Below are 72,089 nucleotides of genomic sequence, written 5' to 3'. Positions count from 1 at the left end.
CTCAGAGGCTCTGGATCTCATGTGAGGGTTCACAGATTAATTTAGCACAACTAGTTTACCTTGGGATTTAAACAAGCTACTAATTTAACAGCCCTGAATCCTTCTGGCTGTCCCCTGTGCTGCAGTCCTATGCTTCCCATAGGATCCGGGGGAATAAAGAGTATATAAAAAGAAAAAGAAGCATGAAATTCTTAGCCTTACAGCCCTTCTTTTCCCCGTGACTTTCAGACAGTTCTGACTTGCACACTGGAGACACTCAGAGGGATTTTTTAATGAGAAACAGATTGAATGCTCAGGTTTTCATTGATCTCAGTGCAAGTGAAGTTCACCTCTCTGAAGAAATCCCCAAAGAGCTTAACCCATGGTGCCTGGTGTAGTCAGGACCTTGTACTTGAGCTTGTTCTTTCCTGTGCTTCAGTTCTCCTTAGCAGGTGGTAGAAAGACCTCCTTATTTTCCTTTATTATGTTTCCCAGGGTTGAAAATGTTTTTGACCATTCTAGCCCTACTTTCACTTAAGCCACCAAAGTGGAGCCCTGAGATGCCCTTTAATCCTTAACAGAGAGCTGAGTGGAAGCAGAAGCTGCTTGCAGGATAAAGGGGAAATGTGTCCTCCAAGCAGGAATTCTCTGCAGCTGCACGTGGCATTGCCTGAACCCAGTCCTCACCAGCACTGCAGTAATGCACAAACATGAGCTGGGCTGAGCAGCTGGCACCCTGCACACATCTCAGTTTACATTTTCCCAGTGTGTTTTCTCAATGGTTGTAAAAACCCCTCCCTCGGAGGTGCTGGTGACTTGGATGGCCCCATGTGCCTTGGGTGGGCTGCATGTGTCTGGCTTTTTGTTCGTGTTCCTGGGTAGCTCAGATTTTCCTTGGTGTTGAAGAGCTGCAGCTGCACATCTGCAAGATACTCCAGGGAGAAATGGACCACAGTTTGATTTTTGTAAACAGCTTCTCAAATCCAAGATTTGTCAATGCCTTTACTTAAATTCTATCCTTATTTTTATAACTTAGTTAAATTTTAACTACAAAAACAGAGTTCTGTATTCTCTGTAAAACACACTGTTGTGGTCTCACTGAAATCTGTGGAAGAACATCAAATATTCTGGCAGACATTGCAGCCCATAAAGGGAAAAGAAACCTCAACAATACCGTGCTCTCAATGCGAACATTCATTGTCCTTATTGCTTTTACCAAGAGATAATTTTGTCTATTCTGAACTCCAACTGCAATTTTTACTATCAAGAACATTGCTTTTAAATAGAAAAATAAAAAGTAAACTATGATAATTTTCAATAACTGTAGTACTATAGCCTTAATTTTAAAGGAAAAACATTACCAAACTCCATTTCAGATAACATTCTATTATGTGCAAAACACTGTTGATATAACAACTTCTATTTTAGGTTGCTAGTAAAGAGGAGAACAATGTGACCCATTTAAAAACTGGCTCACAGAAAAATACCAGCAAGCCATTTATCATTTCTGTTTATTTTTGTTGATAAGAACTGTTTTTTTTTTCTTTGTTACAAAACTAACAGCAGCATAGGATGCATTTGACAATAGCACATGCACTTTGCAGTGGCACTGAAAAATGGACTTTCTATTTGTTGTCAGTTGTTTGAAAAAGAAATAATCAAAAAGGAAAACACTCACCTTTGAATTCTTATGTAGGTGAAGACTACATTATTTTGAATTTCTGATTAATGGGCACATGCCACTCACATAAGTGGAGTGCTCCAATGGCAGGACTTGGGCCCTTTGGGAAGGATAGGGCAGGTTGGTGAGGACAAGAAGTTGACTTGGATTTGACAGAGAAGCAAGGGTGCATGGAGCTCTGCCATCAGCCAGCTGAGAGCTTATGGGTCTGGGCTGCCTGTAAGACCAATGTGGATGACATTGATGTGAGTGTCTCCTACAGACTGCCTGATCAGGTGGAATGAGCAAATCTGGCCTCCTTCAGACAACAGGAAAAAATTTTGTGTTCTCTGGCCCACGTCCCCACAGAAGGGTTTTACCACCCTGATATTTTATGGAGTGGAAACACCACAGGGCAGAAACAATCCCTGAAATTTCTGGAATGCTCTGACGGCAATTTACTGATCGAGGGGGCTGAGGAGATGAAGGGGGTAGATGCTGTGCAGGACATGACTTTTATAAAGATCTAGTTGGAAATGTGGAAGTCAGGGGCAATGCCGGACACCTTGACCATGGGATGGTGAAGCTCAGGATCCTGAAGGAAGGCAAAGAGCAGGTTTACAACCCTGGATGTCATAAAAGCAAACATGGGTCTGTCAGGGCCTGTTTGGAAGAGTCTCATGCGAGGTCACCTTGAAGAAGAGAGTAAGAGACCATGAAAGCTGACTGATTTTCAAGGATGACCTCCTCCAGACTCAAGAATGGTCCATCCCCACATGCCTGAAGTCAAGCAAAGGTGGCAGGATGTAATGTAGACACATTGGAAATAGAAAAGAATTTCTTCTTGATTCAGCATTCCTCTGGCTCCCCAGCTTGGTTAAAATATATCAAATTTATTTCTACCAGCAGTTCTCTGGCTCCCCAGCTTGGTTTACTCTTTTAAAATGTATTGCACTTATTTCAGTCAGCAGACCTCTGGCTCCTCCAGCACAGATTATTCTGCATGGATGAACAAGAAACTCTTTACAGAACTGAAAGATAGAAACATTCAAAAGGTGGAAGTAAGATTAGGTGATGTAGGAGAAGTATAAAAACAGTGTCTAAGGGTGCAGGGATCCAGTTAAGAAAGTCAAAGGCAACCTGGAGTTGAATCTGTTGATGGATATGAAGGGCAACAAGAGTGGTTTCTGTGAATACAACAGCAGCAAAAAAATGACCAGGGAAGATGTGTTCCCACTGCTGAATGAGTCAGGGGACCTTCTCAGAGGATGCAGAAAGGCAAATGTACTCAGTGTCCTTGTCTCATTGGTCTTTAGTAGTTAAGACTGAACTTTAGTAATCACAGGTCCCTGAGACCCACCAGAACATCTGGAACAAGGAAAAATTATTGTTGTAGCAACAATTTGTACACATGCAAGTCCATGAGACCTGATGGGATGCAACCACAAGTCTGAGAGAGCTGGCTGATGTTATCACAAGACCACTCTTGATAATCTTTAAACAATCATGGCAATCATGGAAGTTTCCTGAGGACTGAGAGAAAGCAAATGCTGTTCCTTTCTTCAAGAAGGGACAACTGACAGGTTGGTCTCAGTCCTTCTCAGTCCTTGGGGAGGAGACAGAGCAAATAATTCTGGTTGCTTTTTGCAAATATGTGAAGTGCAAGAGGTGATTAGAAGTAGTCAGTATGGACCTAGGAAGAGAAAATCATATTTGACCAAACCAGTAACCTTATGACAAAATGACTGATCTGGGGCAGGAGGAGAGAGCCGGGTCCTGCACTTTGGCCACAACAACCCCATGCAGCGCTACAGGCTGGGGACTGAGTGGTTGGAGAGCAGCCAGGCAGAAAGGGACCTGGGAATCTGGATTGACAGGAAGCTGAACATGAGCCAGCAGTGTGCCCAGGTAGCCAAGAAGGCCAATGGCATCCTGGCCTGTATCAGGAACAGTGTGGCCAGCAGGTCCAAGGAAGTGATTCTGCCCCTGTACTCAACCCTGGTGAGGCCACACCTCGAGTCTTGTGTCCAGTTCTGGGCCTCTCAGTTCAGGAAGGAGATTGAGGTCCTGGAGCAGGTCCAAAGGAAGGCAACCAGGCTGGTGAAGGGACTCGAGCACAGATCCTATGAGGAGAAGATGAGGGAGCTGGGGCTGTTCAGCCTGGAGAAGAGGAGGCTCAGGGGAGACCTCATCTCTCTCTACGACTCCCTGAAAGGAGGGTGTAGCCAGGTGGGGGTTGGTCTCTTTTCCCAGGCAGCTCTCAGCAAGACAAGAGGGCACGGTCTCAAGTTGTGCCAGGGGAGGTTTAGGTTGGATATCAGAAAGAATTTCTTTACAGAGAGGGTGATCAGACATTGGAATGGGCTGCCCAGGGAAGTAGCGGATTCTCCGTCCCTGGAGATATTTAAAAAGAGACTGGATGTGGCACTCAGTGCCATGGTCTGGTAACAGCAGAGGTAGTGGATCAAGGGTTGGACTTGATGATCTCTGAGGTCCCTTCCAACCCAGCCAATTCTATGATTCAATTCTATGCTTGGCTGCTGTTAATAAGTTTATTAGAAAGAATTTCTGTACAAATTTGAGGGATGTAGGTGCACAAAGGATCAGACATCCAAACAGAGAGACAGCAGGAACCTTTTGGCATCTGATTCTGGAGAAGATCATAGAATCATAGAAAGTTAGGGGTTGGAAGGGACCTTGAAAGATTATCCAGTCCAACCCCTCCTTCCAAAGCAGTGTCACCTACGGCAGGTCACATAAGGAGGTTTCCAGGTGGGCTTTGAATGTCCCCAGGGAAGGAGACTCCACAACCTCCCTGGGAAGCCTGTTCCAGTGCTCTGTCACCCTTACAGTGAAAAAATTCTTCCAAATATTTATATGGAACTGCCTATGCTCCAGTTTATAACTGTTGCCTCTTGTCCTATTATTAGTCACCCCTGAGAACAGTTTTACTCCATCCTTCTGGCACTCACCCCGTACGTATTTATAAACATTGATGAGTTCACCCCTCATTCTCCTCCAAGCTGAAGAGCCCCAGCTCCTTCAGTCTTTCCTCATAAGGGAGATGTTCCACTCCCTTAATCATCTTTGTGGCTCTGTGCTGGACTCTTTCAAGCAGTTCCCTGTTCTTGAACTGATTGGCTCAGAACTGGACACAATATTCCAGATGCGGCCTCACCAGGGCAGAGTAGAGGGGGAGGAGAACCTCTCAACCTACTAACCATCCCCCTTCTAATGCACCCCAGGATGCCATTGACCTTCTTGGCCACAAGGACACATTGCTGGCTCATGGTCATCCATTCACCAGCACCCCCAGGTCCCTTTCCCCTGTGCTGCTCTCCAACAGCTCAGTCCCCAGCATATACAGGTACCTGGGGCTGTTCTTTCCCATATGCAAGATGTTACACTTGCCCTTGTTGTAGTACATTAAATTTCTCCCTGACCAACTCTCAAGTCTCTCTAGGTCCCTCTGAATGGCAGCACAGCCCTCTGGGGTGTCAGTCACTCCTCCCAGCTTTGTGTCATACGGTGACACCATAAGATGGTGGATGCTTTGCTGCTTCTCACCAGCTGTCCTCCTTAGGGCTGGGCTCTCCCATTTCCAGGTAAGAAGAACAGTATGCATCATGACCTTCATCTTTTCAGGGTGCTGGAGAGGAGGAGTGAGTTGCTGGTGGGGGGACAGGTTACTGTGCTGGCACTGTGGCAACTGGGGAGCCCTTTTCTCAAGGAGAACCTGCAGCTGATTTTTCCATCCTACTTTCTAGACCTTTTGTGCTGATCCTGCAAGGCACAAAGGGAATAGAGCAGCTCTGGGAATATGTGTGAAAAAATATCTCCCCCAGCCTTTTAGGTACTGAACAGAAGAAATATGTAACAGGAGGAATATGTAACAGAAGGAATATGTAACTTTTGCACCAATTCCACAGAGATAAAACTGCTTCTGAATGCAGTTTTTGAGTGTTCAGGAAAACTCATTTTCTTCCCAGGTTTGAATTAGACAAGAACATTTTATATTTTCCTCAGCTTCCTATTACTTTTATGATTATTATCATAAATGAATTATTTTGAACATCAAGCATATGGAGCAAACTATAATTTTTTGTTCATCATCCTTTTAATAGCAGGTTTTGGCCTGTGTTTTTTATAAATGAGGAAATGCCACTTCCTCTGTTTAGGATGAATGCATTCATGAGTCTTATTTTCAGTGCCTATGAGGGTAAGACAACATCTTAAAGCAAATTGAGGTAGTTGATATCATCCCTAATGCATTTTTAATGTATGAAACATGATAAGGACCAGAAAAGCATTTGGTGCTCTGCCACACAATTTGACAACAAAAAAATTGAAAACACAAAAAAGATGAAAACCAACTAATGGAACATACTGAAAAGGGAAAGATTCAGCAATGTCATTAGTCTCCAGTTAGGTAATTTTACTGGAATTTACAGCATACGATGAATGAACATGGTAAGAGGTGAGAGGATGCTGTGATATTAACATGCCATGTGAAACTGCCCTGTTTTCAGGATTGCTAAAATGAGGATTAAGAAGGCAACCAATCCAATATATTTCTTTTTTGTAAATCTGATTATCAAAGTACTTCTGACAGAGAAGGGACAGACTTGTCTTCTCCCAGCAGTCCCTGCTGACATGGCAAGTCCCACTGACATGAGTTGACAAGCAGTCTGGGGAGTGAATAAAATTCTATGGATGTACTTCTTTTCTGTCTTGTTTCTGTAGTTCCTCTCATGGCAATGTCCTTAGAGCCACATCTTCCTGGAGTAAGAAAACTGCTACACTGCCCCATGAGCACAATTAAAGGTCTTACTGGTGTACTAATAAACTCTAAGAAAGTTACCTTTGTTCTTGCTGACTTGGGGATGGCTCTCAAAGGCTTTTGTTGTGCTGTAGCAATCTTCCCAGGCCTTTGGGTGTTTCTGCAATGAGCTTGGTTTCACATAGCTTGGTTTCACTGGTATTAGTGCTAGAGTAAACTAAAAGCTATGCAAACTTCATTGTGTTTACTCATTTCATGGGAACATGGCAGACTGCAGTGTTTCTCCACCTCTTACTCTGATCTTTTCCCTCTCCAGTCTGCCTTCATCTATATAACCAGATTCAGTGCAATTTTTCAGATCTTTGAAAACATAGACAGATTTTTTGCCTTCTTTGTGTTCCTCGATTATTTCATTACCTGTTTTTCTGGGAAGGGGCAAGTAGTTTAAAATATGTAGCTTTATAGAATTTGGAAGGACACCTTTTTCTTCAGAGAAATGTCATAGGATGTAGTTAAAAGCACAGATGCTTTAGTAATACTGGAAATAATTATGGTTTTCTTCAAGTATAGAACTCAGTTCTCTTTATGAGAGAATGTATACAATAAAATTACTAATCTTATGAATAATTTTGTGGATACTAAGGTGTGGCCACCATTCCTGGTAGACTCTGAAGAGAAGCTCTCCCAACTATTTCTCTCCTCAAGCCTAACACCTTCTTGCCTAGGACTCTGGTAAGAGGCATTCTAACAGAGGTTGCTGTCTCCATCAAGATGCTTATTTAAGCCAATGCTAATAAATTTTTTTATATCAGTGAGGCAGAATAAGGTCTTGTGTTAACAGCCAGCATTCACCTCTTTCTTCATCTCTAGAACCTTGCTGATATATGCTTTAACATCTTATATGTCCAGCTCACCCAAATACATGAGTAGGCACAGATATGTGACAGCAAGGAAGTATGATAGTGAAGAAAAGGATCTGAATAGAAAATTGGAATAAAAGTATCTTATTATGGACCAGATCATGCTACCTATTTTTCTGTGCAAGGCTTTTTCCTGGAACTCAGTTCCAGGCACCTGCTGAGGCTAGCAGCATGAAGAACAGGAGATTAGCACCCAAAATATATTTAAAAACTCAGATGCTCGGAGCAGCTGAAGACGCATCTGAAATGTGGCATAGACTGGAGAAACACCAGTGAAAGAGCAAACAGGGGAATGGCTACTAGTTTCAAAAGAAAAGTGGTTGATTATGTTTTGTCAGAAACCAAAAGATTCTAGAGTCCTGACTGGTTGTGTTTGAGGTTACTTATGAAAACAACTTACCACAGAGCAGATTAGATCCTAGCACTGTGGTGCTGTCATCACTGTAAATTCATTAATGCTTCACTGAACTGTTCTAAAGCCATTAGACTGCCCTGTGTCACATGTGTTGTGTCTATGAATGTTTTCTTTGTTTCCTTGCTTAGCATGGAAGGTGAAAGGCACTGGAATTAAACTGATTTTTCAAGCCAGGAATCTTTGCAACCATAAAAGATGTAAGTTCCTTTAGCTTAACATTTGTTGCCTCCTTTCTCATGCAGGAATCAATGTCAGCACAAGGAAAAAGGAGGTTCAAAGTTCCTCTTTCAGTTGCTTTTGAAGGAAAATAGGAATAAGTGAATAAGTCATAGGGAGATGTCCTGTAAGTATCTTTAGAAAGGCACTTACAACTTCTTGATACATTTCTATTAATGAGAGTGCAAGATGCCAGCTCTTTGAAAATTACAGTATGCACTGCTGCACTCTCATCAACCCTGCTGGATGCAGTTTGCATGGAAATATAATTTAAACATGAGGATGTAAGGAATAATTTATTAAATTACCAGAAAAAAATACTTATGAAAAAAGGCCTAATACTAGAAGAAATGTCTGCCTTAATAGAATGCTATTACAACTGCAAATTTTTTTAAAAGCTTGAATCCCCCAAATGGATACTCTCCATATATTGCAGCACTGCCTTAATCTGCATTTAAATATCCTGGAGTAGTAGTTCTAAAATCTTATCATACACATCAAACAGTTTCTTAAACCTTTCTTGAACAGTTCCTGAACCTTATGAAGGCCAGAATCTTATTGCTGCTAAAGTAAACAGCAATGTAACCTGAGAGTATGTTATGTTTGGGTGTGTGGTGAGAATCTGAATACTGCCATTTTCTCCCTAGACAATCCAACTGTCACACAAGACACTGTCATTTTTCATTAAGGTCAAGGTGGGACTAAATATGATCCATAATTTCTACCAAATGCCAGACTGAGGTGAGTAGAAAGGAATAAAGAGTACCATAGCCTCTCTTCCCTCTCTTTCCACATCTTTCAAAGAGAGTGGGTTTGATGAGGGTGGGAATACACTATTCTTTCTAAAGACCTGGCACAATTTGCATTTATTAGCAAAGCTTGGGCACTTTTATTAACCACTCTTGCAGGACCACATTTTAAACATCACAGGGATTTTGTAAAATTTCCAGGAATTTTAACTGTGAAAGGAAAAGTTTTTCTTGCAGACTCCTTCAGCTCCCTGGTTTTGATGCACTGGGTGTCTAGCATGGATTCCACTTTCCCTGTGGTACTGAGAAAGCAGTAGCCCTCCTGTCACAAAACAACTTGCTTCAGTGCCCCAGGCTACCCAAGAAGATGTGTGATAAACAAGCTTTTAATTTTGTATTTCCACATTTTTACTTTGTAATTTACAACTTGACAAAGCTGCATGTCATTGACTGCACCAAAAGCTCAGCCTCGAATAGGGACAGTAAAAGAAGTGTGAGGGTAGGGGGAAAAGTGCTCCTGGAAAGCCCACAGAGATGCTTTGATTTAGTGCCATCAGTCTTATTACTGCAGGCCTTCTGCTTATTGCTAATGCAGACAGTACAGGAAAAGTCCCAAGAAATGATAAATGAAACCTTTCAACCTGAAAAGCATCTTCTGCCTTCCTGAATTCTGAGGAAATATCTACCAAAGCCAAAAACGCGTGAGGACTCATGAGAAGCCTCTCCTTTCATATGATAAGGTCTCTCTGGCACAAACTATTGTTTATTAAAGTAGATAGATAGCCAAATCTCATGAAGAATTGGATTTTCAGCAAAAAGCCCTGCTTGCTCGTTCCTATGATGCCAATCCAAGTGTCTCAGGTAGAACTGCAGGAGCTGGGCCATCTGCATGAAGGGAAATACCCAGGGCTCAAATCTATGTTAACATACTCAAGACAGAGCTTTTCAGTGCCAAAATGAGATTCGAAGTGCCAAGCAGGAATAATAATTAGAGAATTTAGGAAAAATTTTATTGTTTGCTATGAGAAATACCACCCCACAGCTGGGAGCCAAAAAGAAGCTATTTCAGAGAAAGTGCTTACACACTGTTAAGCAGTTTGGGGAAGCAGCACAGGAACATAAATAGCAGAGACCCTTTTCTCCTTACCTGACAGTCGTCTTGTTCCCTGAAACCTTGACAATAATCCTTAAGTCCAACACACTGTCTCCTGGTGGTCGTCCCCTGCCCCTTTTTGAGGTGAAGAGAGGCTGAACTTATCTGCTTTGTTGATGCACAAAGCACACTATGCTATGAACTAACTCCCTTCCTGTGGAACAAACATTAGGAAGCAGCTGAAGAGATATTTAAGACTCTTGTGTTTCAGTGTAACCCAAAAAATGCCTGGTCTGAGATACTTAAACGATAGGGTGGGGATTGTGAAATTAAAAATCTTATAGTAGAAAATAAAAAAGGCTTTTATCAAGATCTTCTTTGTAGTGAAGAAGTCTTCTCTGATGCATTTCCCCCCCTTTTTTATATAAAGCTGCTGAATATGAATGTATTGCTGTATATTAGTTATAAAGTATTTGAGCCACTTTATGGAAATCTGGAGAGCTTAGGGCAAAGATTTTATATGGCATGTGTGAAAGGATTTTATTAATGGCAGCTGTTTGAAGTTTTTTAGTGGCTGGGAAAGTCAACAGGCCCTTAGCACTTCAGAATATGAACATTTCAGTGTCCTTGTAAGTTCTAAGCTTTCTGAGGTTTGGGGTACAAAGATAAATCCCTTTACTGATTCTTTCTACAACACATCTAATCTAAGGTAGGTATGACTACATTTTTATGATATTATCACCCTAGAAGAACACTAATTCAAGAAATCTGCATTCCTATCCCAAGCATTTAAATTGGAACAAAATCATTTGCTTCTTCCCAGTTATCTACATTGAAACATGATTAATGAATGGTAAAATCTAAATCTGAATGGAATCTTTTCCTGTTCCTATGTTCCACTTGAACTGCTTTGAATTGCAAAACTGAGGATGTGTGCTGAGAGTCTTCCTAGCAGCATTACAGTGTTATCTCACACTGTCCTCTATCACTTACTGCCCAGCCTCCCTTTAAATACTTGCTCTTTCATAATCCTTATCTGCAGTTGATCACTGGACTTTGAAATTGCCAACTACTTTCCATATCTTTTGCTTCCTGCTGTACAAACTTTGAAATCATATGGTTTTGTTTTCTATTGCTAAGATTACAAATTATGTGACTTGAGAGGGAAAAGGTAGGAACAAATGGAATGCTGTTTAATTATAAAATAATTAATATATAAATTAGAGATTAATACATAATTATATAATAATATATAAAATATATAAATATATAAATATATTAGAGATTAATATATAAAATAGAGAACTGTTTAATTGCTCAAAAATGTAAAAAGTGTCCAACTCTGCAACTGAAAAATAAAAAGAACAACTGTACTTAGAATCCGGTGCTGATTCAGTGGTGAATAGAAAAAATAATTAGAAATTAAAAATTTAATAAGTGGAAAAAGGAGTAGAAAGTAGAAATTGTGGACTATAAAAATATGTATGAATACTCCAGGGAAAAAGCCATAACTAGGTTTCACACAAATAACTAACAATTTTCTAACTACATTAATAAGGAAAGAAACCCAAGCTCAACTACTGCCTTAGACTGTGCATTTGTTAATGCTGACAGAGAAATAGTAAATATTAATAAATGTTTGGGGTTCTATGTTTGGAGAGGAGTCTGATCTTATTACATCATGTGTGGGTAAAGAATTTGGCAGTTTATTAATAGGTAAGTAGTATTATAAAATATCATAAAACTTAGAATTTAAAAAACTGATTTAAATCTATGGACTTACACTGGAGTTCTGCAAGAATTAGCTGGACAGATCTCAAGTCTCTTCTGTAAAGAATTAACAACTTGGAGAATTTTATTATTACGTATACATTAAGGAAAAAGAGAGAAATTAAATAATCTAGGTAGCTAATGTCTGGTTAAACTGACAACAGTTCCAGGAAAAATATAAAAAAGCATTGGTATGAGATAACAGTCATAAAAGGTTGATGGAGAGGAATATAAATAAAACTAGATGCAATATTTTTAATGAAAACATGTTTTGTCAGACGAACACATATAGTGAGATTACAGATTTTTATGAGGTGTATGATGTACTGGTGTACAAGGCTCTGATTAAAACTGAACACTAGGACACTCATTCAAATGAATGGTGCTTTGGGTCAACTAAATGTAAAATGGGAATTCAGGCTGTAGACTGGCTCCTGGATACCCTGACTCAGAGAGAGGACTGAACATTTATAATAAACAGCAGCAGAACAAGAGCTCCAATGTCTGATTCAACAGCAAAAAACCCCTAATGTGAATCGTTAATGTGCAGACAAAAAAGAAATGAAAACACAAAGCTGAATAAAAGAGCTACACAGGACAAATCTGGTGTCTGTATTTTTAATGTGAAAAAAAGGAAAATGTGCAGAAAAGCTAAAACCAAGATATCCTGGTCTTAACCCTCTAGTAAGAGTTGATGACCTCCTCTTGTTTAGAGCACATGGAGGTGACCAGACTCCAGTGGGTGAGTGCATTAGAGAGAAAACACAAACAAATAAAGGCCCTTTGTCAAGGCAAACAAGCTTAATGTGAACCAGGGGCTGGAAATTAAACCCAGATCAATTAAAACTTGAAATGGGTACCCATTAGTTCACAGTGAAGCTGATTAACCAGTGGAACAAACTGTCCAAGTAATGAATTCTTCATTTCTTCATGTCTTCAGGTCATGCATCTCTGGAAAACATGCTGCAGCCAAACACAAGTTATTATTTATTGGTAGCCAAATAATTAATGTAATAAATGAGTAACTGCATGAAATATAATGGCTTAAGATACAGGAGGACAGATTGCACTCTGAACGTGTGATATCATAACTTTACCAGAACAGGGCATGTGAGCCCTTTATCATCTATGGATGTTTACATATTGATAAGCAAAACTTAGTAGAGTGAATGAAGAACTCACTGTTTTCTCCATTGTTTTACAGACACAAATATGCTGCTATTTCCTTGACACTTGATCCTGATCAGTGCTTCCCCTTTCTTCTGAGCTTCCCAGATGAAATGCCAACACCTTTAAGCCAACATCTGCCTGTGATCTTCTAGTAAAAAACTTCTCAGTCTCAATATTTAGCTCATTCTCTCCTTTTATTGTAAACAGTAGAAGATATTATACCTTTCCCTGATTCACTGCTTCCTTTTTAAACATTTATTTTGCCAGTAGCAAATTTCCTGTCTATCAGTTTCACTGATGAAGATCCACTTCGTTTCAACAGGTATTAAATGAAACTCATAATCCTTTAAGAATCTCAAAGAATCTTAAAGATCTGATATTATTACAGTTACTTAAATAAACATTTGTCACCTTCTTATTGCAGATTTTTCCTCTGAACATCCTATCTTCTTCCTTGAATTTGGGTCTGGGTGTGTCTCTAGTTCTGCTTCCTTCCTAAAGAAATAAAGAACTATTGACACAGGAGTTTTGCCATGTCAGGGTCCTTGATCATCATTTGCATTCTGTGTTTCAGAGAGATCCTATTTCATCCTTTATCTGTCTTTTCCTTTTAGCCTACTGAGGGAAAAAAATAACTTCCCTTCTATGCTTCTATTGTCTGAAGGACTTCACTTTACTTTCGTACTTATTTTACTTCATCAGCAGTTCCTATTGTGTGTTTGTCACTTATTTATAATTCTTTACAGATTTTTTTTTCCAGGGATAGATCTTATTAGGGAAAAGAAAAGCACCACACTAGATAATTCTTTAATTTTTTTTATACTGTACTTTTTATTAATTTTTTGCTTCCCTTTTGACTCTATTTTTCAATCCTTAGAAATGGCTTTGTATTCATTGGTTTTCCTTTGAACAACTTAAAACTATGCTGTTGTAGTTCAGTGTCTTATAGGTATATGTGTGTATTCTCATGGGCAGTCATAATTGTCTTTTTTTTACATATTTGAGCTCTGGAGGGATCCATGTTCATTATGCCCAACGGTTTAGAAATACTAACCCAGTCTCATTTTCCCTCTATCTCTTGTGCCCTCTTAAAGATGCAACCTTGCATGCAATAGTTTTACATATGTCCTGTAAAGAGGCTTGTGTACATACTTACAGGTCAATCTACTGATCTTTTAATTTCTCAAAAACCATGCATATTCTAAAGCCAAATGTGTGAAGTGTGCACAAGACCAGCCTGCTATCCTATAAGCTGGCAAAGCCAAGAAGCTTACAGAAAATAAAACACATGAGGCCACTGAAAACACACTTTGGTGTGGATTTAAAGGGAAATAGGGATCCAGCTGACATATTTTGAAATGTTTGCAGGACAGCATTTGCCAATGTAAACTTGACTTGCAAACATACAGTCATTCACTGTAAATGGTTTCTCTTTGCTATAAATGGTCCCTTTATTGAAAATGGTCTCTTTTAACCTTTTAATCTTGGACTATTTATACTACTCCACCATCCTTTTCCTTTTTATAACACATTATTTCAGCTGCAGAAAAACAACAAAAAAAAAGAGATAGGCAAATAATATTATTCCAGGAATATTATTCTTTGTAATGAACTAGTTCATTTCAAAATGTGCAGAGACATTTTTCACTTTTGTTACATAAAAGCTTGTGCTTTAACAATCGAATGCAGAAACCTTCTGCTTATGCTTCTCTGTTTGGAAACGAACCAAGCTTATTTGAGAGAGTAACCTGGCAAGAAATAAAGATAGAAATGAGACCACATGAGAGACAACTGCTGGCCAACCTCAGAGTCCAACACAGGAAGCAAAATAGGAAGCTCTATTCACTGAAAAAGCGAGATGCCTGTCTACAGTGCTTTACAGCCATTGCCTTTCCTTTGAGGGCACTTTGGCATGAACTGAAGTCTGTCTTAGAGAAGCATAAATGTACTCTGAATTGCCCCAGATGCAATGCTTTAATATCCCACAGAATATTTCTTTCCCTATCACAATACTAAGTCCTGTGTGCCCTCAACTCCTCCTTGCTGACATCAAGCTAATAAAGGAAAAGTAAATTAAAAAGGATCTGTGATCCTCTCACAAGCTGAATTTCCCATCCCTCAAATCAGAGAAAAAAAATCTATCAGTTGTGTGGTCATCACAGAGTGCTGCAGGTAGGACTGTATAGTTTAAAAAAACTTTTATGTAATTCTGCTTTTATTTTCCTGCAGATTTCTTAGTTACCTGTACAATTCTCTTCACTGGACTCTCCCCTTCAGAGTTTAAGCTCAGAAAAGCTTGAGTAAGCTTTTTCTCAGAAAGCTGTAAGTACAGTTGTTGGAATTTAACCTCCCAAAAATTTTGCTTGCCATTTATGAAAATTCAAACATAAAAATTTCACAGTGTTTGGATGCAAAATTTTGTTTCAGGCTTGGTTTCCTGAGTATATCCATTTTACAATGTTTGGAAAAGTTATATTGTATTTAAAAGGAAAAAAGAAAATACTAACTGCATAACAAATAATAACAACCATATCTAGATTTAGGAAGTAGAAGAATAGTTCTTTGCAGTCTCAAAAGAATAAAGTATTTTACTAGACATGTTTCAAAATGCCCTTTTTCATCTAACAAAAGGGAATGTCACAGACTCTGCTGCTTCTGAGTTACTCTCCTCTGACTTCAGAGAGAAACTGTTAAGCCCTGGATCTATGCCTGAGCTTTTTTTTCCTGGTATCATCAAAGGGTGTGATCATTAATCCCAGTTAGACAAGAAGTCAGCATGTTCCATAGCATCAAAGGTTGAACTGGGTTTCAGGAGAGAGGTGCCCTGATCCATCTTTTTTTTTTTTGGTTAGGTGCCCCATCATTTCCCAGGGTCTCATTGGCTGGGCTTCTCCTACTTTTCATCCATCCATTTGATACTAGCTTGAGGGACATAATACAACTATGCCTCCCTACAGATTTTTCAGTATGCTTAGCCAGTATAGCAAGCACTAAAGCATTGCATTTTTACAAAATAAAAGAGTGTATTTCTGTGTATTATAGTTATATATTTTACATCTTCTTATAGAGAAGTCAGCTACTGGGAGCTTCCACACAAACTCAGACTTCAGATGTCTGAGGCCAGTTTGAGAGAGAGATGGAGCAGAGGTGGCTGGCATAAAGCGTCTGATTCCCACGAAGAGAAGACAATTAAAGAGGAAAGAACTACAGAGTGGAAGTGGATGTCTTCAGAAAAGTGCATTAGGTAACATAACACTGCAAGAATTAGTGTTTCTGGATGATTGCAGAGGTGCAATGTGTAGCAAAGCGTGGTGCTCAGGGTACCCTCAGAATACTATACACAGGAAGAGAAATGGATTGGCAGAGTGCAACACTTTCAAGAGTGCCTACACTATTAAAGGAATCACATAGAATCATAGAATATTAGGGGTTGGAAGAGACCCCAAAAGGTCATTGAGTCCAAACCCCCTGCCGGGGAAGGATCCCCTAGTGCAGGTCACACAGGAACATGTCCAGAAAGGTTTTCAATGTCTCCAGAGAAGGAGACTCCACGACTTCACTGAGCAACCTGTTCCAGTACTCTATCACTCTCACAGTCAAAAAACTTTTTGTTATATTTACATGGAACCTCCTATGGTCCAGCTTGCACCTGTGCTATCACTGGACATAACTGAGAAGAGCCTTGTTCCATACTCCTGACACTCTACCTCTACAGATTTATAAACATTGATGAGCTCATCCCTCAGTCTCCTCTTCTCCAAGCTGAAGAGACCCAGCACCCGAAGTCTTTCCTCATGAGGGAGATGTTCCACTCCCTTAATTGTCTTTGGGGCTCTGTGCTTGACTCTTTCAAGCAGTTCCCTGTCCTTCTTGAACTTAAGACAAAATCCCACTGACTTTGAACACGGTTTAGATCATGTCACTGTCTCCACCTGATTGGCTCAACTCTTTCACTTGAAGCTGGATCCATAAATGAATGAGATGGTTTGTGCAGAGATTGGCCTGGTCAATATTCACATTTGTGGCTGGAGTTAAATATGAGAGCTCTGTTCCACACTTAATTTTGCTGTAGTGCCATACCTTTGAACTACTGCTTTACTTAGGCACTTTACTGTCAAATTGTAGAAATCTTCAGCAGAGTGATGATTACGTCCTTAGGTCTTTGGGTCATGCTAGTCCTGACAGCAGCTACGGAAGAAATAGTATATTGGCACAGAAAATAACTGAGCAGACATATGGGAATAAAGAAATGCAAACTATTCAATAAGGCTTTACTTGCTATGTGTAATTTTGAGGAGGGATATAGAAAGAATGGAAAAGTTAAAAGGAAGGACAGCAAATGAAAATAGCTTAGTTCTCAAGTTGTTATGAATGGAAGCCATGAAAACTATGGAAAGCCATGAGAACTATGGAAAGCCATGAAAAGTGTTACAAAACAGGAACTTGCAGTCTGATTATGTTGTCCCTCATAAGTGTGAAATTCTAGAACAGATGTCCCACAGGAAAGCTACTGCAGGAAAGGACTAAATAGAGGGCATGAATGAAGTACTGTACTTTAAGGAGCCAGAGAATGAACACAGCCTCCCAAGATTATTTTTTTTAACCCAGAATGTCAGATTCTTGCTTGAAGAGGAAAATGAATTTCCAGTCAGATGGACCAGAATCAGCAATTATTTAGGGGAATGTTTGGCTTTGTCCCATGTGGGACAAAGCAAAGGGATCTATATCAATAGAAACAACTAGTATATTTTTAAGAAGTGATGAGAGAAGAAGGGATTAGCAACCAATAAAGCCAATTTAGTATGGAAGACAAGTATGCATATGCAACATGATATCTTACATGGCTAAAATTCATGTTAAAAATATGAATGTTCTGTTTGTACTGATGTGAGGTGCTCACTATATGAAGAAAAATGTCTGGTTTTTTTTTTGCTTCAATAACCTGCACTAAGGTAGTTTGTTTTGGTAGTATATATTCCTTTGGAACATCAATAGTGAAAATTTTAACAAATCATCCTGCAGGAAGAACCTCGTGTTTCTTTTCTGATGTTAAAACCCCCTCACAACCCCAGTACATTCCATTTCTTTGTCCTATTTTCTTTTTACCTTTCACACAGCTCATGAACTAGTACTGTCTTGCTTGTTTAATGAATTTTACAGCTCAGTTTCACACTGATGGTAATTTCTGCTTCCATGTCAGCCCTGCACAGGAATCAGATGTACTACTGCTGAGCTGGGGAAAGTGAAGCACAATGAGGTCCACATCTAGATCAAAGCCTGTGGATAAACAGCACATGATAGGGATGCTGTCCTTCTGGGATATCAAGGGGAGGTCTGTTCACTGTCTAAATGGCCAAGGATGGGAAGTGAAGGGCTTACAGCTGGAGCAACACTTCATGACTGCTACCTCTGCCTTTCCTGGCTGCAGACTGTCAGTGGTGGGTTTTCATTCCCCTTGCTGTCACTGATGCAAGTGTTTGGGTCACTTCCTATTAAAGAGGGATCTCTGTCTTTATTTTTTTCCCCCAGCAGAATTAATGTTCTCCAGGTCCATCCATGGCTGTTGGTAAAGGAGTCCTTTTGTACCCATGAACTAGGGCATCCTCTTGTTGGTGAGAGACTTTCCTCAAAACCTACATCCTGTATATTCTGCAGATGTTGGCTGGATGTGGCTCAAATCAAGGAGGCACTGTAATGAGTGTGAAGAACTCAACACTCCTTTTGAAATAGAAAGATAGGCCTGGGCTCCCTTGCTTTTTCAGTGGCTCTCTTACCCTCTGTGAAGGGTACCCTCTCCTTTCCTCCATAGCAGTGGCACAGTGCTGTGGGGTGAGATGGAACCACAGAATCAATGGCTGAGATTGGAAAGGACCTCTGGAAGTCATCATGTCCAACTCCCCAACTAGAACAGGGCAACTTAGAGCAGGTTTCCCAGAACTGTGTCCTGACAGGTTTTGAATACCTCCAAGGATGGAGTCTCCACAACAACTCTGGCCAATCTGTTCCAGTGCTTGGTCACCCTTACAGTGAAAAAGTGTTTTCTGATGTTCAGAGGGAACCTGATGTGTTTTGGTGTGCTCCTGTTGCCCCTGGTCCTGTCACTGGGCACCACTGAGAAGAGGAAAAGTCCTCTTTGCATCTTCCCTTCATGTATCTGTACACATTGATCCTCCTGAGATCCTTCTAAGCCTGCTCTTCTCCCAGGTGAGCAGTCCCAGCTCTCTAAGCCTTTCCTCACAGGAGAGAGATGGTCCGGTTCCTTAACCATCCTCATGGCCTGGTGCTGGACTCTCTCCATCTCTCTTATACTGAGAATACCAGAACTAGACCCAGCAGCTGAGGTGGTGTCTAGAACCACCTTGCTTGACCTGCTGGCAATACTCAAAACTAATGGCAAAACTGGCAAAACTAATTCAGCCCAACGATATTCACCCTCTTTGTGAAGGTGCTGCCTCACATCCCACCAGGGTGTTCAGGTTCTTTTTTGCCAAGCTGCTTTGCAGCCAGTCGTCCCCCAGCCTGTACCAGTCCCAGGGTTGTTCTTCCCCAGGGCTTTGTCCTTCCCCACGCTGAAGCTGCTCACCTTCAGCCTGTACCCAGCCCAGGGGCGCTATGGGAGCTGCGGGACACACACCCACGGGAGAGGAGCCCCGAGGCAGCGGGAAGGGGGACTAGAGGGGACCGGCGGCCCACGGGGGACTCGCTGCCGGTCCTGCGGCCGCCCCTTCCCCTTCCCCTCTTCCCGCCCCACCGCGCCCCCGGGACAGCGACCGTCTCCCGGGACCGCCCGGCTGCCGCGCCCCCGGCCCCTGCCCCGCCACAGGACGACAGCCGCTGGCGGGGGCGGGAGGGCGGAGGGAGGGCCGAGGCTCGCTGCGGAGCGCCGGCAACCCGCTTCGCCCTCTCACACACAGAGACACACACAGAGACACACAGACAGACACACAGACACACACAGACACAGACACACAGACACACACACCTCGCCCGGGCGGCGGGAGTCGTGGCCGCTCGCCCATGGCTGACGGGAGCTTGATCGAAGGCGACGAGCCCTCTCCGCGCCGGGAGGAGGCTCCGGAGTGGGGCTACGAGGAAGGTGAGGAGCGGGCAGAGAGGGGAAACTTTGGCCAGGGACGGGGGAGCAGGAGGTGGCGATGGGGAGGATCTAAGTGCGGGAGAGGAGGGAAAAATCGGCCGCGGGGAAGCGCTGGCCCGCAGCGGGCGGCAGGTCCGTGGCCGCCGGCGGGAGAACAGCGGCTGAGCCTCCGGGCAGAGGTGTCCGGGTCGGGCGGGCCGAGGAGCGGGGGAGCAGTAGCAGCCCATTGCCCCGCCGGTGGGGAGCATCGGGGCGGGCGGAGAGGGTCTGGGTGTCCCGGGAAGCCGCCGTGCAGCGCGGGGTGCCGGGTCCCCTGGTAACAGCCGTCCCTTGTGCCTCAGGAGTGGAGTGGGGGCTGATCTTTCCTGACGCTAACGGGGAGTACCAGTCGCCCATTAACTTGAACTCGAGAGAAGCCAAGTATGACCCGTCGCTCCTGGAAGTGCGTTTGTCGCCAAACTACGTGGTGTGTCGCGACTGTGAAGTGATCAACGATGGGCATTCTATTCAGATTGCCCTGAAGTCAAAATCAGGTACGATGAGGCACGGCCTTTGCTGCCCCCGCCGAAGCTCGCGTTGCCTTAAGGCAACATCCCCACATCGCGGAGCATCCGCTGCTCCGGGCAGCGAGGGATGTGCCCGCCCGCCCGGCATGGGCTGCTGCCGGCAAGGGTGTTGCTGGTGACTGCTGTAGGAAAACGAGAGAGCTTTTGCACTGGAAACTGCAAGTTTCAACCTCCCATTGGTCAACCAGATTGCTTCAGAGTGTCCAGGATTTCCTCTCCTGCTGGTGTCACCTAATTCACTGGCATTAGCAGATGTCTGCTTTCAGAAGCAGTCCAGACTATCGCTAAGGCAGCGTGTTGCCAGAGCAGCTTTGTACAGCTGGCAACATTTGTCCTTGGTCCAAAGACAGTGTAAGTTAAAGAGGTTTTTTCCATTAGAATGAGCTGTGAATGCTAACTGTGGAACTGGACAGCTTAAGATACTCCAGTTATACATGCTTAAAATAGCGATGAAGAGCAAGTAGCAAAGCAGTCCTCATTTCTTAAAGAGTGGTTTTTTTTGATGTCATTCATCAAATAAACACTAGAAGTAAATAATAAAAGAAACAATTCCAACTTAACTGAAGTTGCAATATCCCTTTCAGACCTTTCATCTGGATAAACTAATCCATGTGAAAGAGACTCAAGTGTTTTCCAGAACTTTGGTAATTATTGCCATGTGTTTGGAAGAGCATCCATGTTACTCTAGCCAGTGTTAGCTAGTAACAGCCTTTTGGGGGGCATTTAAACCACTGAACATTGTCAAACCATGAGACATTCCAACTTTTGTTTCCTTCTGAGATCCCAGTAGTCCTGAGAGTTACAGCTGTGCTGGGAAGGAGGGAGTCAGTTCAGTTTTACACTGATTTTTTTTTTTAAAAAAGGAAGGGTTTGATATTTTGATAATGATGCTTTCCTTTATAATTTCCTTCCCATGAAAAAGTCCACATATTATTGCAAAACAGAACATTTCTTTCCATGGAATTTTTGCAGATTTCCAATAGAATAGGCATTTTATACTTTTACTCTGCCACCATCAGAATAAGAGCTCCTTTCTCAAGGAGTAAGGTTCTCTCTGGGGGAGCAGGAAGGTTCCTGAATTCTGTGGAGGAAGCAAGAATGACCACAAACTATGTCATCCTTTGCAACTCATTCAACCCTACCTCTCCCAAGGACAGTTTGTAACTTAGTAGCAATAATTAGTAAGATGGGACCAATATGCACATGTGTAAGTAATCCATTGGAGAAAGAAAGATTGCCTTTTAAACTCAAATGCAGCGTGGTGGAGGACTGATGAGTTCTGAAATATGAGAAAATATGAAATAGAATAAAGGTTTATGACTGAGCTATGGAATTAAGATTTAGGAAATCTTGTTTTAGTTTCAGCTTTTCCTTAGTTTTCATGTTACGTAATGACCTATCCTCCATTTGTAAAGTAGGGATAAGTTTTCCATTTTTGGGAAAGGGAAGACAATATTTGTTATCCCTAACAAGAGGAGAAAAGAGTTAATAAGCTGTCTTTGACCTAGTATTCTGGCCAATTTTCAGGGATTGCGGAAACTCCCGCTGTTTCTTTTCCTCACAGGGGATCTCTAATGACAAATCCACTTAGCCAGATTATTTTAATGGGAACTGTTGAGCATTAAATGCTTTTGAAACTTTGTCCAATTACCGTGCAAGAGATCCTAGTCTACTGTAATCTTAATAGTCAAAGAGAAACTTCTGTGTGGAAAAAAATAAACTGGCTAATTCACACATTAAAAATCAATTTGTCATTACTAGTGATTGATTTTATCCCTTAATTCAGGACACCCAGTCCATCTGGAATTCCTATATCCTTCTTATTGTCTAATTGCAAACATTTTCACCGGCTGCTTCCAGTTTGATCATTTAACATGTGTTATGCATTAAGTGGAAGAAGCATGACCAACTGTGAATTGGAACATTTGTCTATCGAAAAATCCTATATAGGATATCCCAGTAACAGAGAGACTTCTCTTCAGCCAGCAGTGGATTATGCATTGGATGCTGAATTCAGAATAATTTTTTAAATTATCAAGGATCAAAAATTGCTGAAAGGCCGAGGGAAGTTAAGCATGTTTCATGAATTAACATGGATCAAGATTTGAGAAAAGGCAGAGCAAAAATAAACATGCTTCATGCATTGAAATACTCTTAATATGAGATCAGTGTTATGACATCAGCCTCAGAAATAAACTCTCTGAAGCTCCTGGAGATCCAGAACTATATGATAAAGAGAACATTTACTCTAGTTACTTTTTCTCTTGGAGCAATATTTTAAAACAGAGAAAACCCTTCATTTTCCTAAGAAATAGCACTGATTAAGTATCATATATTTTTATTTGTCCAGATTTCCCTAAATAATTGGTTGTTTTCCCCACTGCTCACCAGTTTTGTAGATTTTCCCTGCAGGATATAGGTATAGACCAAGCATAGATAAAGCAAGTTTAAGAAGCAAATCTGAATCTATAACTACATTTAGCACATTTCATTTTAGAAGCCCTAAAGCCTGTTTACGTTAGTTATGAAGAAGTATTAGAGGAGAATTAACCAGAATATTTTTCTTTTTCCACCAATGTATTACTTATAAAACCCATAAATAATAATTTTTCTTTCAATTTTTTATAGCTCTGTACTTTTGTTTTTGTGTCTGTGCAGTTGCAACAGGATGCAGTTGCTAAACTACATTTTAATATTACACTACGTGTTGTGCTCCAAACTAGGGCTGCTCAGTTTGTGTGTCAGAATAACTTCATATTATGGAACTTTAATTCCCTAAAGCTCAAGGTTATGTGTTTAAATAATTCTTATAAATTATAAGGGATTGTGAAAGACTCATTCAAAGTCTTTGAAAACTATGTGAGAATTTAATGGATTCTGGGGAAGATTGTGAATACCCATAAGTAAAATCCAACCCCTCCTATAAGCCACTATTCAATTATTTCAGTGGGAAGCCATCTGCAGCCTGTGGAGTAATACTTGATCTGAAGCAGATTTGCAAATCCCTGGGCAAAATGTTTCCATTGATTAATTCCAAAGCAGATTTGGCCTCACAAGGTACAATTGCTTCCTATTACTACTTATGGTGGAAGTCTCCATTAATGCAAAAGTATGGAGTTATTAAATAATATTTGTATGTGCTGCACTTGTGGATAAATGCTTCTATAAAATTCCAGATATTCAAAAAGACAAAGTAAAAAAAAAATCCAGGGGTGTCTAGAAGCTGTTTTAAAGTACATGTGGAAGGTTTTAGGCTCCCTTGAGTAGGTCTGAATATATTTAGATATGGAGGCATTCTGTATACCAGAAGCCTGACAGGTGGTGTATGGCTGAACACCCTTATCCAGTGAAGTATTGGCAGTCAGAAGATTTCTATCAGTTTCTTTGACACACACAGCAAATATAGGCAATGGAGATTAGGCAATCAGTCAGGTTGGAGGTAGTTCAATCCAGAACCCCCACCATCTGTTTGGAGCACACAGCTACTATCTTGATAAAAGCAATAAAGGTATTCGCTCTTCTGACTGGTAAGGTACAATGTTTTTATTTTGTGTTAGGAGGCAGCTTTTCTGCCTCATAAAACAAAGGCTAGCAGCAATCTCGCTTCTGTTTGTGAATTTGTGTTCTGTACCTCCATGGCTCTTCAAAAGTAAAGATGTCAAATCTGTAAACTTTATTCCTCTCCTCTCTAATGCTGCTATGAATAAAGAAGCTTGTGATGTTCTCCCCATTGTGCTTGGCGAATATATTCAATGGTTTGTCTGCTTGGAAAACCAAGTTCCTTACCATTTGTCTTCTTTCCCAGTATTAATAGGAGGGCCATTACCTCGAGGACATGAGTTTGAACTACATGATGTCCGGTTTCACTGGGGGAGAGAAAACCAGCGTGGTTCTGAACACACAGTTAATTTCAAGGCCTTTCCCATGGAGGTAAGGGTGCCTTGCATAACACCCACTAAATGTGAGAGATTGTACTTCATAGCCTGAATTCCTGGTATCTCAAAAGAGAGTTTCTTTTAGCTCAGCACTTTATTGCTTTAAATTGTGATCACAAGGCTATCTTGCTGAGGTGTGCTTTAGTGCAGGTAAATTAGGATATGCATCTGGAATAGAATGCCTCCAGCACTCATCACATTGTGTGATTTATTGGTCATAAAGTTAACCTGCAGAATTATTAACTTCTGTCTTAATAATATTAGTGCTCTAACAAGAGCTGCCATTTCAATGCTTCCTATGTCACCTTGACTAATAGCTATGGATGGGGAACAGTAGCCACTGGAAATATTTCCATGGTGAATGATAGCAACTTAGGTAAATTTGGAGCAAGTGTAGAGAAAATTGTTCATGAAATAGCTTTGCATACCTGAAAATTGAAGTTTATGCCATATTATTTGGTATACTCTGTAATAGCTCCTTAATTACAAAATTATGGAACACAAACAAAGTGATAATGCAGTCTGAAGAAATTCAGTTGTTCATAGGGTGTCATTCTGGGCTCCTATGCAACACAAAATGCTGGGACCTGTTTCTTCTGCTGTCCATCAGCAGAATATGCTGTTCATCATATTACTTGACTTCCCACTGTCCCATTGCTTATGCTTGTCAAAGAGTGGCTTGGAGCATCCCTTAGACCGTGGGCTGCAAGACTAATTTCAATACACACCAGTCCTGATGTTTTTTGACTTCAGCTTTGCACTTTTTATTCCATTTATTGTGCAGTATTTGTTTTAAAGAAACTCTAGGGGTTTTTTTTCCGAGTTCTTTGAGGCTTTTTTGCCTTAGTTATCTATCATAATCCTTTATGAGCCTGAAACTCTTGTTTCCTTTTCCCCTGTGTTGTTCACTGCTAGGAAATTTGTCATTGTAGCATTATATTATTGAGTGCCAGACTGCAGGAATGGAACCACTTTACAGAGATGGATGAAAAAGTATTTGAGCATCTACCACAGAACTAAGTGTAAAAAGCTTGTGGACTCACACCATTAGTTTAAGTCATTGTTCAGATACTTTCTTTAAGAGTTGTGTTTCAGATCTTGTCTCTGCTGTTATTTTGCATTGGTCCATCAGAAGCTCTCATCTATAAAGTGACTTGGAAGGACTTTGCAGGTTGATTTCTGGCAGTTCAGGAGACTTACTTGAATTAGGAAGAGTCATCAACCAAAGGGAAAGCAAAGGAATCATCTCTGCATCCTTGCTACCTGGTGTAATATATACAATGTTTTCTGTGGGTATTAGGATCACCACAATACTTTATTGTTCCCCTGAGGCAGGAATAGCTTTCTCATTTTGAAACAGCTCTGCTTGGTGCTTTTCCTCAAGGCTGATGCAGTATCTGGTGGTCAAGGAATACTGACATGAACTATGTCGAGAACTATATTTGGGAGTCTATCAGGGTCTCCTTTCTCCCTGTGTATTAAGGATCACTTTGCACGCAGTCTTGATGGCATGTGAAAATGATCTGCAGAAACCCCAGAATTCTCTGCTCCAGATCAGTCCAGAGGAAAATATGCTTGACTTAGAGATGCAAAACAACACACTTAATCAGTCATGAAGGGATTTCATTCTTCACCTACTTTGAGAGCAGCACAGCAGCTGCACAAACAGAATCCTGGCACAGTTGAAGAACGTCACCTGGAGGTGAGCAAGCTGGTGTTATCCTGTATCTTACACCTAAGCAGCTTTCAGCTAGGCCCTGATCTCCAAGAAAGAATTACTGATGCAAAATTTCTGTAGCAGAAAAAAATTGTTGAAATTACACTCTATATACAGTGTGAATGTTTAATTTTTCAAACAGATCCTTACACAGATTAATTCTTCTGGTAGCGTAGCTTATTGTATCCAAGGTCAGTAGTACCAAGGTGTATTGGCTGAGCCAGTTCATCATCTTCTGTCCCATGCTGCAAGAAAGTGCAGGGCAGTTTTTTCTGCAGATGAGTTCCATTTCCTTCTTCTATATGCACAAAGAATGTATACCTGAAATCCACTTCAGACTGACCAAATCAAATACTCTACTTGAGCAATAATAAAACTGGTGCTTGAATGCATATTGGGCTTGACCTTCACTGGGTTTGTGGTTACTGAACCCAAACAGTGATGTGTGCCTAGTTCAATAGTTTATACTTCTGTCCTGTGCTAAATGCAAAATAAAATGGCAGCTGTTTGTGCCTGACTGCATGCCTAGAAATATGTTTAACACCAAGAGCATACATTTGGACCTTCTTCAAGATTTGCAAATGCAGTAGGGCATTTTCCTAAGAAACTAGAAATTATTTACAAAGCCAATGATAATGATTGTAAGTTCCCTTGTCTTTGTGGGAGCAAAGTAAATCAAGGGGATAAACAGTAATATGGAAACATAAGTGCTTGGTTTAAGTGTGTATATTAACAAACACAACAAACCAGGCCTGTTTATGTACTTGAGCAGTTGTAAAGAAACCAACTTTGAATTTGAAGAGATCTATCTGAGATTACTATGACTGTTTTTTGTTTAGAGCAGTTTAGTTTTTTTAGGACTGAAGACTATAAGGCTTTATTTTCTTACAGTGGGCTGAAAACTTGTGGAACAGCTTCAGATTATCAGTGTTAGAGGATGTGTAAAGGATGAATTTAAAAAGGGTATTATTTTTCAAAGAGTAGTCCAGTTACTTAGTGTCTTCACCATTGATACTTGTGTAATATCCTGTGTGACCTAGTGCAAAATATCTATTTGTTACTAGACAGCTGGGGCCTTTGCATGTTGGTAGAATATAGGGTCACAGTGAAATAGGTTAGACTATTAAGTTTATGTAATCTCTGGAACAGCTTCTTGAAATAATTCACACTGTGAAAAATGTTTTTGTTAGGGCTTGTAGGATGAGGTTATTGTTTTTTTTATTATTACATGAAGTTCAGCAAAGGTGTTTTCCACTTTCCTTGACTGAAGAAACCAGAATTTTGACACTAATTTGTGTTTGCATGCAGTCTGGAAAGCAGGACAAAACAATAAATAGTTGTCAAAGGTAAATCATCTTTTATATAAAGCAAAAGCAGAGGGTTATGAATATGGGTACAATACTCCTCTTTCTGTTCCTTGAAAAAAACAAGAGCATGAAGGCCGTTCAGCCAGAAAGTGGAAGGAGACTGTGCAAACTTCTTTAGAAATCCTTCTTACCAAGTACTTCTACTGCAAGTGAGCAGTGTTACTTAGCCTTACGGCCAAAGTTACTTTGGCTACCACTTGTGCTGAATATTTAGTAATTGTCTTAACATTAAGAGACTGTTTCTTGACAGCAAATGGAACGAGGTACTAAAGATTAGATTTTGCTTTACAGAATAAGTTTCCACAGGGCAGAAAAACCCACACTTACACCCACACGTGAGTTACCTGAACCTAATTTGGGTGTAAGAAAGAGAAGAACTATTTGACATCTTGATGTGGTACTCCTCTTCTTCATGCTAAGTGTATGGATTAGGAAAGGTAGAAGAACAAATGAAGAACTAATGGAGCTCTGTCTTTCACCTTTACATTTGATGTACAAGGAGGAGAGAGAGGAGAGGAGGGCAAAGTTAGAATAAATACAGCTAAAAATGGAGGTGCATTGTACCCAAACTCTGTGAAAAGATACTGCAATGCAAGGCCAAATAAATTTACAAGCAAAAAAGAGGAAAAACAGCAGAAGAAAGTGAACCATATGATGTCATCAGTGCTGTTTTATGAAAGAAAAAAAAATTTTTTTTTTCACTGCTTTTGAAGTGAAGAGAAACAGGGAAAATTATGCCCTGAAGATGTCTCTTCCTCTAAGTTACTCAACTTAGTGGTGTGACCAAAGGTATAATCTGATCGAAAGGGAGCAGTTGTTTCTGGGCCACTACTTGGAAATAAAACTATCTGAGAAAATAAAGAGGTTCCTTTTACCACTTCTAATATGACCAGGAAGATAATTCTCTGTAATCCATCCTCTTAAAAATGTAGGATTATATTAGCTGTGAACCATGTGAAAGCTCTCAGTAGAAGCAGATTGGCAGAAAATCATCTAAAAAATGTTTCCAATATGTGCATGAAGGTTAAAAACTGAATTATCTTCTGTTCTACAGTTATGGAGTAGAACAGAAGAAAATCCTGTTGTATGGAGGACCAGAATCAGCTCTGTACATAAAAAAAAGAGGTTTCTTTCTGTTGTGTAGTGAAAACCAGTCTTAGTCATCGTGCAGACTCCTTCAGACTTACTGAAATACCTGCTGCAGTGAAATTAAATATAATGCAAAAAACCCATATTCCATCTCAGTCTGATTTAAACCAAAGTTTTCCTTTGTTCACATGAAATCGTGCCTGCCTAAGTATGAAAAAAAAAATAAAAAATCACAGCTTTAGGGCTACAGGTTAGGCTGATAATATTATCCTTATCTACTCAAGCTTTTATGTTCTTTGATGAGGGCATTTCTGTGTGCCTGCCTCTGAAATCAGATACTTGCACATTGTGCATCCCCTTTCTGGCATTTCTAGGGAGGAGGTATCAGGCTTTCCACATGGAAATTTGATCTTTACAAACTTTTAACATTCTTGGTGTCTGTTTTAATCAGCTTCTTGTTAGCAAATTATTTGGGTCAAAGAAATAAAACAGAGTATTTATAATTGTAAGAGAAGGGCTGGGAGGTAGTGTACATGCAAATATGTCTTTCCCTCTTTATGCAAAGATTTACAAACTGCAGTGGGACTGTGTAGGTGTGAATGGCATGTAGGATCTAACCCATAATGACAGTAGCTTCTAATATGTGAGCTCAGTTCTGATATATGTGGATTTTTGCCACTACCTTTAGTGGAGCTATGATGCCAATCATAAACCTTGAAAGAGAAAGGTTTTAAACCAAGAAGTAAATCCTGTTGCCTTAGTTTATTGCGTTGGTTACCTGCTTGTGAAAAATATTTTATCCATTCCACTCGTTTTGGCAGCACAGGAGCTAGGAATGAAGAATATCTTGCTTAGGCAGTCATGACTTTAACAGGAGGCAAAAAGAACAGATTCCAGAAGGAATCTTTAGCTTCATGCTGAGGTCTGGAACTTGCTTCAGAAGTTGTCCAAGTTTTCTGGTGGGGAATTAACATGTTACTCAAACACTTGGCTGAAAAAACTCTAAGTTTTTTCACTGCAGATGAATACTGTAAGCTGTGATTAAAACAATGTGTCTTACAAAAAAATTATGACATTCATGTAATAGCTGTATCCTTGACAGGTTATGAATACTAGATTAATAATAGTTTAAAGTAGATATGCCCATTGGACATTATCTAATTTTTGAGAACAAAAATGTGGAAAAGCACAGGAAAATCAGGCCAATATCTAAGCAGATGTTTTCATCTTTGTTTTCCAAATCTGCACTGATTTATACAGAAAAAAGGATATTTTGCACATGTAGAAACCCTTTGGAAACATAACACTAATATTCAGCTTTACAGAGCACTCCATGGGCAAAATTGGTCCCAGCACCAATTCTAGGGCAGTCAGTGAACTGTATTACCTGGGATCCTAGCCCATATATTTTAAGTACTTTTTAAAGTACTTTTAAGTTTTAAGTACTTTTCTGTATGTTTCTGTATACCATACACTTTACAGTCTCTCACTGATGTGACCTCCCTTAGGTTCTTTGTAGAGGTACAAAGCTGGGAGGTCTCCATCTCCTCCCACCATAGGGGCAAACAGAAAACCAACAGGATAAAACCAGAAAACCAATAACAAGATAAAACTAAAATTACTGTCATTGTAAAAGCACACATGAGCAGTTTATATCTCTTGAGATTGCTAGTTGCTAAGCTCTTTCAGTATATTTTTATTGTGGTTGAGGGTTAATTTGACCTAATGGGCACATTCGGTCTCTGAAGTATACTTTGTTTCTAGGTAATTTGTCAATATAAGCTTGGATTGGCCCTTGTTTGCTTAGTTACATGGAGTTTGGTTTTTTCAGGGAATATATCTATGTACTTTGTATTGTGGATTAATGAAAAAAAGCAGATGAAAAAAAAAAAAAAAGAAAAAGGGCCTCCGTGCTAGCACAAGCAGGCTTTCAGCTTTGCTAGTGGCTGAGAAATGCTCGGTTAAGCTGTGTGGAAGAACTGCATCCATACATCTTCAGAGGTAGCAAATTTCCATCTGTGCAAAATCTGCAATTTATTTGTTGGATTGTGGAAGACATACAAGCTCCCAGACAGCAGGTCAAAGAATAATGTCACTGAGTCAATACTGAAGCTTCTTTATCCTTTTGTCTCTCTTTTAAGAGCTATCCTATTCACTGCCAGTTATGTGTGGAGAAGTTTCATGGCTCATATGCACCTAAAACATTTTTGAAGTCGCAGTTGCAATAGTTTGTGATTTGTAACTTCTACCATGATGCAAATTTCATTAGGCTTTTAAAAATAAGTAGTACAAACTAGAAATGACCTAGAAGAATAAGAAAAACTCTTCTAAGGAGAAATGTTGTAGGTGAAGATGTGCGAAGGAAATCAGAATGAGAAGAAAATAAGGAATAACTCAAGAAGAGAGCCCTTCTCTGGGCTGACTGCTTCATTTTACCTCATCTTGTTGTTTTAATTCTGCCAGAAGTTTCAGACAGTCTTTGCCTGCAATAGACATTCTTCACTGAATTTCTATGCAGTCGTGCTGGACTAAGACACAATCTTCAGTCACAGCCTGTAGTAACATTTTTGGTGGTGCTGCATCCTCACAGAGGTAGGCAAGTAGCCATGAACAGCATAGTTCTTCACAATCCCTGTCTGTAGGTGGATACAATATAGACTCTGATAGTTTTTAAATGAAAAGATGTGAATCTTTTCCAGTCCTTGAAAAGAAATACAGCTTTTCTTCTTGTTCTGCTTTCTCACACAAGTTTCTTGGTGTCACTGCTTGTACTCTTGAATATAGTGCCTGCTATCATGACATCCTTTACTGTAGACCCCATTCCCAAGTCTAACAAGGTGGGTATTTAAATTTTCACTCTGCTGTGGGAGAAGAGATGGTGTGGTCCCTTAGAAGATGGGACATCTGAAGAGGACTCAGGCCCAGGTTTGAGCACAACAAGATGGTTGCTCAAGTCTCTTCCTTGCTGTTCTTCATGGCCGTGTGCCCTTGATGTGATTTATTTCAGTTGTACGTAATTTTCTGATTTCTGCCATTGCTGGCACTCTATTCACTTCTTGCCTCGGTTTCCTGGCGCTTTGGTTTTCCTGTTTGGTTTTCCTTGGCCCTTGGCCATAACCACTAGGCCTAACTGTTTTCCTGTCATCCAAGACCTGTCACTTGTGGAAGAGGCTGAGAAAGGAGATTCCTTAGTTCCTCCCTTTCCACACTGCATGTGTGTCAGGACCAGTTCCTAAGTTGGTTCCAGTGTGTGCGTGAATACTATCAGAGGTAGAATCATAAAATCATAGAATCATAGAATGGTTTGTGTTGAACGAGGCCTTAAAGATCATCTTGTTCCAATCCCCCTGCCATGGACAGGGACACCTCCCACTAGATCAGGTTAAATGGCTTTGCAGTTCCAAGTGTTTCACTACAGGTAAACATTGCAACCGGTTGGTTTGGTCTCATTTCCTCCTGACTCTGTAGTAATGTAAACTCTGCATGCATTAGAGCAAATACTGTTAATAATGAGCCTTGACATAAGTATATTTGGCTTAGAAAAAAAGAAAATCCTACTTTTCCACTTAAAAAACACACAACAGTCCTTCCTACAACAAAAGCAAGATTCATGATAGAAGCCTTAACACTACTAATTATTACAATGGAACCAAAGCAGCAGCTTGTTGCATTACAGAAGCTGAACCTCAGAACAGCTGGAACAATTTATGCCAGCTGTTTCTCATATAAACATTCAGTATAACACATGTATTTGCCACTATATTCAAACCAAAATTTTGTGTCTTTTGTACTAATGGTGCATACATCGCTCTTTAGAGACAAAGGATAAAACTAGAGCATTTGAGAGCTAAAAAACCTTTCAAGAATTCCACAAGTATTTGCTGTCACGCCCGAGTGCTTCACAAGCACAAATAGTGTAACAAGACATCAGTGCAGGGGAGACAAGTTCTGCTGTTGCCAATGAACAGATAGAAAACAAGTTCACAGGGATTAAATTGTTTGACATTGGTCACACATGGTGACTACTTCAGAACTGACAGAGAACTGACTCATGATTCCTAGATGTGTGAATTCTAGTAAGACTGTCAGACACTGCAGTACTGAAAAGCCTAACTTCTGTTGGACATCCCAGTCCAGCAATATAACAACAGGGAATCTGATCCTCTAACCACATTGTTGCTGATGAGATGGTCTCACTGGCCTTCTTGCTGTGCCAGAATTAAGCCATGTGATGAACTGAATTGGGGAACAGTTAAAGTTTAACCAAATGTGGAGATTTTATGAAAATAGGGGAGAGGAGAAAAGTATAGCACCATTAGGCAATCCACAAACTTGCAATTCAAGAGGGAACTCTAGGAGAGGCATAAGAAAGTTTATTATTTTAAAGGAAGCTTAGCCAACATTAGAGGAAAAACACTGACTGAATTTCCTGGAGGAGTGTAGTATGGAAGAGCAACTGCTCACTGGAGAGCAGTCAAGATTCTAACTCAAGAAGATCATATGCAGCTGGAGATTAGAGAGACCCTCAGTTTTGAAGCACAGACAACTGTGGGATTCAAGAGTTATTAATAAAACTTAGTAAATTAGCAGGGAAAGAGTGTTTTCTATTTTTCCTTCATTAGTGAATCTACTGTTGAAAATTAAACCAGTGATTTAATTGCTTCTACATAGGAACTGTCTGATTTTAAATCCAGGACAACAGATTGCAGTCAACACTGTGGAATTGGACATGCTGATATGAAATGCTTAGCCTTAAAAATAACACTCCAGAATTAAGTACTTAACTTTTGCACTTCATGTTTCTTGACTTGTTTTCTGTCTAATGTGATCAAAGACCAGTCCTTTCTCCAAGCTTTGCTCTTTCTAACTGTGGAGCTATAAAAGCACATGCAGACACACACATACACCCACTCAGGTTAGCAAGAATCCAGAATAAACACAGAATGGAGGATCCTGCACTAAAATCCTCATTTTTTCATTCCTTTTCTTCATGGGAAGCAAAAAGAAAGGTTTGAATGTGTGTTTTTTTCCTGCTGGACCAGGTAAGGGCAGACTTGGGGACACCTCAGCTTACATATTTTTTGGGGCCAGATGTGGTATCAGAGAACAGTAACATATTCTGTGGTGCTCCTTGCCTCACACACTGAGCAGAAACAGCACAGAGAAGAGGCTGACCTATGAATCTGATGGTAATAACTGTATAGATTTTCATTTTCTTACTGATTGGGTTGAAATTGACAATCTGAAATGTGGAATCAAGGGCGTTCTGTCATTTTCATTCCTTACCTTATCCTTTATACTTTTATTACAGTTGGAAAAATGTTCATTTTTTATTAATTCCTGCTTTATTTCAATCTTCTGTGTGTGCCAGTAGAAATAAACAGTGCTTGTGCTTTCAAATGGGAAGAAAAAATAAATACATGCAAATCACATATTACAACATCCTCAGTTTTCACTTACACCCTTTGATGTTTTGCCAGTGGTTTTCCTAAGAAACAGTGAGGCTAATATCACATGGCAGCAGCCTCTGGATAAAAGAGGCCAAGGTGGGATTTACAAAGCTTTCTGAGCTTTGTAAAGCTCACAAAAACTGAGGCATGTAAAGACATTGGTGCTGTGATTGCATTAAATGGAGGTTTGTGCCTCTGTCTTGCTTACCTGGACGTGCTGGAAGAAATGTCATAGTGCTTGGCTTTGTGTCAGTCTCCTCACATACCCTTTCTGTTCCCTAACTTTGTGTATGGTGGAAGTGAAGCCACTCTCTGAAAACTATCTCTGGTTAGAAGAGGGACATATGACCCATTTTTCACTTTTTTAAAGTTTAAATTAATTTTTGTTTCTTAGCCTTTAAACTTCTTTTGGCCAGAACAGAAAGAAGTACATTCAGTTGGATTTTTTACAGTTCCACTTTTCTCTTTTAGCTTACTATTTGCAGCTGTAGTCTTTTGAATCTCTCCATATGCATATCTACTTCCTTCTGTTAAGTTCATTTCTTCAATGGAGCAGCAGTTCTTTGTCATATACTGCATGTAATTAGGCTGTTTAGAAGGAACATGGATACTTGGTTACTGGTAGATGTTGCAATGTTTTTAGTACTCTTTTTCAGCATGGCTTACCAATGTAGATATTTCTTCAGTACAAGGGCTTTGCTGCAGCAACTGTGAGAATATTTCCTGAGATGCTGCAAATAGTTTGTCCTGCTATTCCTTATCATTTCAGTGGCACCCCTGAAGTTGGCTGCACAATTGCTTAGACTACTTTTGATGTTGTTTGGCTGGGTTTTAGGAAAGAGAATAAATAAAAGAAAAATAAATAAACAACAAAAAAGATGTCTTTGCAACCTTTCCTTTTATGATCCAGCTAAAGTAATTTTACTTACAGCCATGTTACAGCTCAGCCTCTTTCAAAGATGTTAACAAAGAGGAGACCACCAATCAGCAGGGTTTCTGGAGTACCTGATGTCTTAATCGAGAATTATTCTACATGTTTTTGCTGTGAATTTAGCTTTTGACCTGAGACATATAGCAGCTCAATCTATGACTGCGAAGTTGTTTAAACAGTATCTCTAGTATACCTTGTACTCTGCTCCAACCTGATTTGTTTGTACCTTATTTCTCTGATTTTAGATTACAGAATTCTTTGTTCAGGGAATGTCATCTTGTTCTGTACATACCTGGAGCCTGACAGCTAAGCCATGCACCAGACCTGCCAGGTCTTTAACACTTTCAATGGACTGTAGCACACAGAAGTTCAAAAGAAGCTGTGCTTTTCCTTCTTCCACATTATATTAATCAGGAAGTTCTTAATGCCAACAGTGTTTTCATCTGTGTTCATTACTGCTGCTTTTGACTGGTGTCTTTTAGTACTGAAATTAGTGTTACTTTCAAGATAGGTATAAAATTCCCTTTATTTAATTTTGAAAAAATATTTCACTTCTCCTGAAATTCAAGGACATTTTGACACCTATCCACAGTAGAAGCATTGCAAAATTCAAGTCTACAAGCATAAACCAAGTAGACTGATTAATAACCTAACTCCCTTGGCTACTTCCTCATCTTCTTCTTCTTGTTTTTTCCCAGAGTTCAGGATCTAGATATTTGCTTTTCTTTGCATTTGCATTTTCAAAGCAAGCATATTTACCTTGACTGAACTGTAATGTTTAACCATGCAGGTTTTTTACTTTATGGGTTGGGGTTTTTTTTTGAGGCATGGGGTACGTACATACTCCTGCTTCTCCTAAGATATATTCAAACAGCTTCTGAATCAATTCCATTAACTTTAATTTCCTAAACCTCTCCTTCAGGCTGTTAATAACTAACTTTTTAATTTTTAATCACTTTTCTTAGAGCTGGATACCCTGGTCATATCCTTGGTTTGGTCCCCTTGTGAGGATTTGGAAAGTAATTGCTGTGTGTTATGGTCACTGCCAGCAGCGCAGTGAATTGCTTCCTGAAACATTTCAGTGCCAAGTCAAGTATCAAATCACAAATTATTGTGCAAATGTATAATAGCAAGACACATTTTTTTCCACATTTTGTCCATTGCTGTTTATGCAATACTGGAAGTTGTGTTTTTGAGTTTCATGGGTTTTTGAAATTGCACATCATTGTACTACTAAAATGTATTGCCTTCCATTAACACTGACTGACATCCTCAGCTTCATGTCATCCCTCTCAAACCAGGAAAAGGACTTCATGCTGGCTCTACTTAGGTATGAATAATTTCCCATTTGTACTGTTCCCTCCTGAGCTATTATGCCATATTATGAATGAAACTGGACTGTAATATACTGATCTCTAACAAATTTGTGTGAGTCCAGGAGAACAGTTCTTAGCTCTACAGTCTTTAGCAGAGCAGCTCTAAAGCTGCTTTAATTTACCTTAGGAATATAGATTCAGCTCTGAGATGACATTTATGTGAAATCAAGTTCAGTTTCAGCTCCATTCTCTCAGTACAGGTATATGACAAAAAGCAATATTGTCAAAAATTCCAGAATTACATGCAATTCTGGGTAAGACGTAGTGATGCAGTGTTCACCTAACTGCTGGTCTTTTGAGGCACTGCCTATATGAATTGAAACAGAGTGGGAAAGATAAAAGAGCAAGAACCTATCTTTCATCCTTAAATGCCTTCTAGTCCTGTAGTACTAACAGTCTAAGCAGACTTTTCTAGAGCTTGTAATTGCTAGTTGGACAGCTGACAAGAAATAACTGTGTAACCTAGTTCTGATCAAGGAACAAAGCTTTCCAGGAGATTAATGTACACATGATGCAGCATGAATTGAAGAAAGAAGCTTTTGTAATAATTAGCTCCTTAGTAAAGAGTGAGAGCGTAGAGAATGGAAAAAGTACAATAGGCAGTTGCAACAGCAGAAGATTCAAGCAAGCCCAGTGACAAAAGGGTCACAGTCTGATGATCTAATAAATTAACATGCAGTTCTGAAGAGGAACTCTTGAAAAATGATGGTCTGCTATTGTGTGTAAAGCACAAACTGAAGCCAACTGAACAGAAGGATCCCCCGTGTCAAAAACCTTTGCAAAATGGGCTGTGGTTGCCAGCTAGGTTGAAGCAGCACCTAAACCCAGGCTGAGCAGGTGTTTTCTGTTGCCTCCTGCTGCTTCAGCTGCTGGTGGTTTTATCAGGCATAAGCCCCCTGCAAGGGACCTGGTTCTGGTGGCAGGGGGGTCAAGCGGAGTTTTGCTGATGGCACATTTCCCCTTGTCTCCTATGGAGTGGGGGGTTGGTGCTTTGTTCCAAACTGCTGGGCTTAGCCACTGGACATGCTGCACACTGAACACTGTTTTATAGGGAATCTTAAGAACAAATAAGTGTTTCAGTAGTTTAGCAATAGGTGTTAATAAAGAAAGCAATTATAATATATGGGTTCCTTGTTATGGTAACAAGTCATTCCAGATTAGGAAAGTTTAAAGCAAATTTGTAATATTCAGTGCAGAAACATTGGAGCAGAGTCTTTCTTCTCCCCTTACCACTAATCAGATATGTCATAACAAGAAATGAGCTTTGATTTATTTCAGAGTGTGTTTACCTGTCAAGGAATGTGCCTGGCTCATGTTTGATCTGGCATTTGAGTGACAGATGCATATCAGGATGTCACAATGAGGGACAGAGCTAGTAGCAACTTTCCTAAGATTACAGGACTTGTGTAAGCTTAGGTGAAACATTCACACAGGTGGGTGACCGAGAAGGTCTGAGGAAGAGGAAGCATTCAGGAGTCAATCAAGCAGTGTCACTCTGGGGATAATGGGCAATTTGTGTCTGAGTTTCTCAACAGAGACACCTGGGGAGTATGAAAGGGCAGGAGGCAAGGAACCCAGGCTGCAAAAAGAGAGCATATGGTCAGGTACCAGGAGAAAAAATTCTTTACTGTGGCAGAGGTCAAACACAGACTAGGTTACTCAGAGAGGCTGGGGGTTCTCCATTCCTGGAGATGTGCAAAACTCAGTCAGCCAAGGCACTGGGTGACCTGATCTGACTTTGAATTAGTAGCTAACTACTGGGGGAAGGAGGTGGTTGAACTTCAGAGGCCACTTCCAACATAAATTATCCTGTCATTAAATGTTTTTATGTGTGAGCTGGGAATGAAATAAGGTCAGCAGCAGAGCTTAAAAGATTGTTTCTGTTCTCAGTGAGTTCAAGACAGGCCCCTTGTTAATGTCAGTGTCAGCTTTTCCTAAGCAAGGACATTAGGACAAGAATCAGTAGTCTTTTGAATGAGTGGAGACTGGATGAAAGCTAATAACATTCTCAGAATTTGTTCCATGCAGAATAGTCCTGTGGGGTTTTCTCTGCTACCTGGAATGATTTCTTAACTTTTCATGAAAAGCAGAGTCTCTCCAGCTGCTCAAAGAACGAATAAATGTTATCAGCACTTTATTATCATTTGCTTTCATGAGTTTACAGTTTATCTGATGTTAAGGAAGTCACTGTTACAGCTCTTTTCTTTACAGCTGGAATGTAAAAAGGCTCAGATTATTTTTTTTGTCCAACAGAAGAATGTATTTTCTCAGAGCTAAGATGTTCCTCACAGCTTTCTGATTATTTTGTAGAATTACACCGTCTGGCATGCTGAGCCAGCCACTGATAATCAGTAAGAGCATAGCTGGTTCATTTTGACTATATAGAAACACCATAATACCAAGTAGCAAAACATTAGCTAGCAAGCTGAGCAAAGCCTCTGCTGATATACTGACAACTGCAGCTTGTTTGTACTCTGAATGACAACTCCACAGTGGTAATCTGCCAATATGCTCCAGCTGATTATTTAAAAAAAAGCACATGGTTATATTCCTAACGGAGACTGGCACCCCTTGTGAGTGTGCACTTTTTATAGATCTCTCTCAAATCAACATAAAACTGAAGGTTACCAAAATACAGAGTGTTAACCTAATAAGGCACCATGGCTCTTACCACTTGTAAATACATATTCATTGGTATGAAGTTGTCAATGTGCATGGGCATTATATTATATACTGTTGACAGTCTGGAGATTTGTAAAAGCACTGGGGTCTTTCCTCTGTGCACATCTGCTTCCCATAAATATTAACAAGAGTTACAGGCCATGCTGTTTGTGGATTGTACTCTCTAGAGTTCAAATTTTGTAATGTTTGAAGACTTTTTTTGCAATCTTCTTTTTTTTTTTAACTGTTATCTGATGTTTTTCTTTGATGTCATATTACAAATAAAACAGGAGCAAACAAAAGGTAGAACAGCTCCAGAGAACCACATGATCATGCAGGATAAACAATGATTTGAAAGCAGCACTTTGCTGCACAAACACTTAGGCCTTCCTACTTGCTATATTTTTCATTTACTTATCCAGCTGTGTCTGAGCTACAGTTTCCCCTCCTGTAGAAGAATTAATTTGATTTTATTTCCTCTTATACAGGTGCATGTTGATGTTGTTTATTTCTTTCAATGTGCATGTGTGGGCTTGTCAGAGCTAGAGCAAAAGATGTGAGGCCTTGGTGGCCTGTTGTTAGAGAATATTTTGTTATTGGTTATTATTTTTCATTAGGCTGCCTGTTTAATTTCAGTTTGTAAATCCTTAATGACAGAACATTTATTTGTGAAGAACTATTCCCAATATCACCTTGATTCAGAATATGAGAAGAGAGTAAATATGCTGCTGGATCAGGGCAGGGTCCATTCAGTATCCTGTCCCCAGCAGTATCAGTAAGGGATGCTGCACAGGGAGAGCACGTGAGCCCAACCCCTTTTGGTTGTATTCCCCCATCATTTGCTGTCATAAGATTAGGAGTGCTAGAGATAGTGGCATTTCTACCTGTTCTCTTTCATGTCTGTTTTTGCATCTCTGCATTTTTTGTCAAATCCATTTATGAACTTGCTGATACTATTTTGGCACCACAGTGTTTATGACAGTAAGTTTACAACCTGCTATGTAAAAAAATAGTTTACTAATGCACTGCAATTATCACAGCCTCTAAGGAAGTAACTCAGTAGCATCCTAAAGACAAGCTAAAAGTCCCTGCTACCTTGGGCTTTAGCAATTCAGGACAAAATGGTGATTCTTGTTCTAAGGAGCCTATGGTGTATTTAAAGCATCTTTGAGCAGACCCTCACAGAAACCTTTGGACAAGAAGTGCTGAGTGACCATTTCAGTACCTTTAGTAATGTTGATTACTAAGCCTCAGCCTGTTTCAGGATTTCTACATTAGCCTTTAGTACATCCCTTTTTTTTTCTTTGTGTTGCTTTACATTTTTTTAGCAGGCCATCCTGACTTCTGTTGAGCTGGTTGAAAGGAAGGAGGCCTGAAGAGGATGCAGAGCCTTAAAGACATTCTTAAAGTGTGTAGCTAATACTTAACTTACTTAACTTGCTTACCCCATGTCTCCCCTTGGAGTTGTGGGAAGAGGTGCTGGCCAGCAGGTATGTTCCATGGAAAGGTGTTCCAGCTGCAGGGCATTTCTCTCTGGTTCCACATTCATGCAGCAGCTGAGTGTATTTTGCAGCATGTCTTCCTATCAGGCTGTTTATGCCACTGTGCAGACTAATTCTAGACTTCTTAATATTTTATAGCATTACACAGAGATTTTGGTGTTATTTTTTTAGTTGATATGTAGCCTTATCATAAGAAATTCTCTGACTTGATGATCCAGCTGCCTGAGACAGAAGAGCAGCTCAGTTCTGGATAACCAGGGGTCATTGCTGGTATGGGCTGAAGCTCTTGCTCATTTTCCTCTTGCAGAGGCACAGCATTTTCCTTTCAAATCTTCCAAAAACCCCACTCTTGTCAGAATGCAGACAAACGTCGGATTAGACTTCACCTCCAAAGGGGTGTTCCATGCTGAATGCCAGGGCAGCTTTAGCCAAGAGCTGCCTGTTGACACAGCCCAAGTCACGGTCACTTTATGTTTGGCGATTGCCCTCAGTGCTGTTGTTGCAGCCACCACAGGACAAGTTTGCTTCGACCTTACCAACCAACCGAGGTGCTGTGCCAGGCAGCCCTGTGCTGGCTGCACCGAGGACCTTGCCCTCCCGACTCTGTCACCCCGACCTCATTCTTTTCCTTCTGAATGTCAGGGTTTTGGGGAGGCTCCTTGAGCCCCCTCTAGTGATAGCTGATGCAAGTGCTGCTGGGCTCGTCTCGGAAAATGCAATGCTTCCACTTGATCTTCTTGGGTGTTCTGAGCTTTGGAGGCTGAAATTTTCATTTTTGATCCGGTGGTTTTGTTTCTTTAAAAGCCAAAAGCAAATAAATTGAGTAACGCTGCTTTTTACAGATGATAAAATACATGGCACCAAGTAAATGCATCAGCAACAGCGAGATAGCTTAGTTTGAACAGGGAGCATTGAGTAAATGTTGTGTAGCTGTGGGCAAGTACATTTGTATAAGTGTTCTCATGGGCAAATTAATTATTATCTTTTTTAAGAAAACGGTTTCATGTTTTCAGCACAGCAGATGCCTTTGATCAGCATGAATATAATTATTTGTATGATAATATGGAATTTAATTTGAATTACAACATATTCCCTTAAAAATTTATATTGACTTTTGAAACTTTTATCATCAAAAGGAATTCCTCTAAATTCTTTTTGGAGGTTAGATCAATAAGGGGAGGGTCTTTACTTGAGGAACTGTTCTTCTCAAATGCTGGGATGCCTAAGAGAAGTCCTGCTGTGTAAGGGGCAGTAAGCGTTTCATGGAGGCTGTTACTGGTCAGAAGTGAAAAAAAAATATAGTTAAGACATGCTATCTGTTTTAAAAACTAAGATGCTGAAGATGGAAACAATGTTAGATAACAGGATTACATTTTAACTTCTTAGACTCATGACTGAGCAAAACATTGATCACAATTTCACAACAGGAATGAAGTCTGAGAGTTTGTGTCTTTTTAGCTGTTTTATCTGTGTGGAATGTGCAAAAGTTGCTGTCAGATAAACTTCAAAGGAGCTGTGCTTTAAACTGTTGAAGCTCTGTAATGTTATCAGACCCAGCCACAGAGATTACATTTTAGCATTAGTTCTGCAACACTCGTGTGAAAAATTCATATTGCCTCTCAGTAGGTAGTGCTTCTCCTTCCTTCCTTCCTTCCTTCCTTCCTTCCTTCCTTCCTTCCTTCCTTCCTTCCTTCCTTCCTTCCTTCCTTCCTTCCTTCCTTCCTTCCTTCCTTCCTTCCTTCCTTCCTTCCTTCCTTCCTTCCTTCCTTCCTTCCTTCCTTCCTTCCTTCCTTCCTTCCTTCCTTCCTTCCTTCCTTCCTTCCTTCCTTCCTTCCTTCCTTCCTTCCTTCCTTCCTTCCTTCCTTCCTTCCTTCCTTCCTTCCTTCCTTCCTTCCTTCCTTCCTTCCTTCCTTCCTTCCTTCCTTCCTTCCTTCCTTCCTTCCTTCCTTCCTTCCTTCCTTCCTTCCTTCCTTCCTCCCTCCCTCCCTCCCTCCCTCCCTCCCTCCCTTCCTCCCTTCCTCCCTTCCATTCCTCCCCTCCTGCTTTCCTCCCTTCCTTCCTTCCATTCCTCCCCTCCTGCTTTCCTCCCTTCCTTCCTTCCATTCCTCCCCTCCTGCTTTCCTCCCTTCCTTCCTTCCATTCCTCCCCTCCTGCTTTCTTTTTCCAGCTGTGTTGCTGCACTATTCTCTTCCCCCATCCATCAGTTTTCTCAAACACCCCTTCCTAAGTCATGCTGTGACTGGTCACCTGAACAAACTTAAGTGGCATTAACTCCTACAGGCCCTGTTACTTTGCAGAAGAGGATGGTTGAGCACTCATATTTTACACTTTAGCATCCCTTTTATTGCTCTCCCCACTCCAGACAGTTTTCTCTGCTTTACTTTCCTTATGTTTATTCCTGAAATCACTTCTCCTACTCTTACTACTGACATTTGAGTGACTCATCTTGGGAGGTGATTATGTGAGACGGATGACATTAAGATAGAACAGTCAGTCAGTTAGACATGAGTTTGGGCGCACCCTGTGTGTAATCATCCTTCTGCCTTGGAAGAGATCTGGCTGGCTGAGATGTGGGTTTCATTAGCTGACATGGTTTCAGTATGCAAAGCAAGGGAGTTGTTAAATCATCATTAACATCATCAATGTAGTTAACACACCTTTGTTAAAGTATTTGTTAACTGGCTACATGCCACTTTCTCAGCAGCTGACGCTTTTTTACTTGAGATTCCTGATGTTTATAGTAGGAATCCACTTACATATACATGTACAACCTTAGGCATGCACATGTTTATTCATTCATGCACACATACATGCCAAGGCTTTGTTAATTTATATTAACTGCTGCTTTATTTATTTTATTAATTTATTGTTTTATTTGCACTTTGGTTTAGCTTCACTTAATGCACTGGAACTCCACTTTGTACAGCAGCATTGATGAGGCAGTAGGAAAGAAGCACGGCATAGCTATTATTGCTTTATTTGTGCAGGTAAGTTTCCTGTGTTGCACTTGTTATCATGCACTGTCATTTGTCTGAAGAAAATAAATTAATTTCCATTTTCTTTCCTTTTTAATGTTTGTGTAAAATAAAACAATGTATCACTATTGGTGTTCTTTTCAAAAGATATTCCTCAGTCATATCTTCTGTGTTATGTGCTAAGTAAGTAATTCTTGTTTATACAGGATATTGATCAGTTCAAGAAGGTGTAAAGTGTAGTTGACAATCTCTCTCAGTTTCTCTGGCTATAAGCAGACATCCACTTTGTATTCCTCTGAGGGCAGAATGAGGGCTGTAAAGAGGTACAGGTGCTCCACTTGTTACCTCTGTAATGCGCTGGAGGATTAAGGAATTACAGAACCATAGAATAGTTTAGGTTGGAAGGGACCTTAAAGATCATTTAGATATAGCACCCCTGCCATGGACAGGGACACCTCCTACTAGATCAGGTTGCTCAGAGCCCCATCCAGCCTGGCATTGGACACTTCCAGAGCAGGGGCAACCACAACTTTTCTGGAAAACCTGTTACAGTGTAAAGAATTTCCTCCTAATATCTAATCTTAATCTCCCCTCTTCAAATTTTAAACCATTGCCCCTTGTCCTCTTGCTAAATACCTGTGCAAAAAGTCCTATCCCAGCTTTCTTGTAGGCCCCCTTCAGGTATTGGAAGGTGTCGTAAGGTCACCTTGGAGCCTCCTCTTCTTCAGGATGAACAACCCCAACTTCCTCAGCCTGGCTTCATAGGGGAGGTGCTCCAGCCCTCTGATCATTTAGTGTCTCTCCTCTGGACATACTCAAGGAGCTCTATGTCCTTCTTATGTTGAGGACTCCAGAATTGGACACAGTACGCCAGGGGAGGTCTCACAAGAGCAGAGGGGAAGAATCCCTTCCTTTGACAGGCTCTCTACACTTTTGTTGCTGCACAGGACCCAGTTGGCTTTCTGGGCTACAGATGCAAACTGATGACTCCTGTTAAGCTTCTGGTCCACCATCACCCCCAAGTTCTTCTTGGGGATGCCCTTAATCCTTTCTCCTCCCAACCTGTATTCATCCATGGGATTGCCTCGACTTAGGTGCACAACCTTGCACTTGGCCTTTATTATTTAAAGAAATATACAGAGGAGAGGAGGAAAGAGGGGAAAAAACACCCTACTAACTGAATGGCACAGCCAAAAACTGGTAGTAGGGCTGTGTTTTCTGAAAACGGTGACAAATATATTTCTTTATCCAGGACAAATGTAGGGTGGAACCATATTTGCTTCTTCCAAAATGCCAGACTGAGGGTTTAAAGAGCTTAAAGCTTGCTGTGGAGAGGGTGTAATTCAAGCTGGGAAGTTAGGCCTATAATCTAATTGTTTCTCAAGGTTTTTCAAGGGCTGCACCCTATAAAGAAGATTTTCAATTAGAGTCCTCAAGCACCAGATTCTCATCCTCCTCATGAGAAATGGCAAACTGTTTTATTTAAATGGGTTTGGAGGAAGGGGGTTAGAGTTCGTGCTTAGTTCAAATGGATTTTCTTTCACAGTGATATTATTAATTTTTCATATTCCATAACGAGTTTATGAATGCCTTTGAGCTTTACCTCTGTTTGAATTTTAACGTACATTTGTTACAGCGCCAACATACAGATAGAACTGCTAAAAATGGAAGTTAGAAAGTCTTCAGTTTTGTATCCTAGAGGGCTGTGTGATAATTGCTTATGTAAGTCACCTTCTAATTCCAGCAGAGGTAACCTTCAAGTTTGATAGAAAGTTACATTTAAGTTCTTAAATAAATCTGAAACTTCAATGATATATTTTTCATTTCTGGTTGCTCACCTTCACCAGAGTTTGTAAGCATTCCAAAAGGCTTTTTCATTAAAGGTGTCATATAATTACAATTAACATAGGAAAAATAGTGTCTATGCCATTTATTAAAGTAACAGGGAGTGGAAATTCAGTGACCAGGCATGGAAACATAATAGTTTTGCATGGCAGTTCTCAAAAAGCTCATTTTAAGTTAAATGAAAATATTTTCACTGATTTAAGGGTCAACCTTTGGTGATTATTAATTTAGGAACAGCATCTTTGAAATGATTTCACTGTCTTTAGCCACTTAAAAGTTTTAAAGTGGAAATCCCATCCTGAAGCAAGGGAACATCTACTTACATTCCTAGAAATGACAAACTACATATTGTTGACATTCGGTTGTTTCCTTCCAGTGACTACTGTGGCTTTCTTTTTCAAGATATACAAAAAGCAAACAAATTTTTCAGGGTCCATCTGTGCCATTCTTATGCCCACTTCATTCCTTGCTGCATATGTGCACATGTTGGCAAAGAAATCAAGTGCAAGCCTGTTCTGAGACTTCCTATTCTGCCAGTGTTGTTCTGGAAGTAGAAGCTGTCGCCCCAGGATGGGTGATTTAGATTGGAAACAGCTGAAATCAGCATGGAATGTGAACAGCATTCATATAAAATAAGAATAGCTTATTTCTAGAATGGATTTCTTTTATAAACCCGATCTTAAAGATGTTTGGTAAAGGCAGTGCTGCAGGCCCCTGGGAGCAGGATCCCAGAGATTCCATGAGAGAGGGGATCTGCCATCCTGTCTTCTGCAGGCAGGCAAACACTCCCCCCAGGCTTCAGATGTACCTTGTGCCAGATTTGCAATATTATGGGAATGAATTCATAAAATGCCTTTTGTGTTTGTTCATTCTGTCCCTTTCTGTTCTCTTTTTGTCCTCTGACAAAAACTTGTAAGGACAAACTATATCCTTGGCATTTATATGCCATAATGCAGCATGATTTTGACTCCACTTGCATTATGTGCTGCAAAACTGATTTAGTCAAAACCTGCCAGGCTTAGATGTGGCTCTTTCTCTTGTTCTTTGAGTTTCTGTCTCTGCTTTTAAGTTATTTGCACCTTGTTTACTTTTGACTGGTGACTATCATGATTTTATTGTTTGAAGTGCATATATCAGTTCATTCAGTTAATGCAAGGTTGTGTGGCTTAACTAAAAGCAACTACAGAACTTGCTGTTCTGGTTGACCTCTGTCTTGCCTCACAGCTTCAGAAATACCAAAATACTGAAACTCATCTTTGCTTGCTATGTATTTCAGATAGGAAAAGAGCATGTAGGCCTGAAGGCTGTAACTGAAGTCCTCCAGGACATCCAGTACAAGGTAAGGCATTGTCTGAAGAAATGCTTCCTTCAGGGACCAGAGGGTGAGGAAGTGAAGGGTATTTATGAAACACTGAAGCTAAGTAAAGGATTTCAGATGCAACTCGAGTAAAAACACATGCAAAAGCCATAGTTTTGTGGCCTGCATCAGAAGCTCAGCATTTTGTAGGACTTTCAGATAATCTATAGTGTGTATAGTTGCTTCCTTTTCTGATGGCCAGAAGTTCTGATCTTCTGTACCAGTAACTCCTTGCAAGTGCTACCTTTTCAGTTATTGTAATGAAGTCAGTGTGAATGTAAGCACTGCAACATGTGCAGTGAACAACCTCAGCAGCAGTGTTTCCAAACTGAGTTAGTTTTAATTAGATGGGGAAAAGAATAAATGAACTGAGCACCCATATAAACTTCCAGTGGAAAATCAGAAAAAGACACAACACCCTCTTGTCAGATGGTTTATGTGTGGGGAGCCCAAGGAACAGATAAGCCCAGCAGGACTGAGGAGATACAAGTGCTCTCCAGAATGTTGATGGTGTCCTAAATGACCTTGAACAAGTTACTTCCATCTCTCTGTTTCATGGTCTCTGTCTGTAGCACAGAAATAATCATAGCTACCTTTGATTCTAAATGATTTTGAGGTGTATTAATGAGATGTTCTGTATTGGTCTGAAGAGATTAGCCATTCACTTCAGTGGATGCTGAAGTGCAGAAAAATCAGAAGCTGTTATTAGAAGGGAATTGAAAATCTTCTTTTAGTCAACTAATATCTGGTAAACTGAAGTCATGATGTTTAATGTAACAAACTCATTGTTTATGAAGTTGTCAGAGAAAACAATAGTGTATGGAACTCTGTAGTTTCATTACTGAAAGGACAGCCAAGAAGAGGAAGGTCATGAAAGTCCCTGTCATTATACTAATCACTTTCAGAAGGTCAGCATAAAACACTTCTGGTACACATACATTTTCCTTCCATTAAATATGTGAAATTTGTTTTACTTTATTAAGTCATCCACATCAGTCAAGGAAAAGCCCATTTTGGTCTTGAACTCATTTTTTATGTAACCCCTGAATTTCATGCAGAAAATTTCAAGGCTAGGACCTGGAAGGAGCCCAGGTATTCTAACAAATTCCTGGGGTAGCCTTAAAAGTAAAATTTAAAATAGAATTAAAAAAAAACCATGTTTGGGTAGCTCCAAAGACAAATGCAATGATGATTAAATGGGGGCTCTTAATGAGGTTGCTTTGCACAGGAATTCAAGGCTTAATGCTGTAACCACACACAGTGTACTTTACCTCTCCATTCATCATCCTTGTAATAAGAAAACAGAGATGAGATTGATTTGTATTCATTTTTTCAGGGAAAGTCCAAAACAATACCCTGTTTTAATCCCAACTCTTTATTGCCAGGTAGGTGCCTTTGCTTACTTTTGTGTGGGTGGATTACTAGGTCATTGCAGAGGCTGAGACAATCTTGATCTAAAGCAAAGCCTAACTGCAAGCCTGAGAGTGTGTCCCATAAAGTGGTAATGCAGTCTGCACCTCAGGATAGGAATGAAGTCCCTTTGGAACTTGTGATATATCTGCAGCTTCCAAATGTGAATGGGATGTGATTCTATAGTCCATGCACTGCTTGGAGCACTGTAGCTGGTTTTCCAGATGATTTTTCATCCCACCTGCAGGGAGAGCTGAGTGTACTCCTACTTTGGCTTTTAATAGGGAGTTAAGGTTACCCACTTACTGAGGTAGCTTTTTGGCAGCATCAAAAGGCAGTCAGTGCCTTAATGCAGTGACCATTGTATAGCACACAAAGAGTGGTGACAATGGGAGGCAAATGCAAATTCATATAGCTAAAAGTTGAGTTTCATATAGCAAGAAAGAACCACTTCCTCTACCTTGTCTTAAAAAAAAAAGAAAAAAAAAGAAAGACTTAAAAAGAATTTCTACAAGACAAATGTTTCTGCAAGGAATCCTCAGATAAAATCTGTGTCATAGTGTCAAAATCTTTAATTTTACAAAGTAACCAGGTCTACATCAAACGATATTAATGATATCAAAAGAATACTGTTTAGGTTGTGAAGTCAATTGCTCAGCAATTAGGAATTGCAGGAATTAAGACTGCCTGTGCCCCTTCATGCATACGCATTATATAGTAACTGTGTGACCGTAAGTTATTTTTCACAGGATCCATACCTCAGAGTTCCTGTTTGATGCTGATCAAGTCACATAAACCAGATTTTTCTTAAGTCTAACCTTTTGTTCCTCATTTTCTAGGTGCCTAACTTCAGATCATGGGGGCTGATTTGCAGAAGTGCTGAGTGCTTACACCTCCAACTGAAGTCAATGGGAGCAGTGCTCTGACTGCATTAAGTGCTATAGAGAGTTAACTACTCTGAGAAATCTGGTTCTAAGCATCTCATATTGAACACCTCAAATTAATAGATGCATTTGACCTTAACTTCTCTGTGCCTCAGATCCCCAGCTTTAAAAGTGTGGGTGTAATCTGTCCTTCCTCACCACACTGAGGTACTGGAAGGATCATTTTATTCATGTTTGTGAAGCACTCAGACACTGAAGAAGTGAGTGCAGTAGAAATATGAAATATGAAACTATGTGGTCCTTTTAACAAATAGGGTTTGAATAGTGTGGGGAAAAAGAAGACTGAGGACCACATATTGTACTGAGAAATCCAAATGTTATTAGATGCTTTTCTAAAGAAAATTATCTATGCAAGTGAATGATGAAAGTTCTCTAGAAAAGATGCTTGTGGTCATGTAAGCAAATGGTGTCACAATGCATGCACAGGACAGGCTGAATTAATTCTTGCAGTTCTTAACTTCTGTGTGTTTGACAGTGCAACATGCTTTCAGTGGATTTTCTGTGTAATTCCCTAACTGAGAAAGAAAACTACACCAGCAAACCAAAATCCATTCACTGACAATCACAGCTTCATTAGCAAGGTTTAATTCTAATGATATTCATCTGAACTAGTAGTGAAATGGCAAGAACAAGATAGATCAACTGAGCAAGTTTATTCCAGTTCTAGCTTCTCATCCTGTCCTTGACAAGCTAGTCACAACCTCCCCTCTAGCACTCCATGCCATGATTAACCAGCCTTTGCCTCCAGTTCCTCTCAAGGCTTGTTTCTTGTCCCCTCTTTTGCAAGGAGGCACTTTCTTATTTGTACTTCTTAAGCTGTGTCAGGAAGTCAGTGTCAGCTGCAAAGGGCAGCCCTGTGCAGTTTCACTTATGAAGTATGGTGTGACTGGAATTTCTGGGGAATTATAATTAAAATAATTAAAATCAAACGTGTGTACAGCTGAAACTCTGCTAAGACAAACAGTTGTACGTTTTCTTGAGACAACTGTTTATTCTAGCAGTTACTTATTAACCTATTAATAAGTTTATAATCTCAATAAAAGAAGCTTATTCTTAAATAAACCTTGATTTTTTTCCTCTGTGAAAATCAACTCACATTTCCAAAGCTAGGAGACACCAGTATATCTCAAAAAACATGTAACCAGAATTGTGAAAAGTTTGGCTTAAGCTGTTTTCACTGAATTTTTCTAAGAAATGAAATAAATTCATCCTTCAGACATATTCTAAATGCAGAATTCAGTTAAAATTTGATCAACACAATTTGTCTGCCTTCAAAATGGGATGTCTCTTGTAGCTTTTGACACTAACAGGAGTTATTTCCCACTGTATTATTTAATTGCTGTGTTAAAGGAATAGTGCATGTTATTCTCCACATGTATGAAGTGGGTTTTTTTGTTTGTTTTTCAAATACTTACCTGCAAGGGGGAGTTTCTTTAATATAATGACCACAATCTCATGTACATGAGAAAGTAGTGGACAGTGCCTGGCAGATGATAAATTCAGACATTAATTTACTGCATACTAACTTAATCATATCAGCAAGCCTGTGGCTATCATAATCTGTCGTAATTGAGAAACACCATTATCCTCCTTAACCTCATTAAAACCCCACGTTTCTTTTCATTTCAGATCCTCTTCTGCGTGACTACTGGGTGTATGAGGGCTCTCTGACCATCCCACCCTGCAGTGAAGGTGTCACCTGGATATTATTTCGCTATCCTTTGACTGTGTCCCAAGTGCAGGTAACAGCTGTGCTGACAGTGAACTTGGAATATGGTTATGAGCTAAAGGTTATAGCGTGCAAATACATATATCAGGGCATTATATCTGTTCTCCTTGAAGATCCCATTAGATCAGTACATGGCTTTTCAAGTAAAGGTTAAGCCTTTTGAGTCACTGAAAGCAATGCAAAGGTCAGAGATGAAAAAACCTTGTTATCATTTATCGTTGCATTTAAAATAATTCTTTATTAAAGTGAAAGAAAAAGAAAAGTCAGTAGGCAAAAGAAATTCAGTTCTTTGTAATGTAAGCTTTCAAATATCACTGCTTTTTGATGTTAAAGGAACAAAAAGCACAGGGAGACACTATGTCCTAGAGAATGAAAAATGTTAACATAGTGCAAGCTAGCTATGTTGCACTGAACTGTATTTAACTTAACTTGCTCTTTTATAATTCTCTTTTATAATAAATGTTAAATGAAAGCTACCTGTTTAAATTGGATTTCACACAAATGTATTTGAAAGGTGTTTCTATTTTTAAAATTATAAACAGTCATGGGAGCTTCTCTATTGAAAGCATTTCAAATCTGTATACAAATAATCCCAGTAAAAACAATGAAAACTCCTGATGAATATTCTACCACAGCCTGTGAATCCTATCTGGAGGAATGTGTTTTAAGTTAAACTATCTAGAATCCCTGAAGCTGAATGTGTTATTTTTCATTGTCTGCTCTGAAGCATGTATAAACAGAAGGGAACAAAGTATAAAAGGTGATAAGGTGGGATTTAAGTTATTTCAATTTTAATGAGCTAAAACTTTGCTAGTAATACCAGCACATTTTAAAAAAATTTTAGCAATTTGAAATTAGCAGTGTTTTTTTCATATGAAAATGGAATTCTAATTCTAATCACAAGATAAACACAATAGCTCCCAAAATGCTTATATGTACAGTAACTGCAACTTAAAAGTGTATCCCATCATGAATCTGGCATTTATTTGCTTATGAAAGGATGAGTCATATGGCTGCTTACTTCTAAATAAATAGAAACAGAACCCTGTTGGCATTATTAGAATAATAGTAACTTTTAGAATAATTAGATTAATAGTAACTTAATAATAATAGAATAACTTTTAAAGACATTAATCTGTTTTTTAGCTTGGCAGCTGATTGTCCAGAGACAATGTGGATGAATAAGAGGACTTAATCAGAAGTGTTAAAGACCACAGCTGTTACACTGAGACATTGTATGACACTTTATTTCATGCTAGTTGCAGATTTTGTAGGCTCTTTTTAATCCTGTCAGTGCACAGAGGAAGGCACAGTTAAAGCCATTCACACGTGGTGGGAGATGGGGAGAGGGGAAGTGGAAGAGGAATTAAGCTGAGAAGTGCAATGTTAGTTAATAAAATGTGCTCATTTACCACAAGTAAATAATATTTTGGAACATGTTGTGAATGAGATAAGTCTCCAGAAGAAAATATTGTGCCTGGGCAAAAGAGCTCCTAGCAGCCCCTGGGGAAGAGAGTGTGATTCCTAACTATGACCTTCTTGAGGTGAGGGGTAGCTGGTTTGTTTTGCTTCATTACTTGGATTGGTATAGACCAAACCCTGGAAGAACATTGCAGTGATGAAGGGCATACAAGTCATGGAGGGGCTTTTCCCCTGCCACTGACACAGTATGCGGGTGAGATGTGACACTGAAGCAGAGAGGGACTGCAGTGGACTTAACACCAAGATGATACACAGTATTTTGTACTTGTTGTAGATCAGCATCAATTAGAAAAAAAATAAATGACTGCTACTTAGGAATGCAGCAGCATTAAGTCTGCAGTTGTACAGGAGAGACTTGTTAAGACATGAAGGACTTTTGTAAAGGTGGGACAAAACCTTTATTTGCATCATATTTGATTGTCTTTTCAGATGTCAACTGAAAATAAATATGGAGACAAGTAAGTGAGAGACAGTGATTCTGTAATTATGAAGTTAAAAAGGGACTCGGAGTTCTCCAGGATACCCAAAATAAGATTTTTGGGGTACCAGAATATTTTGCTATAGCCTAGAAATACAAGATTTTAACTTGTAATTACCATTTTGGCTGCAATTAAGTATCTGGCCTCTTTTGTGGATGTGGGCATAAGTATCTGTGAGAGATTCCATTTGTAAGGAGAGATAAGAAATCTAAGGACTTTTGTCCACGGAAAATAGGAGGATGCACATACCCTTCTGAATGATTCATGGAAGGCTGGTAAAGGCATTTTATTATCTACTTGTAGTATTAAAGCATAGATTTCACGGCAAATGTATTTCTAATGGATTTAAATAGATTATTTTTACAAGTATCATTAACTTGTAGAATGTTCTTCTGTGGGATACTAATGTTCACAGATTATGAAACTTTAAGCTATTTATATAAATACTAGTAGCATCTGTGGTTATAGCCAGTAAGAGACAAATTCAGAGCTTTATATTTTCACTTTTCAGTCCATAAAGTAATAAACTTTGGAGTGTCAATAACAAGTAGCAATGAAGAGTCTGATACAGAATAGGTTTTGATGCTTTCCTTTGATGAAGCTAGTTAATATATTGGAGACAAGATGCTCATTCACATCCTTATTTTCTGTAGTTAACATAGAAATATTGATTAGCTTAACAAACTGTGGTTCATAAGGGAAAAAATTTAATAAATTACAGTTCTAGTTCATGGTCATATCTATATGTTTACATATTTGATTCTTTTGAAACCATGGAGAAGTAGCTATTTTGGATTAGGCATAATAGGCTGACCATGGCAAAGTGGAGAACCCTTTTTGGTTTTTCCTGAAGACATTTGTAGATAGATTCATCTCCATCATTTTTACTTCATGTTTTACTTCAGGATGTGCTTTACGGAATCCAGTGCTACTTCCTCACTGGAAATAATTTTCTTTGACGAGAGGCTTTATCCTTCATGAGTGGTTCTGTGAGGTCTGGATAAAGCATGCAGGTGACTCTTCTCCCCTGGAGAGTGAGGGTTTTGCAAATTTGGTTCTTAGAGTTTTTTTACTATCCAAAGTGAAAGGAGCTTGTCTGAAAAGCTGCATCCTATAGTAATATTTAGTATTTTTTTTTTTATTCCTGCCCTCCTTTTGTGGTTTTTCTCATCCTCACTTGTCTTATGTTGAAATATACAGTCCAGAAAGAACTGGGTTGACTGCTTTTTGTGAGACATCTCACCAATGCATGCACACTGCTGAAATGCAATGGGAAAAATTCCCTCCTCTTAGGCCAGTAAAGAGCAGGGAATAATTGAAGAAGACTTGGTTGTGCTCTCTGCTATATTTAAAAAAAAATAAAATTGACATTTGTAGATAATGTGCTTTGTGGTTCCCTGAAGCCCCAAACAAGTACATTATTTTAGCCCTACTCAGAGTAGGGGTTTTAAACAATGATACAGCAAGGAGCTGTCATTTCTCTGTACTTATTGCAGAATTAACTGCTTTTGTATTGAATGGTGAGGTTTCTAATCCTTTTGTCTACCTCATTCAGAACCAAGATCTCCTAAAGGACAGAAATAGTAAGAAGCATATGGAGCTGGAGTGGTAATTGTGCAGAATTTCTGTAGTTTGTGAAATAAAACACTTTGAGAGGTTCATAGTATTCTGTTCACTAGGAAACAGGTCTGTGTTCTTAGAAGGTGTCATGGAGGCATGTGAAGTTTTCAAACAGAAGGATGATGCTTCTATTCCTCATATAGAAGAAATGTTTGGAAAGAAAAAAATGCAAAATCTTTGCTTTGTGTATTCTACTCCTTAGGAAATATTAATGTGAAACAAAAGATAGCATTGTTCAAGATCCGAATACAGGGAAAAGTGAAAAATTTTCTTGCAGAATTGTACAAAATACAACTTAACTTTATTTTTGCTCAGTAAAAGTGCTAAAATTATGTATTTGCCCTCTCACTGGTTAGAACTGAATCCTGAATCACAGTGAAAACAGGCCTGGGTCATCTTTATTGTCTTCTGGGCATGAGCAAAACTTTTATAAATGGCTATTCCTGTTGAAAGTGTGAATATGCAAGGGTGCTTAGCTGCATGCCCCTGAAATGCCCCAGAGGGTGTTCGTCATCGTAATGACTTGTGAAAAGTTGGGAGGGCATAGTAAGTTGTTTTGTATTTGAGGAAGGAAGGTGAGTGGGGCACACACGTTATTGCTTTATCCAGGGAAATTTAATATGAAAAACAATGTCAGCAGAGGTAGTGTCCTCTTCTGACAATTGCTTATGTGGAGGGAGGCAGAGCACCATGTCCATAGAGGTTCTCTGACAGGTGTCTGAACCATGATCTGAAGGACTGAACAAGGAGATGGATGAACTCACAAGCTTTTCCACCTTGGATTAATGCTTCGATTCCTGACTTCCCTGTACACTATAAAGAGCAGGCAGATGGATCAGGTCAGTCCTGCTTTCTTGGCTGAAGAAACTGGCAGCTTCTTTGTAAAGAGTACCTCCTGGAGAAAGATTTCACCGTGGGGATTGAGGCAGAGCATTTGTAGTTATTGTAGGAGACAGCTCACAAATGCCAACTGTGCAGAGTCTGCTCTTCCCTCTCCTTCATCTGTGTTTGTTTGAAGTCCCTCATTCTCAAAAGATCAAACAAAAGCCAATATTCTTGTAAAATGCTCCTTCCTAAAGGACAATTATTTCAGACTCTGCAGAGCTGATTCAGATGGTGAAAGAAGGCAACTTTACAAAATCCTTTCGCTGATTTACCAGCACTTGACTCCTAAACACTTTTTCAGTTCCAAGCCTGCAATGGGCTTGTTTTCAGTTTTTTTGTTTTGCAGCTTTAAACAAACAAACAATCTTTAGAAACAGAGTTCTGTCTCTAAAATTACCTCCAAGGAACAAACCTCCAGTTTGTTCTGCTTTTTATCTTCTCAGTCTAAGCAGTTGCCTTATATCTCAGCTGCAAGAAGCTGAGTGTTGATTTCTAAGTACAGAGAAGAGAGAGTCTCTAAATCAAGTAAATAAGTCTCTATCAGTTCTGCTGTAGAGTGGAAAACACCAGTGAAGGCAATTGTCTCCCAGGTTACAGTAAGAAAGTATTCTCTGCAGGCAATATAAGAATAAAATTGTCATTACCTCATTACCTGCTCTTTAGTACCACATTTCTTTTAATTCTGAAATTACACTTCCAACCCAAATTATTCTGTGATTCTATGATTCTCTCTGTAATTTCTCATAGGGTGTTTTTCATGGAGAAATTAACTCTGTAATTTCTTAAAAGATAAAATTATTAAATACTTCAGGGTCTGTCTTGCTTTCTGTGTAGCTTCAGCTTCAAGCTCTATCTGAGCTGGATTGTGGTGCATCACAGGGTCAGTACAAGCACAAAAGCTCAGGCCAAGCCAGTCAGCCTGGATACAGCCTTGCAGTATCCAGCTGAGACAGCTTGTCAATATACCAAAGCAAACACAAACACGATTTTTTTTAGTCATTATACCTACTTATTTAAAATACCAGACTCTTAAAAACAGCACTGTAGAATAATAAGGTTTCTGTCGCTTACTTACGCATTGATTTCCTTAGATTTTGTCACACAGAGCTTGTTGCTGATACTAGGGATGGAGATGGAAGCTGCTCATATTTTTCCCTACACTTGATGATTATACTTAGAAAAATGTAAAAAGAATTTATGAACTGGAAACACATTTGTTTTGAACTAATTAAAATATTTTATATTGATTTATGACGATATCTGATTTTCTAAGTACACTTAGCACCTCCATCTGCAGAAATTTTGAAGTGGGTTCTTTTGTAAAAAAAATATTTTCAGGCTTCCTCTAAAGCCAAGAGTTTGTTCAGAATTGTTCTGGTTTAAAAAAAGGCTTTTTATTTAAATATTAATTAAATTTAAATGAAGCAATAATCTCACACAGCAAATAAATCATAGGAAAAGTGAACAAACAAACAAATCAAACAACCAACCAAAAACAAAACACAATTTATAGCTGAACAAATAATTCCTGAAAATCACTGCTTTGAGGAAGACCAGACTGATTACTCTCATATCACAACTGTGGGATGGATTCATTGGAGTAATCTATAATAGCTAAGATGGTTATAGACCCCTTAAAAACTCACTAAAAAGAAAAAGATAGGCTTGCCAAGCCATGTGCATAAAAGTTCTTATTTTTCTCTGTATGTTAAATGCTTTGATAGTACTGACAACTAAATGACAATGTTATTATTGATGTATACCTTCATATATGGTACCTCAACACTACAAGTTTCAAAGCTTCAGAAGTGGCTGGGTAAGCCTCATTTTGATCAATAGCCCAGAGTGCAGAATGCATTTCAGCTTCTTCCTGTCTGTTTTCCTGCCTTTCAGATAGAGGAATTTCGTAGACTGAGGACACACGTTAAAGGGGCAGAACTTTTGGAGGGTTGTGATGGAATCCTGGGAGATAACTTCAGACCAACTCAGCCACTTAGTGATAGAGTTATCAGGGCTGCATTTCAGTAGCAGAAGAGGAGAAACAACAAAAATCTTCATGCAAGTAAGTAAAATCTTAGCAGAAAAATCAAACATTGAATTAATTTTCATAGGGGAGATTAAGCTAAAGGAGAGAATGCACTGATATATATATTATGATATATTGTCACAATTGTAAATTTTTACTCTGTACTGTTTTATTTTGTTCTGCTGTATAATAGTGAGATTGATATTGGTTCTTTACTGTCTGGAATCTGATGTGTGATCAAGGAATTGCAAAGTTTGTATTGACTTCAGCAGAGATGGATCACACACAGTTACTTCTTGTAGCTTTAAATTTCTCCTACTGCAGTGAGTAACAGCTCAATATGCCCATGTGGTGCATTTCCCTACTTACTGATGTTCATTACTTGATTTCTTGTCATGTTCTTGGGAGATCAGTCATTAGTGAATCTTTCTAGTATTATCTGTTAAAAAGCAGGGTAGTAGTTCTGGAAGGAGGGCTTTCATTTTCATAGGAGGCCTTTTTATTTTGTTGTTTTGTATCCCCTCTCCCTGCTCTATAATGCTCTTCATTCCCAACAAGACTGAATCTTGGGCAGAACCAGTGCAGATACAAGAGGAAATTAATTAAATTTTGTCATGGCGAATTTTTAATATTTCACTCATCCAAGCAGCTGCTGCTTCTCATCCTCCATGGTCTTTTCAGCCTTCATTGGCTCACAGAGCAAGAATTTAAGGATGATGTTGGATTCAGTGCATAAGAGCTAATACACATGTGAACCTGCATTATCCCCACTTCAGGTGTTAGAACCTCCTGTGTCATGTTTCTCTAGCCTCTATCAGTTAAAAGATAAATTCACTCAATCTTCAACAGTTGCTTCTAAATCTCATTCTATCTCATTAATTAGTGTTTTACTGCAAAACCTTGGAAGGGGATTCTTAGAGAGTTAAGAAAATTTGCTGTCGAGACAACGAGTTAGTTGTAGTTGTTGTAGTACTTCTAACTAGTTAGTAGTAGTCAAGACACCAACATTTATGGTTGATTTTGTAATGAAATGTCCTGATGCTGATCACAGAGTCACAGAATGTTAGGGGTTGGAAGGGGCCTGGAAAGGTCATTGAGGTCATTACCCCTCTGTAGGAGCAGGATCTGCCAATACTAAGAAAGCCAGGCTGGGAAGTCTTCAAGAAAAGAATGAATCTGTTCACTTGCTTTATTTAATACGTCCTACTACATTATAATATAGTAATTTTTTCCATCTATTATCATACAATAAACTTTATATAAATAATAAAAACAGTGGGTACTCCCCATTTTCCTATTTTACTGGCAGAATCCATAATATAAAAGCACAGTTTTCCAATCTACCCATATCTTTAAAGCTATGCAAGCACAAGAGAACCATTTCATCCAGAGTTTCACCTGGAGGCATGCTGCTGAAAGGTTTTTGTTACACACTTTTGAGTAAGGGCATTTATTTGTACATTACCTTCTTGCCCTACCTGCGTGAACAGTGTGATTCTGTGGTTCACTTCAGGCTCTGTTGTGGAGTTAAGCCTTTTCAGAGCATGCCCTGGGTCCAGCCCCCAACTTCCTATGAAGGTAAGAAATGATCAGGCAACAGATAACCCTTAGAAGATATTCATAGTTCAGTGCTTCCAAAATCAAATCCATTAAAACAGAGTGGAAAGATTAGCTTTCCTCCTATATGTGACAGAAGTTAATAAATTTGTTGGGATAGTGGCAAACAATTTCATAGTCTTCTCATACAGTGTAAGCATTCAATATAGTGTATGCATCTAAATATCCTTAAAGTAAGGTTTTATTTGTATTTTATAACCCTATTTAATATCAGCATCCCAGAAATTAAGCAAAGAAAGTAAAACACTGGTCCTTTTATTAACATTGTTTTCTCATTCCAGTATTTAATTTTGAGCACATCCCTTAGACCAGTTCTCAATTACATGGTTCTCTGCAGTCACCAAATATTGCCTACTTTAATCTTGAAATGGATGTTTCAAATTTATCCTGACTTCTGTATGAAAATTAGTTGGGAAAATCATAGCAATATAAAAGTACAATTTTTCTCAGAGAGTGAATATTGTCCTTAGGCCAGTGCAGGTAATTCAAGTCTGTAACAGTGAAATTACTTGACACACTGAGTTTGAAATTTAAGCATGAAAGAGTTTCCTTTACAACGGTGGAACTGAAATGTAAAAAATTCTCTTTTGCTTTAATGTTTGAAATTTTATTACATTTGTCAATACTTTGATAAAGATTTGTTTTAAATAATAAGATTTATCTTGGCCACGCTTCACAAAATGGTCAGCACTTTTAATTCCCAAATGATGGAATGTAAAATGATAGCCCTCACTATAGGGCTATGCTAATTATGGGCTCCCAAGCACTGTGACTTCTGGTATTGTGTAGCCCAGAGAAGAAATGGCATTTGGCTCTCTACACCTGATTGAATCATTTATGGGAAATTCATTTGGCCAGGTCTTCTTTTTAGTTTTGGATGCACCAGTCTAAGTAACAGTGAACCAGCCAAGGTTTCACAATATATTCTTGCTATTGAGTTTGTCTCTGGGGAGCTGGAAACTAGATATATGTAAAAAGGAATTGTGTGGCTTTGATCACTTCTCCTCTGTGCAAAATGAGAGAAAGGGAGGAAAATAATACAACCTACTTTGTAGTGATTTCTTCACACAGATCTCTCCAGGAGGAAGGTGTTGGGAAATAGGTCCTCACACAGACCCCAGACATCCTCACAAATGCGAATGGGTAGTGGTCCGTAAGCTGTGACTGCTGACATTGGCTGAATATTGCAGTGAAGGCTTGGAGTAGATGAGGAGGTAATAGTTGGCAGGGTGGCATCTACCTAGTGATCCAAGAGAGAGCCTTTCTCCTTTCAAAGAGGAGATTACCTTTTATTTTACAACTCTGGTATGTCTTGAATATTACAATTACAAACACACTGGTGAACATTTTTTCTAAGGTGATGCCCCTCTCTCAAGGCTGCTGGAACTCCTGTCGGTGGAGTTTTCAATAATTTCTTTTATTCCAAGCCAGTGTGGTGCAGCCACTTGAAGAACTTTGAGGAAAAATTAGGTTTTCATGACCTCATCACTCTGTCAGAGAAAAAAAGTTAAAAATCATTTCCAAAAGAGTTGAAAGAGGTTGCTTGAAAGATGTGAGTTTTGAATGAATCAGAGTGCAGGCTCTATGCATGTTGTGCCCGCAGTTTTTCGGGACATCTGCCTTGATTGAAAACTCAATGGAGCTGAAACCTTTGTGGTTTATGATCAAATGGCATTTGTTGATATTTGATACAGTTTGTGGTAGTTTGTTGAAATGAAAGCAGAGATGACACAAGCATGATATATCCTGGTCTGTAATCTCAGGTAAAGAACGGATTTTTGTTTCTTTTTATAATTTTATTTTTTAAATGGTGCTCTGTCATGGGAAAGCTTAAATCTCAAAATGCCTCCCAACAGTTCTAGAATAAAGTTTGACCAAGATCTAAATGGAGACTTCAGGAGGAAAAAACAGGTAGAACTTTGTAGCTTCACTGCTCTCTGTAGTGCAGTGGGCTTTAGAATAAGTTTGTTGCTGTTTTGACTCTGCTTTTATACTAAAAATGCATCTCTGAGATTAACTGGGATTAATTTTGGATTTTGTTAGGTGTGTGTTATTTAAATGCATCCTCTAGAGTACAGCTTTTACATCATTTCTCTCCTGCAGTTGCCAAAGTTTTCACATAAGATTCTTTTGGAAAATAATTTTTTTTCCTTATTTCTAATCTCTTTAAGTCTTATCCAGTAGTGGTAGAACCAGTTACATTTTAAGGAATTTGCAGAGAAAACTCAGTACAGATTGGCTTTCAGACATGGAAAGTGAGAAAATTGAGTTCAGTTTTAAAAAATAGAATCACAGAATAATTCTGTTTTGAAGGTGCTTTTGGAGATCCACTGGTCCAATTTTCTGTTCAAAGTAGTGTTAATTACAGCAGGTTGCTCAGGGCTTTGTTCAGCTGGTTTTGAGGATTATAAAGATGAAGAATCCATCATTCCTCTGAATAAACTCTACCTATGTTTGACCACCCTAGCAGGGAAAAAGTGTTTTCTTAGTTGTAAATGAAATTTCCTGTGTTTAAATTTGTACTGATTGCCTCATCTCCTTTTATTGGATGTCATTGAGTAATCTGGTGCCATCTTCTATATTTATGCTCATAAAGTATTAATAAACATTGATAGGATCCTGCTTGAAACCTCTCTCAGCTAAACAGTCCCAGCTCTCTCAGTCTGTCTTTCCAGGATCCCTTAATTATATTTGTGCCCTGTTTCTGGACTCACTCTCATATGCTCATGTGTCTTTTGAATTAAGGAACCCTGAACAGGACCCATTACTCCAGATGTTTTGTCAGTCCTAATTATAAGTGACAGATCATCTCCATCCGCCTGCTGGCAATGTTCTTCATAGTGGAGTCCTGGAGGGTGTTGAGCTTTGTGGAAGTGTGTACCTTACTGGCCCATGTTCAACTTGTTTACCAGGATGCCCAGCTCCTTTTCTGAAAGAAAAGAGTGAAATGAAAATTTTGTGACTTCCTCACTGTCACTGATAGGTTTTTTTGATACTTCATACTTGACTCAAAGCTCTGCCTTTTAGTATCAGGGTATTTCTTGATAATCTCAGGTGATGTCAGAAAATGAATTGTACTTCTCATTGTTATACAGCAAAGCTTAACAATGGAGACACTAGATACTATCACTCCTGAAAATCAAGGAAGAAAAACCTTAAATCTTCCATTTTATTGCAGGTTTTTTTGGCAAATTGAGTGCTGAATCACTATACTTAAACATGTGAATTGTGAGTATACCAGTAGGCAATACTATTTTGGGGCTTGTCACCTTGCCTCATGGATAAAGACTTTTTTAGTAGCATGAAGAATATGTGATTGTGATTTCCAGTGGTTTTATTACCCTCTCCTTAATTCTTATTACTTTCCATGCAACTGATTTGATAGACATGGCTTTCCCCTCTGTTTCTTCAGTGGAATAGCTTTATGTGTACATGAGCAAGACCTCTGATTTCAAACACTTGAATAACAACTTGAATTGTTGTTAATACTGAATTCAGTGTGGCATGCCTACAAGTTTTCATCCCTTTATAAATCAGGGTGTAATCACATGATTCTATGCATAGGACAGTTGAATGACATTGCTCCCATTTTCCAAGAGGAGGTCAAGTAAGTGCCTGGTTATTGGAATCAATGAGATGTTTTTCATACAAGACCTTGTGCTGAAGAATAACTTGCTCAAGTTATAGTGAAAGAATATTTTCTTTTGAAAGCAGTAGGCTTTAATTTACTTTCCACTGAGTATAACCAGTAGCATAAAGAATATGGTCTTCAATGTGTTGCCTCAAAAGTTCACATCTGAGGCACAAAAATTTATTTTTGTATCCCTAAATGAGGAATTGTCTCCCAAGTGGGATGACAGTTTATGCTTACTCTTTTTACTTACCTGTGTTACTCTAGCTGTTCTGAACGTATTTTGGTGACTCTATCAAAAACTCATGGAAAGGTACCAGTTTTTGTATTCACAATTGCATGTGCACATTTGTAGGTAATACACATCTTTAGTAGAGCTCAGATTGCCAGTAGCTGCAAGTTTATCCCATATCTGGTAAATTATGATAGCAGAAAATAACTTGGATTAAAACTCATTCTTAATATAATTACTAATTTCCTAGTTGTACATCCAAGATTAGAGGGAAAAATAAATTACATCATGAAATTATCAAGGTTTTTCTAGGCCTAAGGAACAGGAAGAAATAATTTAGGGTGTGAGGAACAAAGGCTGCATAGCTGATACTGCAGAGACTGTCTGTGTGCTACTGAGAGGTCTGAGCAAACAAACAGAAATGGACACAGCATTGGTTTCCCAGTAAGGAGAGAGAGCAATGTGGTGATGGGAAAGTGCATTTAGTTCCAGCCCCTCTGCATGGGCAGGGACACCTCCCACCAGACCAGGTGGCTCAAGGCCTCATCCAACCTGGACTTGAACACTTCCAGGGAAGGGATAGTGAGGGAATAGTGCAAATCACTTTCTTTTGAAGCTGCAGAGCTGCTCTTGTGGCAGCAATACTATGGTGCCTTTTCCATAGGACAGTTTAACAGTGGATCATTATTTTCCAGTGGTAATGAGCTTGGCATTGCTCATTGTATGGTCAGAGCAGGTTATAGAATATAAAGAATATAAATATATATAATATAAAATATATGCATATAATATAACATATAAATATATAGAATATATAGAATATAATGAATATAAACATTCAAATACAGAGTGAGGTATGGAGCAGTACCTTGCCACTGAGGAACAAACCATGCTGTGGTCTGTACTTCTTTGCCTAGGGACATCTCAATGAACTTTGTATTTGAATTGAGGTTTAAATTACCAAACAATATGTGTCTTTACTCCCAGTTTAGTAATAGACCTTGAAGTTCCTGAAGTTTACAAGCAAGTTGCTCTGTGGAAGCAGCAACACTTGGGGATTTTATGCTTTCTGTTGTGTAGATCCAGAGCTCGAGTGAGCTTTCATCAGCATGCATCATTAGGCTACTATGACCATTCTTCTCTTTTTCCTGGTTAAAAATAAAAAAAAAACAACACAAGGATTATAAACACTAGTTCTTTAGAAACACAAACACCAATTTCCTAGATTTGACAAAATACCAGTATTTATGCTGCTTCTACGCAAGTGATTTTTCATCAGTCATTGTCTCCATGAGTTTACATTTTGTGCTTAAAAGATGGTTGATTTAATTGTTAAGTTTCAGTCTTTGAAAGAAACTCAGCGTCACCTTATCAACAAACCCAACTATTGTTCTCCTGTTTTTAAGAGCTTATGTATAGTGCCCAACACTCTGCTGCCACTTCAGAGTACTTGAGAATGTGCTTACATCTGAGTGCAGGACTACAGAACAGAGAGCCAAGCACCTCTGTTTTGAGCCACATGCCATAATGAGAAACCTACTGGAAAGATACCAAAACTTTTGGAGCAGTCAGGGGATCAAGACCTTCAGGAATAGCTGGAAGATGATGCCCTTTCAGGTTGCTTCCTCCTACTTTGTTGTCAAGCAGGGAGTAGGATGTGCACTGAGATTGTAAATTAACCCTGTAGTGTCTGTCTCAATTGTTTTACCTCTTGTGAGGAGACAAATTAGAGAGTAGCAAAACACATCTCCTCCTGTGTGACATAACAGTGACACAGGAGACACAATTTGGGAGTTTGGTAACTGCAGGCAGCCCACAAGTCATAGACTGATCACTGCTGGAGGGGGAATTTATCCTGTGTTCAGGCCAGAGCATCACTTTAGGGAGTGATCAAGCCCCAGCTGAGGAAGAAAACCATTTTGAGTTGTATCCATTTCCAGAATGAGTACCATATTGCAGTCATCCTTGTTCAGTCCTTTACTGAGCTTTTCTTAGAAATACACAAATATTGGTGGAGGAATGGAAAACAGTAAAAATCCCTTAGCATGAAGAGAAGAAGCAAAGAAGAAACTAAATATTGAACTTCCTTTTCAAAGCTAAAAAAATGTTAGAGCAGCCTAGGAATCAGACCCATGCTTGTGCTTCAAATACGATATTTCATGCTAGCAAGGGCTCCCAAACTTCTTGACCTGTGACTCACTGTCAGCATCACAAATTATTTGCTATCCACAATGCACTGTTATCATCAGCTTTTTTTATGAAAAGGATTCTGAGAGTATCATTTCCAGCTGCTTGCCATAAACCGTGCATGCTTTGTGCACTGTTGCTTGGGAAGTAATAATGCAACCAGGAATGCCTGTCATAAAAAACACCCTCCCAGCATGTTTATTCCCTGTTTCAACACAAAAGTGGGAACACACACACTGAAACTCTACCATGTGATTTTCACTTATGGACAAAATTCTGCAAATTAGTGTAGAGGTGAAGGAGTGGAAAGCTTCAGTCTTCTTTGATAAAACTGTATCTTTTGTTTCTATAAATACAGAGACTCTAGATCAGTATGTGTAAAATACAGCTCCCAAATGTCAGTATTTAGGAGGACACACAGGTATATGTGTTTGACCACAGCCAGACAAGAAAGCCTACAATATGCATTCCTTCTTTGGTGATATTATACGTTAGGCAGTGGGAGTGCACTTTGTTTTACCTAAATTAAATCACTCAGGTTTTGAAGCAGAAAGTTATTACTCCATTGGAACTGAGAATCTGAGTAGTTCAGAATTTGTGATTCCAGTTCTTTTATATTAAAGACAATTCAGTTGAAGTATGCAAAGTCATGGTAAGCAGACAGCAATGTTTTGAAAATAAATAGCAAGCAAAATGACCAAGTTATTTGGATTGTATACTGAAAATGTCTTTGCAACTGGTAATTGTAACTGGAGGAAGTGAAGGCCTTCAGTAGTTGTTGTTAGCAATGTTTTACAAATAACACCATGGTTTATGACAGAACAGTGCTATAAAGCAAAACTTACTGTAATTTTAAAAAGATTTTAAAGCATCACCAGAGCTCAAAAGAAAGAAAGGTGCTCCTTAGTTAGCTCAGTGTTACCCCTGTACTCAGCGCTGGTGAGGCCACACCTCAAGTGCTGTGTTCTGGGCCCCTCAGTTTAGGAAGGATATTGAGGTCCTGGAGCGGGTCCAAAGGAGGGCAACCAGGCTGGTGAAGGGATTCGAGCACAGATCCTATGAAGAGAGGCTGAAGGGAGCTGGGGGTGTTCAGCCTGGAGAAGAGGAGGCTCAGGGGAGACCTCATCACTCTCTACAACTCCCTGAAAGGAGGGTGTAGCCAGGGGGGGTTGGTCTCTTTTCCCAGGCAACTCTCAGCAAGACAAGAGGGCACGGTCTTAAGTTGTGCCAGGGGAAGTTTAGGTTGGACATTAGAAAGAATTTCTTTACCGAGAGGGTGATCAGACATTGGAATGGGCTGCCCAGGGAAGTAGTGGATTCTCCATCCCTGGGGATATTTAAAAAGAGACTGGATGTGGCACTCAGTGCCATGGTCTGGTAACAGCAGAGGTAGTGGATCAAGGGTTGGACTTGATGATCTCTGAAGTCCCTTCCAACCCAGCCATTTCTATGATTCTAAATGCCCACAGAACATAGCAGTCTCAAGGAATTGTAACATTTTTGATTTCAGTGAAACACAAGTGTTTCAGGAAAGGTAAGGATTCATGAGATAGTAGGATCTCTTTTCTGAGACATTGAATTCAAGCCTGGCCATACCTTCAGTTCTTTTTAGGAAGGCATAGGGCAATTGTAATGTGTTGTCAGTCTTAATGTGGTTTTTCTACCGATGTCCCTTTTTTTTTTTTTTTTTTTTTTTTAAGCTCTTAAGCTTTTTGATTTAACCTAGTCCTAGTGTTATGGAGGAGGAGACAATAATGTTAAGAACTACAGTAAGACAAAAGAGTAGGAACAGCTCCTCAGAAAGCAGATTGACTACTTTTATGTAGCAGAAGAAAGTTTTTGATCTTGTGTAGTGATCTTGACCTACAGCTGCTGCAATGGGGTATTTCCTCCCTATCAGATGGAAGAGCACATTATCATGGCCATTCTATTTCATTTCTCCCCAGTCCATCTATTTACACTTTCTCAATACTTTTGGAGGACTTTGAAAAACAATAATTTTCACTGCAGTTTTCTTATGTATTTTCTTTAAAATGTGTTCTGTCTATTACTATGGGGACATTGGGATCTTTGGTTCTTAAAAATACAATGGTTTGGTCCAATCTTTGCTCCTGCCACTGCTCCTTGTTTCTGAGATAAAGTTACAGTCTTGCTTTTATCCCAGTTTTGTACAAGAAAATTTATTCTCTATGAAGAATTTGAAGTAAATAGGATTATTATATGAGGGAATTAGAAATATTCTTAGAAATGATTTTTTAACTGTCTGATTTTGCTCTCTGATGATTACTGAATTTTGATTAGTGTTTTTTAATATTTCTTTTTTATTAACCATGAGTATTGTGGTAATAGGTCTCAGTTATTTTCAGTTTGTGACTTGACCACATTTATGGAACAGTGCTATTAATTTAGCATAGTAGAAAAATTATACTGATGTAAGAATAAAGGGTAAATATGTATAACAGCACTACCAATATCTACAATCAATCGCTTGTTGAACATTACTTACATTACAAATATTACACAATTGAAATCTTCAGACTGGCTCAAAATTAGGCTTCTCTCAAAAAGTAAGCCATTAGTAAAATAGCTTCTGATATCTCAGTTCAGCTTAATTTCAGTGACTGATTTCTGGACCAAAAGCATTAAGCTAAACTAGTGAAAAATGCACAAAAAGTGCATTCAATGAAGGAGTAATTAGATACTCAATCACCCTTACATCACACTAGGGATTATCCTAGAAAGAAGAGACATACTGCTCACTGCAGTGTATATAACAATTTTGTTAGTTAGTTTAGTGCTGAGATTAAGAAAATGTCACTGTGTCACAGCATTTGTTTGCCTTCACAGTTTTTTGCTTCTTTTCAGCTTGCTTAGATTTTTCAGTCATATTTCCTTATGCAGTGTCTTCTGAGCACGAGAGGAACCTTTCTGTTCGCTTCAGGGAGGGATCTTGTCTCTGCACCTTCATATCAGTAGCCCAATGAAAAGCATGCCAGTGGTTTTTCCAGAGATGGAGCATAACTCATTAATATTGCATGTTTTTTTTAATCTTACACCCTTATACCAAATGCCAGGAAGCAATGAGAATCCTCTCTGCTATTACATGAAGTGTTGTGGCTAAAACCAACTGTGAAAGGCTTACAGCCTCCCTCAGAAGGCCTCTGGTAGAATGTTCTTGAAGCTGACCATCAAATGGTCCTGCTGCCAGACTCCCTGACTGTTGGGAGTATTGACTGATAAGCAGGGACCACATAGAAGCCATGGTACAAATTGTCTGGTGGATAGATACTGATTTCTGACCATCACTACCACTAGCTGACTGTCCCTATGCTCCCTTCCTCTTTAAGAAAGAGAATGGGACTCTCTAGTGATGTGTTTACTCTTCCTGCAAGCAACTGTAGCCCCAGGTCACTAAGTGCACCCAAGCATTTACAAATTCTTTATGTGTGTGTACTGAGCTGTAGTTAACACTAAAATAAACTCAGGAAAAAAAAAAAAGGAGATTATTAGGACAAGAGAATGAAATGGTTTGGCACTCTCATACCTACCACTTCTGAACCAGAGCATTTTGGCAACCTAAGCATAAACTGAGGTTATGCTGAAGTACATGAATATCTGTTTTCATGAAACCAAGTGGTAATGTATCTGCTGCTAATGAATAGTAATATTATTGCTATTAGGAGGGACAAACTTGGTGATTGCTTTCAGTTTCCTGAGCTCACTTGGCCCCTGTGAGAGCTGTGTACTCAGCACTTCATTTGGTGGGGTCCCCAAAATATGAAAAAGTGAAAATTTCTCTGTGACTGGTATATTTTCCTTTCTGACTTATCCCTGTGCTCTCCACATTAGAATCTATTATCTGACTGCTTCAGAAAGCAAATTTTAAAGATTTGTTTCAGGCTGATAATTCTATGACTGCATTTAACTTTACATTTTTATTGCCATTTGCTAATAAATCTTCCAGCACTGGCTTTACCCTGAAAGAGAAGCCTCAGGATCATTATGTCACTGAAGTGTACACCCTAAAACTACCCCCACCTGCTGTCATGAAATCCCTGTTTTTAGTTTTCCCTGTCTCCCTGGCTGGACATAAACAGTCTTTCAGACCCACTGCAGAGGAATTTCAGTAACATAATTGTTCCATTCTCTTTTCAGAGAGGGGGAAGACAATGCTCCCACAGTGCCCTCAGATGAGAAATGGAAACTTTTGAGGCTGCTGCTTCAGTTGAACCACAAAGCCTGTATTGTTTGTCTTCATCTAATTCAGCTTTGACAGACAGCTGTGACACTTGCTCTGTCCGCACGGTCCAGTGAAATTCTGGGAATGGGGCCGTACGTTAAAAGATGGAAACACATTAAATCTTCCAATTCACACTGTTAACTATTTTTAAATGGTAATTATTATTGCCTATGTAGTTCCTTTGCCACAGCATTAAATAGTGGTCTGTGATCCAAATAGTACTAATTTTAAGCTTGGTATGAATGTTAATATGTAGAAATACTTATTGTTGTTTTGAATGTTGGATTTAATTTTATTCTGTATCATCTCTTGTGCTGTCAGTAACCATATTTTCTGCAGAGGGGAGGTGCAATCTACAAAGCTAATAAAAACCATTGTTCAAAGAGAGTGTTACACAAATTCAGAAGTAATTTTGGGGTACAAAGGAGCACTTCTCCCAAACCTTTCCACTTAACATTGTTTATCTGATTAGAGCTGAATGATATTTGCATCTCTAGGAACCTTACTGAAATTAAGGACAGTTTTGCAATAATGAAGGTTAACCAATGTAACAATAAACAGAATCGTCTGGATTATTTTCTACTTGGTGAGTCATGAGACTTTTCAAAGAAACGTTCAATTCAGGCAGAAAATGATCAGCCTTTGTTCTCCAGTGAATTATGACAGTTCTGTTTGTTTCTGTACGTTGCTGAAGAGGGTGGTCTGGGGTCCTGCTCTGCATGTCCTGAGCTCACTGCACAGCATGGGGATTGCCACGCTGGGCCACACAGGGTACATCTGACAAAACAGATAAGGAAATGGTAGGCTAAGCCAGCTAGTCAAGCTCATAGCTTTGGTTTCCTGTAACACACCACAATCTGAAGGAGGGAGTCAGCAATGTGATGGGCAGGAGCTTTGATCACCATAGCTATCAGTGAGGTCCACTTTACCAGCACGAGGAGGGCAGGTTCATGCAGAGATCTATGTGAGTGGAAGAATGCTGGAGCCACAGATGGTGAGCTCCAGACAGAGGCACAATGGAGCTGGAAACTGAGGGTTCACAAAGGGGAGGTCACTCCCTTGGAGCAGATTGGTGAAGTCATCAATCACAAAGTCATCACCAGACAATGGTAAAGGCAGTGTCCAAGGGCACACTTGATTCACCTCTTCAAGGGCTCCTGGGAGAGCTGCTGCTGAATAGCTTATGAATTCTCCAAGACTTTTATGTGTATATTAGGGACAGCAGAAAAAATAGGACAAAGCCACACCCCACAGGTGAGCTGGGTGAGAGGGGTTGGACACTGCTGACTTCTTCATGTGTACAGAGCTGTGTGTAGTGCAGAAATGTGCTTCCTTTGGAAAGACATGCAGCTCCCATGACAGCATGCATTGCAATAAATGCATAGAAAATGTACAACAAGCAGCTCACTATGAAGTTATCTGTTTATTTTGGGCTTGGCAAAATGGCAATTGGCAAATTGCCCTTTGAGCCTATGGAAACTTGTATTTCTTAGAGTTTTATTTAAGGAAGCCCTTTCACACCTTCTGCCCAAAACTAGTGCCCAAAATGAAGCGTAATCCCATTATTGTGTCAGAGGGTTCAAGATTTCAGTGCTGGCCAAAACCACACTTTCCATATGCAATCTCCCCAGCACTTCCATAATATTCATGTAACAGCTTCCTGGCTGCTGCCCCTCTAACTTCAGCAATGACTCCTCAAGTAGCTGCAGCTGGAGTCCAACTCCAGCATGGTGCTCACCAGAGCCTGGACTACTGCTGGTCCATGTCTTGCCATAAGGGATGGAGGAGCTTGTGCATAAAGCCTGTTGCAATAGTTTGCAGGGGTGAGGCTGGACTGTCTGCAGTTTTTGACAGGAGTCTGATAGTTTGTCCTGATGGTCAGGTTTGGCACTAAAATCTTGGGGGGGTGCAGGGGAGGAAAGGACGCCAAAACAAAGCCCTGCAACATGTAAGTCAGATGGTTTCTACCAGTGGAAGACCTATTCCTATCTTCTTCAACCCAGCTATGAAGGAGCCCTCCAAAAGGGGAGTGAACCATGTTCTGAACCTGGCAATTCCCAGTTATATGCACAGCTCATTCAGAAAATCCATTCTCTTTGCACACAACATATTATTAACTACTATTAGCTGAGAGGAGCAGTACTATTAATACTTAAAGTGTTGACATTATGATGAAATCTGAATTACATTTATTCTCTAAATAAACATGTTCCTTATCTTGAAGCTGTCTGATACTATGCTGGCTGTGAAATACAGATATATAGCAGAGCAAATGATGTAATGTCTCCACCAAAAAGCTGAAGTCCATTATTTTCTTTTCCTGTGCTCCCTTTCTGTGTTTGCTGTTCTTTCCTATGTTGCCTTGTGCAGTGAACTTCTAGTCATATAAATATTGCTACTGAGTAATAGAGGTTAGTAAATTTTTCTCAACATTTGTCAGACTTTCTTTTTCTAGGTTTGGCTTTGAAAGAGAAAAAAAAAATACCACGGGTAAAAATACTTATGACTGTATTTTGTCTTTAGATCGAATTAGAACAACAAATTAATTCACAAAACACACCCATTCTAATTGCAGGTTGGTCAACCCACATTGGTGGGGTGTCATGAAAATTAAAATTAGTCTTTCTGGTTTCGGTAGGAATCCTCAGGGAGGAATTTGCAGGAAGGACTCGCCATGTATTACTTTAGTTACACTGCACCCATGAGAGGTTTTATTTGATATGGTGAGGCTCTGCTACTCTCCAATTAGAGTTCCACATGCCTACTTTTGTATTAATATTTTTAAGAAATCATAAAAACTGATAAAGGTGTTCTGAGGGTAGTGTAAGGCCCTAAATTATTAATTTCCTCTCCAAGCCTACATCTGCTACAATTATTCTTAATCAAATTTCTATCTACAGCAGGAATATTTTCAAAGATAAGTATTAATGTGTGTGATGCTCCACATAATTTTCAAGATTTATTAGAAATGTGAGTTCTAAGTTTCCA

The 72,089-nt window shown here is 39.5% G+C and overlaps 1 protein-coding gene and 1 long non-coding RNA gene across 2 annotated transcripts; one reads left to right on the top strand and one right to left on the bottom strand.

The window, feature by feature from the left end:
- Positions 1-12,189: 12,189 nt before the first annotated feature.
- LOC115597802 lies at positions 12,190-19,821 on the bottom strand. Its single transcript, XR_003987180.1, has 3 exons — positions 19,735-19,821; positions 13,164-13,243; positions 12,190-12,545 (listed from the first exon to the last, which is right to left on the bottom strand). It is a non-coding gene; the product is annotated as an uncharacterized LOC115597802 (long non-coding RNA).
- Positions 19,578-69,673, top strand: CA8 (carbonic anhydrase 8). Its single transcript, XM_030444542.1, has 9 exons — positions 19,578-19,848; positions 20,190-20,381; positions 24,220-24,344; positions 43,334-43,429; positions 46,539-46,601; positions 47,956-48,004; positions 50,603-50,715; positions 57,062-57,230; positions 69,017-69,673. The coding sequence occupies exons 1-8, from the start codon at positions 19,770-19,772 to the stop codon at positions 57,194-57,196; spliced, it is 852 nt and encodes a 283-aa protein (XP_030300402.1). The 5' UTR covers positions 19,578-19,769; the 3' UTR covers positions 57,197-57,230; positions 69,017-69,673.
- Positions 69,674-72,089: the final 2,416 nt, after the last annotated feature.

The sequence above is a fragment of the Calypte anna genome, chromosome 2 (genome assembly GCF_003957555.1).
Source record: "Calypte anna isolate BGI_N300 chromosome 2, bCalAnn1_v1.p, whole genome shotgun sequence".
In the NCBI taxonomy this organism is placed as follows: domain Eukaryota; kingdom Metazoa; phylum Chordata; class Aves; order Apodiformes; family Trochilidae; genus Calypte; species Calypte anna.
This window is presented reverse-complemented; position numbering and strand designations above follow the sequence as displayed.

Excerpts from the sequence above, each read along its gene's own strand:
- CA8 (XM_030444542.1), top strand. The coding sequence starts at position 19,770 with ATGGCTGACGGGAGCTTGATCGAAGGCGACGAGCCCTCTCCGCGCCGG. Across the intron at positions 20,382-24,219 it reads TGCCCTGAAGTCAAAATCAG|TATTAATAGGAGGGCCATTA; the intron begins GTACGATGAGGC and ends CTTCTTTCCCAG. Across the intron at positions 43,430-46,538 it reads TTATTGCTTTATTTGTGCAG|ATAGGAAAAGAGCATGTAGG; the intron begins GTAAGTTTCCTG and ends TATGTATTTCAG.